We start from the raw sequence: 72,089 nt of genomic DNA, 5'->3' as shown, positions 1-72,089 counted from the left end.
TTTTGTAAGAAATTGACACAATGTATTATAAGTGTATTAAAGTGTGTGATTAATGTATTATCCATGAATAAAATTTGTATTATATGTGTTTTATAAATTATTCTCGGCAATATGTATTAAAGTTGTATTATAAATGTCCAGTGAAAAGAAAATATTATTGTTATAAATGATAAATATTTTCCTAATATAGTATATCTATGTAAATTTCCCTAATTTAATTTTGGGAGTCCAACATTGGGTGGGATTTGTCCTTCTCACATATCATATAGAGAAATGAATCTTAAGCTTAACTCAATTCCCCAAAAAACTAGCTCAATAGGAGGAGGATTGTTCAAACCTTATAAGAAGACCAACATCTCATTAATTGTCAATATTATGGGACTTTTTTCATTCTTCAACAAACTTATAAAGCCCATTATAAAAACTCATAAATTTTAAATTCTAATTTGCTTCTACATCAACCCTAATTGTAATACTTACCAGCACCAAATCAACTAAACTTGCTATAATTATATAATTTGATATCATGCATTTATTCGTGATCTTAGATAGGGGTTATTGAGGACACGTTAATATTGAAAATGTTTTCATTTCCTTAATTCTACTTAGTTAGGTTATGGAAACTTGTCTAGTTTATTCTTTTATATTAATAGTTATAGTATTACTTTGAGGGTGTTCATTGACCTTGAAAAGGCATGAGACAAAGTCCCGAAGGATGTTCTATTTCAAGAGAGAAAGTTTCAAGTATCTTGGGTCCGTAATCTAGGATAGTGTGGACATCGATGATGATGTCACACATCGCATTGGGGCAGGATGAATGAAATGGAGGCTTACCTCTGAAGTCTTGTGTGATAAGAAGATACCACCTAAACTGAAAAGTAAGTTCTCAGAGTGGTGGTTAGACCGTCCTTGTTGTATGGGGTAAAGTGTTGGTCAGTCAAGAACTCACATGTTAAGAATATTCATGTTGTGGAGATGAGGATGTTGAGATGGATATGTGGGCACATACTAGGAGCGACAAGATTAAGAATGAGGTTATCGGGGAGAAGATGGGAGTGGCCTCAGTGGCGAATAAGATGAGGAAAGCGAGACTCGGATAATTTAGTCATGTGAAGAGAAGGTATGTTAATATCCCAGTGAAGAGTTGTGAGAGCTTGGTTATAGGGAGTACGCAGAGAGGTAGAGGTAGGCCAAAAAAATATTGAGGAGAGATGATTACACAGGACATGGCGTAACTTCAAATTACTAAGGAGGGAGAGATGGTTAGATAGGAAATAGCGCAACTTCATATTGCCGTGGATATGACTCTATATAGGAAGGAGTGGGGATCGTGTATAAGGGTAGAAAGTTTATTAGTAGAGGTATGTTGTCTTGCTTTCGAAGTCTTAGGCTTAGTCCTGTCATAGTATTAGTCATGCAATTGTAGTTCTTATCGTATGTTGTTTATTGTGTGTGTCGATTATCACACTATTTTGTTATTATTTTGTTTCTTTCTCGTAGACCTTACAAGGCTTTTCTTATTAATTGTTATGCTTTATTCATTGTTTTCTTCTTCTTCTACTTGCGTTTGTTGCACTTGAGTCGATAATCTTTTGAAAACAGACTCTCTAACTTCACGAGGTAGTGGTAAGACATGCATACACTCTATCCTCCCCATATCTTATTTAGTGGAATTTCACTGGGTATGTTATTGTTGTTGTTGTAGTATTACTTTGAGATTTTCTTCTTACTCCATTTTTGTGACTCTTTGACTATTTGATGTTTCTTGCATTGAAATTATTGTAATATTTTGTTGTAGTAATTGTTCCCTTTTGATATGTGTTGTCATGTTTTCTTGAGCCTTTTTATCTTGACTTCTTCTTTATCGTTGTTTTATTCCTTTTTAGAACTACTTGATAATATTTTTACTTGAACCGAAGATATATAAAAAAAACAATCACTCTACTCCACACATAATGATAAGCTCTGCATATGTTGTTGTTGCATTTATTCATTTCATTAAACTACTGCATACTAACTGTTACTCGACTAGATGCAGCTCCTATTTTTTATTCGTAAATCGTAGATTAAGATGTTTATTAGATAAGAAAAGTCTACCCGCCTTCCCAAAAGTCGTAAGTGCACAAATCAACTCAATCAACAGTTGGACCTGTGGAAAAAAAAAAGAGAGTCGTGTTATTAAGTGTATTGATTACTTGTGTATTGCGGTCCCTATCTATAATAACGATTCTAGTATCCACGTACACTAGTCTATCAAATTAATAATAAAATTTGATAAGGTCGTTTTCTTCTATATCTATACGTACCATATGATTCCCGTATATTGAAGCCTCATAAATATACTCAACCAACTATATATCCACCAAATTATTTAATCTTTGTTTCTTGTTTTATGTTACTAATTAAGATACATACTTCCCATCCAGCTCAGAACAATAATATGAGTTGGGTAAACTGTAAACAGTTGGACAACATAAATAGAACAAGTTAATTAAATGTTACATCTAGGCCAAATTTGCTGTAGTTCCACTTCAAGTCGTCTGAATGTGTTCAGTATGAAGGAATATATTTTCAAATTTTTTAGTGTTCGATTGGTATGATCATTTTGTTCTATAACTTGTTGACAAAAAACAAAATCGTCCCATTTCGAATTGTGTATAAGCAAAATTGGCTCTTCTTTATTAAGTTGCAGTAATAACCATAAGAAAGAATGTTACTTTCAAATTAATTTGCTATCAACAAGAGCATGTTTGTGCCACAAAAATGAAACAAAGAATAAAGTCATCCCATTTTGCATAATTTAGGGATATATAATTGATCATTTTCCCTATCTTAACAAATATTATAATTTTTCACTTTTTATTGTCTTCATTATCTTGTGAAGTGAAATTTGTGTTATACCCTTGTCAAAAGGAAAAAAAAAACCCAATAATATTTACGAAAGAATTGATATGTGGCTTAAAATGTGTCAACAAGCATCCCTCGTACACATGTCCCCATGAGATCCCAATTTTAAGGGACCATCTAATCCAAGTACTTTCTAGTATTTTCTTACTTTGACGTTACAATTATTTTTGTTTTTCATTTCGTGTTTAAAATTCACATTGAAATTGTGAAACAGTCTCATCACTATACCATAATTCATATTAATTTGATATTACAATTAATAAGTAGTAAATGGGGAGGAGACTAAATAATAAATTGAGCGGACATGTATCTTCTCTAGCTTTTCTATAAATAATAATACTCCATCCATCCATTTTCACTTATTTAGTACTTGCTTCGTCTATTTTTACTCGGCACATCTCTTAAGAAATAATAAATAAAAAGTGTTTTTTTATAAGAATCAATACGATCTTTATAAGGCTTCTCCTCCGAATGAAATTCAATGGAATCCAGAGAGACCATTACGACTTTTCTAGAGCTTCCGATAGCGACGGGTTCTTCTGCAGGTATTATTGCAGGTCAATCGATTGGAGAACTGGGTACTCAATTAACATTAAGGACTTTTCATATCGGAGGAGTATTCACGGGGGTACTGCAGAACATGTGAAAAGATAATTTTACTATATCACCGCTATTAATTATAAGTTATCTAAATATTAAAAATAAATAGTATTTAATAGCAAGAATAAAGTAGATATAATAAGATAAAATATCTCTTGATTTTTCTAAACTGTATAAGTAAAGTTGGATAACTATTTTTAGTATATTGAACAAATAAAGATGGACGGAGGGAGTAGTATTAATTTGATTGGCATAATACATAAAAATCCTCTTTAACTTGGTCTCAAGTCTCAACTAACACCTATGCCCTCCAAATTTTGGTGTGCACAAGTAGACACTTAAACTCGTATATAATTGAATAAGTAGATAAACACGTCCTATTTAATATTCTACGTGACAAGTTGCGTGTCACGCCCCGAGAAGGTACCCTAGGCGTTGCCGGCACTCAGAAGCATTGTTGGCTCCCAAGCGAACCACTTGGCCTGATCACACATTCAGTCATTCAGCGGAATGCTTAGTTTAAGAGAAAAACAAATCTTAGTACGCTAACTCAATCAACAATCTCAATCATTCTAATCATTAACAAAGTTTGAAAAAAAATAAATCAAAAGTTAAAGACATCAAAATAAATCCATCACTATATAGTTTATGAAGCCTTTATCACTATCATTTAATGGGTGCCAATGAAAGGTTCATAACTACCTCAAAAGAACTACTCATAAGCAATGGGAAAAATGAATATGATCCCTCTCAAAGCAAGAGGTCTCACCATTAGCAAAAAAAAATAGATCTTCAACGAAACACTTATCGATGATCTCTAATACCTGTCCCTGTATCATAAAATAATGCAGGCCCAAATGGACATTACTATGTGGATTGTATTAGTATGTAATATGGCAGAATGAAATAACAATTCATCAAAGGTACTCAAGATAGAATGAAACTCACCCAACTCAATATGATATGCAAGTATAAAATATAACAATACTTTAAGAAGGATTCAATAATATGAAACTTGTTCAAAACATGTCATATACTTTCATGCACAATCTGGGAGACTCTCTTAACCGACAACAATCTCACCACCTATAAGTAGGTGATTTACAACGAAATGAAGTCGTTGCCATGTCCGTCCAATACTTGTCAAGGTAAAGGATGAATCTACCAATGTGGATCCACCAATTAATCAAGTCCTATCTTTTCAGGATAATGAAATAGGAAAAATCCGACTTTAACAGTTCAATCCTCTCATATGCTGGCTACCTAGTTATTGAGTTTTACTCTCACTCAATTCGGTGTTCGATACTACTCCCAAAACTCAATACGCTCATGAAACTTGAGCCAATCAGTTCAATCAAAACTTCCGACTAGTCTCATTGGACTCTCATCAAGTCTCATTTCATTCATTAAACTCTTTCAAATCATTTCAAACCAATCTAATCATTTAGATTTTTTCTAATCAACTCAATCAAATCAACTCATTGAAACTCAGTACTCAATTGTTTTAATTCTTTTTAAAATGTGCAATCTCGACTCAAAATAATGCATAACGAAATCAGGACCAAAACGGCTAAATCTTAAAGACTCTTTTAATTTAACTCGGGCTCGGCTCAGGCTCAAATCATTAAGTTTTTTTAGAAAAATATATTTTTAAAATCAATCACAACTTATTAAAACTCTGTCTAAAAACCATCATTTATGCTCAAAATATTTATGTTCAAAATAATAAAAACTTTCAAAGACTCATCAGACTCAACTCATGTGAAAACTCAAACTTTTGTAAAATCAATGCTCAAAATCAAATATAATCCTCAATTAGAGTTCATGTGAATGAATACATGAACATGCATCCAAATCAAATACTCAACCCATGAACAACATCAATACGTATTTAAATAAGTACAAGGAACTCAATAAGACAATAGATGACTCAAGAATTTAATCCAAGAAACTCGAAAACTCCAACGAAACTCGACTCCAATTAATAAAGATGAAGGAGAACGTGGACGAATTTAGTTCAGCATTTGTTATTGAAGGAGAACGTGGAAGAACTCAGTCCAGCATTTGTTAGCCCTACATACCTTAAAATTTCAACAAATCTTAATGAAAAATCTTAACTTGAAGAAGAACAACCAAGAGACCCTTTCTTGAAACTCTTGAATTTGTTTTCTTGGAAACCCTATGGTTAGGATTAGGGGTGGGCATAAAATATCGAAAACCGAATTATCGAATCGAACCAGTTATTTTGGTATTTTAGTATTCGGAATTCGGTACTTCAATTTGGTATTTGGTACCAAAATGTTAAATTTTGGTATTTCGGTTTTGTTTTCGATATTTATAATTATCCCATTCGGTATTTACGAATATCAAAATTATTTTTGTTGGGCCTCCTAAAGGTTCCTTTTAAACATAAAGGTCTACAGGCCCATTCCTATAATTTAACTATTGAAGTCCAGCCCAATTGTCTTTAACATACCCTAAGTCCCTAACAGGCTAACACACTAACAACACTTAACTTAACCTATTCAGTATTCACCTCAATACTTCACTACTTTAATTCTGAGTTTAGAAGTTCTGAGTTCACCGCTTCACGCCGCCTTCAGATCTTCAATCTCACCATTTCACGCTGCCATCAGCTTCACCGCTTCACGCCGGCATCACCTTCACCGCTTCATGCCGCCTTCACCTTCACCGCTTCACTTGAAGGTAAGTTCTCTTTGCTTCTTTTTTTCCTGTTCCTCTTTCAGTCTTCCTTTACATTCTGTCTTTATTTTCCCCCTAAATAATATGCGTACCCTAAATTTGTAACATCTCTCAAAAAATTTCCAAAGATTTGTACCCTTCTTGTGTTCGGGAGGGGTCGAACCCGAGTATCTTGAAGTATATTTGCAAGTTAAGATGAGTCTCTGAGGGACTGAGCAGTGTTAGAGGTGGTGTGGGGTCACCAAGGACCCCTAGGACCGAGCTAAGTCCAAAAGATCTGCCGTAGTTAAGTTTAGGATGAGTTCGTATAAGGGTCGACTTTTAACGACCCTATATTTTGAAGGACGTCAATCTGGGTGTCCCACGACCTATCAAATTAAAGGTCGTCGAGTCTCCTTTCCAACGCCACCAAGAACGTAAATTTTGGAGTTCGGAGTCAAAAGATATGACGATCCTAAGATGAACTAGCACGATAAGAATTTCATTTTTGGCCTGGGTTGCAACTGCTGGGGAAATGGCCTTGGCGCTGTAAGGGCGCGACGCGCCACTATCGCGCCAGAAACATGCCTCAGTAGTTTGGTCCTTGGCGCGACGCGCCACTAAAAGTTGTGCAGGGTTTTTCAGGCCAAATTTCCAGAACCCAGAAAATATGGCCTTGGCGCTGTAAGGGCGCGACGCGCCACTATCGCGCCAAAAACATGCCTCAGTAGTTTGGCCTCTGGCGCGGCGCGCCACTGCGAGGTGTGCAGGTTTTAGGCGTAATTGTCCTGGCACTACAATGGCGCGACGCGCCACTATCGCGCCAGGTGCATTTTTAGCCTATTTTTAGAACTTTGAGGAGGGGCAATTTGGGAACTCACCCAAATTATATATATATTACCTTTGGTCTTTTGGGAACACATTTCTCAGCCTCACTCTCTCTCTCTAAAAGCCCTAGAAATTCCTCTCTCCCTCTCTCTTCTTCATCTCCTTCTTCTTCTCCATTCTCAACAAAGAGTTGTCCCAAGAGCTTCAAGATTTGAGTCCTCCATTGAAGACCCAACATCAAGGTTTTCTCCAAGTCTTCACTAAGATATGTAAGGCTATCTAAAACATGGGTTGAGTTCACCCATGTGCCCTACTCTTTCCTTGAGGTTAGATGTTCATGAAAATAGAGTTTCTTGGTATGGTTTATGTTTGTATGAACTTTGTCTCCTATTTATTTGATGTTATATGTGTTGATGTTGTTGAGCTAAGAAGTCCCTAAAATCCTTCATGTTAGTATGAGTTGATGGAGATGACTTGTTGATTATGCCTTGTTGATCTCTTTAGCCATGTGATTATGTTGCTTAAGTCAATTTCCTTAAATGTGCTATTCTACTTAAATTGTTGAGCTAAAGTCATAGATTTGTGCTGAATCTTGAGGAGATGTCATAAATGTTTATCTAAATGAGGCTTGATTGAATTGATTTGAGGATGGAATTGACGAGTGGACAAGGTCCTAAATGAGGCTTGCCATTATGACTCAAATTGAGTTAAGAATGAGGATAGAGTTGATGGGTGGGAAATGTTCCACATGATACTAGCCATGAGGGCTTGTTTGAGATGATTGGAGGGAGTCTTATGAGCGTAGAGTCATGGGAGGAGTATCGAGCACTGAAGCGGGTAAGAGTATAGTCCATACTCGAACCCCAGAAACTACGCCGCCAACATAGGTAGGGATGGAACCGTTAAAGTTGGATGCTTCCCATAGGATCGAACCGTTAAAGTCGGATGTTTCCCATTTTACTGTCCTGAAATGATAGGACTCGACTAATCGATGGTATCCATGATTAGGGAGGCGTTCATGCCCTGGCAAGGTATGGACGGACGTGGCAACAACGTCTGATTGTTGTACTATCACCGGCTCATAGGTGATGGTTGTCGGTTAAGAGAAACTCCCATTTAGGCCTTGATAGTGCTCTGAGTCAGTTGAGTTAAGTGGCTTATGAGTTAGTCCTGTCTAAACTATTCTTGTTGGACTTAGGACATTTGAGTGAGTTGTTATGTATATATATATATGAGTTAATATCATGAGTTGGTATTGATGCTTTCTTGATGTTGTTTCCTCTGGCCATTTTACATACTCGTACATTCCATGTACTGACGCCATTTGGCCTGCATCGTTTCATGATGCAGCGACAGGTACCAGAGATCATCAACCGGTGCTCCGTTGAAGATCCACTTACACTCCCAGCTAGTTGGTGAGTCCTCCTAGTTCCCGGAGGATATTGAGCCTTCTTGTACAGTTTTGATGTCATTTCTTTTATTTTAATTGTTGGTAGCCATGGACTTGTTATTGGCACCTTCTAGACTTGGATAAAGGCTTCATAGACTAGAGTGTGGGAAAGTTGGACTGTTATTTTGAGGAGTTCTATTTTTCTTGTTTTGTTGGGTTGAATATGTTTGGCCTTCGGCCCTAAAATGTGAATAGTATGCTATGATTGACCCCTCTTTTGGGTGAGTGTGATTGAATGATGAGGTGACTGAATCAGGTGGTTCGCTTGAAGGTCAGAAATGGCTTTCAAGTGCCGGTCACGTCTAGGGTACCCTTCCAGGATGTGACAAAATTCCATTTCAAATAGATTATGAAGTTTTTGTCCTTTTTTGAGTTTAGTTGAAAAAAGTGGACAAATATATCTATACACCATGATTTTTGACTTGTGTGTTCTAAACCCATATATGAGTTGCTTCTCACTCAGCAAGATACCACACTAACTTGTGTGTTCTGAACCAAGACTCACACAACACTTGCCTCCTAACTGTAAGTCATCCCATCCCTTTTTCTAATAACTACTCTTAATTTTTGTATATAGAAATGTGAATTTTTTGTTTTATTTTGTGATTCTTCATATTATTTGTGTGTTTCGAATGATTGTTAATTTATGTCTTATAACATTTGTAATATCTTCTATGTTTAGATGAAAGATAAAATAAATCGAACAACTAATGTCAGTGGAAGCGCACCTCTGGATCTTACTGAGTCTCTTGATTCACCACCAAAAGTTGAACAACATTCAGTGACTGTGAAGAGAAAAGCTTTAGAATCAAGATCTGCTGCTTGGCCGCATTATGATAAGCTCATAGAAGATGGAATTAATAAAGCAAAGTGCAAGAATTATTGTAAAGTTCTCTTAGCTGATTCAATTAAAAATGGAACAAGTGAACTGAATAAACATTTGAAAACTTATCCTAAAAATCCAAATAAGGTTAACACTTTCAATTCCAAGTACAAACAATCAAATATAAACTTTCCATTAGAAGATGAAATGCGTGATGGGGCAATTTGAACTTTTGATCAAGAGGCATCTCGGAGGACTTTAGTTGAGATGTTAATCCTTGATGAGGTTTCTTTTCGTTTTGTTAAAAAGGAAGGTTTTAAGAAGTTTATGAAAAAAACCAACCTTTATTCCGAATTCCCTCCCGTAGAATAGTGACTAGGAATTGTTATGTAGTTTTTGATGAAGAGAGACAAAAGTTTATGAAGTATTTGAAAGAAATATCATCGAGAGTTTGTCTAACCACAGACACATAGACTTCTATACAAAGAATAAATTATATGTATTTGACAGTACACTTTATTGATAGTGATTGGCTCTTGCATAAACGAATTTTAAACTTTCAGGTTGTTACTAGTCATAAGGGTGAAAAAATGGCCCGTTGTATTAGTAAGTGTTTGCTTGATTGGAAATTGGAGAAAATAATCACTATAACTGTAGATAATGCTTCTTCTAATGATGTCATGGTGAAAGAGTTACACAAACAAATGGTTAATTGGGGATCTAACATGAAATGTGGTAACCATCTTTACGTGAGATGTATGGCTCACATTTTGAATTTTATTGTGCAAGATGACATGAAAGAAGTTGGTCCATCGATCAAACATGTTAGGCAAATGGTGAAATATGTTAGACAATCTCCCGCAAGGATTAAAAAATTTATGGAATGTTGTGAACTAAAAAATATAGACATTAAAAAGTCATTATGTTTAGATGTTTCAACCCGGTGGAATTCAACCTACTTGATGTTGGATGCCGCACAACATTTTGAGAGTGCATTTGATAGGTTTGATCTTAAAGATGGTGGATTGTCAACTTATCTTGCTAATCATGTTTGTGAAGATGAAAGTGTTGCAGGTGTACTTGAAAGTGATGATTGGCAAAAGGTGAGAAATATGGTAATATTTCTTAAAAGATTTTATAATCTAATTAAGAAGGTTTCAGGTTCACTATACGTCACTTCTAATGGTCACTTTGAAGATATAGTTGAGCTTCACAATCATTTAAGAGAGTGTATGGAAGACAATGATCCTTCTTTGGCAAAAATGGGAGAAAAAATGAAAGAAAAGTTTGTCAAGTATTGGGGTGCTCCTGAAAAAATAAATAAAGTGTTTTTTATTGCCTTTATCTTATATCCTCGTAACAAACTTGAGTATGTTGGCGACGCACTTGAGGATATATTTGGAGATGAAAAGGGGAGTGAAATAAAAGATGAAATGGTGGCTTACATGAAATCTATATTTGAAGAGTATGTAGCAAAATTCTCTAATGTATCTCGACGCTCATCTTCTCTCTCGGATTTATCGGGTCAGACATCGAATTAATCTATCTCTAACACTAGCACAAAATCAACAAAAGTGAGAAATAGGATCCAAATAAAAAGGAAAAAATAAGATGGTACAGGTTTGGGTGGTAAGTTGGAGTTGAAAAAGTATCTTAGTGAAGAACTAGAGCCGAATAATGATGACGATAATTTTGATATCTTGTCATGGTGGAAAACTCATTCTTCTAGATATAAAATTCTTTTTGAGATGGCTCATGATGTGTTGACAATTCCAATTTCTAGTGTGGCATCGGAATGTGCCTTTAGCACCGGGGGCCGTATTCTTGATTCATTTAGGAGTTCTTTGACTCCAAAATTAGTGCAAGCTATTATTTATTTTCAAGATTGGAGTCGAAATGAGTCTTATTCCATAAATGTTGAAGAAGATTTTAATAATCTTATAAAACTTGAACTTGATATGTTTTTCAGTTTTTGTATTTTATTTTTATATTTTTTTACTTTGTTTAATTGTTGACACATTTTAAATTCTTTTTAGCTATGGATGATATTGACTACATTGTTCAAGCTGAAAAACAGTGAAAGCAGATTTTGAATAAGTTATGAATGTTCTGAAGAGCTATTTATTGAGCAAAAATTCCAAGCTATGATGTATTGATGTAATGATGTGTTCTCAGTTCAAACTGTTTGTGCTTATTGTATCCTATAACACAACATCGTTACAATGAAGTCTTGTTCTTTGTTTCCTCTACTGCTACTGTTTCTAACTTTTTAAGGCTCAAGTTTGATTGTAATGTGTTATAAGATTAATTCAAGTCGACTAACTTTTTCAAGGTCGCTCGACTAATGCTGGAAATTACTGCAACCTGTAACATCTGGAAGTATTTTTAGATTTTGGATCAGTTATACTGTTGAGTGTTATTGTTTGTTGTTGTTATTGTGTGTTGCAGGTGTCAATTGCTGCTGTTGTAGTCTAGCTGCTGCAGCTTATGTTGTTGAGTGCTATTGTTTGTTGTTGTTGTTGTGTGTTATAGGTGCCAATTATTGCTGCTGCAGGTGGTGTTGTTGAGTGTTGTTGTTGTTGTATATTGCATGTGTAGTGTAGCTGCTGCAGCTTATGTTGTTTGTTGCTGTTGTTATATGTTGCAAGTGTAGTGTAGTTGCTGCAGCTTATGTTATTTGTTGTTGTTGTTGTGTGTTGTAAGTGTCAATTGCTGCTGCTGCAGGTGGGTGTTGTTGAGTCCTGTTGTTTGTTGTTGTTGTTGTGTATTGTATGTGTAGTGTAGCTGCTGTAGCTTATGTTTTTTGTTGTTATTGTGTATTGCAGGTGTCAATTGCTGCTGCTGTAGGTGGTGGTGTTGACTACTGTTGTTTGTTGCTGTTATTGTGTGTTGCAGGTGTCAATTGTTGCTGCTGTAGTGTAGCTGCTGCAACTTATGTTGTAGAGTGTTATTGTTCGAATGCATTGTTCTGTGTTCCCCTGCTTTTGATGAATTCATTCAACACCCAAAGTTTCATCCTCTCTTCTTATAATCTGAAACAAATTAGATATGGATCATTTTATTGAGAAATAATTAGATCTAAATTTTTGCTGTTTCTTTTGTTAGCAATTGGGCGGGTTATCATCGTTATGTAATTATGTTGAACTGAGTGACCTGAACTGATCAACTGATAACAAAATTTATCTTCATTTTGCTCTGTGTTTAATTTCTTGTCTCTATGTTTATGTACTATCTTTTCTACTTAGGTAATGTACTATATTTGTTATTAAAAATCTTCACATCTTTTATTATTGCTATTGTGAATTTGATGTACTAACATATTCCGTGTGGACTTGAGTCTTGACTTCATTATGGTATTATTGAATATCGTACCAAACTAAATTTTGATTTACCGATTACCGAATTACCGAATTGAAGTTTAAAAGTTTGGTATTTGGTATCTTTGAATTACCGATTATCGAACCCAAATTTTGAAAATACCAAACTGAATACCGAATGTCCAGCCCTAGTTAGGATTTAAGATTTCTCTTAGAGATTCATGTGTATATGAACAAATTTGGATTGGAAAGCCTAAAATCTATAAGGAAGAACTTACCTTGATGAAGAACCTTGAAAGAGAACCCTAACTTGATGTTTTTTTTGAAAATTCTTGAGAATTAAAGTTTAGGAGTGAATGAGAGGGTTTTTAATGAGAAAAAATTTATTTCTATACATTTAGATACATTAAATAACCCCCAAAGGGTTATAGGATAAAAATACCCTTAAAAAAATAAAAGGAGCGTTGTTTGGCTTAGGCAGTGGAATCTGCGTTCTCTCCGCATCGCGGACTTCTGCCAAGATGGAGCATCTCCAGTAAAATGGTCATAACTTTTTACTCTGAACTCCAAAGAAGATAAAGTTTGTGGCATTGGAATGATGACACGTAGATCTTTAATTTGATAGATCATAGGATACCTAATTCTTAATATCCTGATAGATATAGTCATTTAAACTTGACCCTTATAAGATCTTATATATAAACTTAATCGGTAAAGGATCTTTCAACTCGACTTAGTCCTAGAGGTTCCTTATGACCATAATTCACCTCTAATACACTTCAAATACTAAGGAATTGATCATAACTCATATACACAATTAGAATTCATTGAGTTCGAGTCTATACGCATATGAAGAATGGTTCGAGTCTTGACAAAATTTTTTGGGGTGTGACATTATCTCCTCGTTGGGACCATTTTTCCTTGAATGATGATTAACTAGAGCTATAATCGAGGCATGAATAACAATTGAGACTCAATCAAATTAACCAATCAACCAAAAAGCAATCTAGACAATCAACTATTCAAACTTAAGAATAGCCAAATCAGTTTAAGTCAAGAGTAGGGACATTACCTTCAATATTTTCATCATTAGGCACGAATAGAATATCAAAAATCCATCAATCGAATCATTCAAATGTCATGATGATCAACCATCAAACTCAAGAAAGAAGACATCAACTTGAATCAAGAATAAGACGTTACTTTAACCATCATCATTGATGGAACAAATAAAAGTGGATATTTGGACTTCATGTCATCCTTATAGGACAAGCTATCCTTGATTTCAACACTTCAATGGGAACTACCAATAAAGGATCTCCCAAGTACTCCTTTAATCATTGAGATATGAAGCACTGAACGAATGGCGGCTAACTCAGAAGGTAACTCCAATTCATGAGTGACATCTCCAATCATCTTCACAATTTAGTAAGACCAATATATCGGTGCCCAAACTTTTCCTTTTTTCCAAGCCTCATAACAGCCTTCACGTACATCCATTAATTCACCTCAAACTTCAAGTCTTTTTCCCCTCACCTCAATTTTTCACACTTTCTGTAATGGTTTTCACTTCCTCTATAACTTGGTGAACTAAGTCTGGTCCAACCCACTCAAAGATAGAGAGCTCACTCGCTAGAAGACATCATACTAGGGATGAGAGAAGAGATACAACATCGAATGCTCCCCTCAACATTCTTCTTACCAAGTTCAAGCCTAACTCTAAGTCCCAAGGTGCTAGTCCTAAGATTATCATACTTATACAATTCTAACCATCGAATTCATACTTTATACTTCCATAGGTACCTTTTACTTATAGAATACTCCTCCTCCTCACCACTTCATACAAATACTCACAATCATCACCCAAAAGTCAACAATAGCCTACTACTATCACTCTCATAGTGACAACCACACACTCAAGCCTATCACTCTAACCATCTCAACCACATCTAAGAATTGTCAAGCCTACTTTAACACTTATACCTTCATTATTGCATGAGATCTTACCCAGAGACACACTAACATACTCTTACTTATCTATTGCACATCACGGGGTCTCATCTCACTTCTTTTCTACACCTCTATCATTAACTAGATAAGTATAATACAACTATCATAATAAGGAAACACTTACTCTCCCCCATATACTCTCACTCAACTTAGTATAATATCATTGACATCGCTATCAGGACTAGAAAGGAAGAATCAAAAAAAAGTTTAGAGAAAAAAGTCAAAAGCACGATTCATTCAACAAAGTCTAATCTGGGAACATCTATAACTAATATGATCTCTCTAGTCTTTCAGGTCCTATCATGAGTTTATAAAATTGTACATATTGTGAAACTCAAGTCATTTCTTATGTAACATAGAGCTGAAAACTGTTAGATTCATAAGACAAAATTAGGATTACTGAATAAAATTATCAATTCTCATCCTCGAACTCATCATGGATATGCATCAATATGGGGGTGAATGGGTCTAGGCCATAGGCATGGTGCTCATACACATGGAAGGAATAAAGAATCACCTTGACTGAAGTGTTAGGAAAATGCGAGATGGAAAATTAATGATGTCTCATTCTGATCATCTCATCACTATCGAAATCTCAAGACTTACTTTGGTTCATTACCTTATCATCTCCTCCTTAGCTTAAAGTTCACCTCTTTAAGTCTGTAAACCGATTCTCTACACTTATTTATAAGCATACTACTCCACACGATAGAGCATTACTATTCACAAGAACACTTAAACTCTCCGATTATACTATACCCAAAGATACCAAACCGCTATTAGGTCTTCCTTCTAAGGTACTTCTCTTACTTCCTTCTATTTTATAGGCATCTTTCTATACTTACTGCTCTCATTGGCGTACACATCTACTTTTTCTAACTCTTATGATCTAACCTCTTCTCTTTAGCCTGCTAATACTCATCTTCTAGGTCCATATATTCCTAACGTAGTTGAAGGAAATTTGAACTATAACAGGAGACTCATCATTATCTATATACAATTCCCTTCGACACAATTCTTATGGATACTAAATAGAAAGAAAAACTCACATCCAGCCTTATACATATTAGCAGCTAAAAGATACTAACCAGTCACCCAAAGCAATTCATAAAATTAGAGCTCAAACAACCTTATACTACCTCGGATACATATCTTAGGTCTCTTCTTACCAAATGACTTAGCCTCAATTCTCTATTTGCATCTAAGGGTCACATACCCCCCATTCGTAACACACACTTCTCAGAAGTTAATATCTTAATCTCTCGCATACGCCATGTCAAGCCTATTTAATCAAATCTTAAAACTAGTATTACCACACTCATAATGTTATCCCTTATTTCTTCATACTACTCATCTCAAATTCAAGCTTAGGGTCTAGTACTAACACACACATCACACACTACTCGCATGTCATCACAACTAATAACTAGTAGGTGAAATTACGAAACACTATCCTACTAAGACCTCATGACAAGTAATCAATCCTCGTCTAACTTTCTGTCTAATTACAATTTATCACCTCGTCTTCTTTCATAATCCAAGTACTATTTACCCATTTATTACAACTCATTGCCTAGTTATATTCATATCCCTCTAAATAACATGGGGCTCTCTCTTCAAAATCATAAGCCTAGCTTAGATCTATCATCTCATGCTATTCCTCTCTTTCGTTCAACGCCTATACTACATCTTTTAATAACACAAAAGCACCTCAACATAAAACTCCTCTCATGGTTCCAGTGTACTCTTCTCATCTTAACAAACAACTCTTCCTCTACCTCATTTTATAAAATCTAAACGATACTTACTACATCTTTAGTCAAAGTCAAAGGGACTTGACTTCTAACCCCATTACTTACCTTATAGATACCTAACTCTAGGTACATGCCTCAATCAACCACCGTTCTCACTATTTGGTTTCTATTCCTCTAACTCTATCTTTCTAGTTTTAGGATCATCCTATGAATCATATCTTACCATGCCTCAAATCACATTCCACCAAATAATGACACTAATCATTTAGAGATATGTTTCCTCTTGAGGGTAACAATGAAGTAAGGTTTTATAGAAGAGAGTATGGAAATACATTGCTCTTGCTCAACTCACTGTTTATATGAATGAGAGTGCATTCTTTCAAATCAATAGAATTCTGCACACTAATCGGCTCCTCTTAAGCCTAGTGTAGTATTTGTTACCTCTGAATACTTTATCTTCAAGTAACTCATCAATAAGAATATGACTTTTACAGTTCCAATCACCTTGAGTATAAGGGGTAGTCAAATAGATTTGAGCAACGCATGAATCAGAAAGGAACTTTTATTGAGTTAAACTCTATTGCACGAACTCAGAATATAAAAGAAGTGAACAATTCCTAATGTCCTATAGCCTCCTGATTATAAGTGTGGTGCACAACACACCCATAAGCAAGACTCTACTAGACACAGCTTCATAGACTCTCTAGGACTCTTGAACTCTATGCTCTGATACTAAATTTATCACGCCCCGGGAGGGTACCCTAGGCGTGGCCGGCACTCAGAAGCCAGTGCTGGCTCCTAAGAGAACCACTTGGCCTGATCACACATTCATTCATTCAATGGAATGCTTAGTTTAAGAGAAAAACAAATCTTAGTAGGCTAACTCAATCAACAATCTCAATCATTCTAATCATTAACAAAGTTTGAAAGAAAATTAATTAAAAGTTAAAGACATCAAAACAAATCCATCACTATATAGTCTATGAAGCCTTTATCACTATCATCTAATGGGTGCCAATGAAAGGTTCATAGCTACCTCAAAAAAACTACTCATAAGCAATGAGAAAAAATGAATATGATCCCTCTCAAAGCAAGAGGCCTCACCACTAGCAGGAAAGAAATAGATCTTCAACAAAACACTTATTGATGATCTCTAATACCTGTCCCTGCATCATAAAATGATGCAGACCCAAATAGACGTCACTATGTGGATTGTACGAGTATGTAATATGGCAGAATGAAACAATAATTCATCAAAGGTACTCAAGATATAATGAAACTTACCCAACTCAATATGATATGCAAGTATAAAATATAACAATACTTTAAGAAGGATTCAGTAATATGCAACTTGTTCAAAACATGTCATATACTTTCATGCACAATTTGGGAGTCTCTCTTAACCGACAACAATCCCACCACCTATAGGTAGGTGATGTACAATAAAACAACGTCGTTTCCACGTTCGTCCAATACTTGTCAAGGTAAATGACAAATCTACCAATATGGATCCACCAATCAATCAAGTCCTATCTTTTCAGGACAATGAAATAGGGAAACATCCGACTTTAAACAATTCAATCCTCTCCTATGCTGGCTACCTAGTTATTGAGTTTTACTCTCACTCAATTTGGTGTTCGATACTACTCCCAAAACTCAATATGCTCATGAAACTTAAGTCAATCAGTTCAATCAAAATTTTCGACTAGTCTCATTGGACTCTTATCATGACTTAATCTCGTCTCATTCATCATGCTCTTTCAAATCATTTCAATCCAATCTAATCATTTAGATTCTTTCTAATCAACTCAATTAAATCAACTCATTGAGACTCAGTACTCAATTCTTTTAAATTTTTTAAAAACATGGAATCTCGACTCAAAATAATGCATAGCAAAATCAAGACCAAAATGATTAAATCTTAAAGACACTTTCATTTCAACTCGAGTTCGGCTCTGGCTCAAATCATCAAGTTCTTTCAGAAAAATATATTTTTGAAATCAATCACAACTTATTAAAACTCTGTCTCAAAACCATCATTTATGCTCAAAATATTCATGTTCAAAATAATGAAAACTTTCAAAGACTCCTCAGACTCAACTCATGTGAAAACTCAAACTCTTGTAAAATCAATGCTCAAAATCAAATATAATCCTCAATTTGGTTTCATATGAATGAAGACATGAACATGCATTCAAATCAAATACCCAACCCATGAACAACATCAATACATATTTAAATAAGTACAAGGAACTCAATAAGACAATAAATGACTCAAGAATTCAATTCAAGAAACTCAAAAACTCCAACTCAACTCGACTCTAATCAATAAAAATGAAGGAGAACGTGGACGAACTCAGTCCAACATTTGTTAGCCTTACATACCTTAAAAGCTCCACAAATCTTGATGAAAAAACTTAACTTGAAGAAGAACAATCAAGAGACCTTTTCTTAATATTCTTGGATTTGTTTTCTTGGAAGCCTTATGGTTAGAATTTAAGATTTCTCTTAGAGATTCATGTGTATATGAACAAATTTGGGTTGGAAAGCCTGAAATCTATAAGGAAGAACTTACCTTGATGAAGAACCTTGAAAGAGAACCCTAACTTGATGTTTTTCTTGAAAATTCTTGAGCGTTAAAGTTTAGGAGTGAATGAGAGGATTTTTAATTAGGGAAAATTGATTTCTACACGTTTAGGGACATTAAAATAACTCCCAAAGGGTTATAGGATAAAAATACCCTTAAAAAAATAAAAGGGGCATTGTTTGGCTTAGGCAGTGGAGTCTGTGTCCTCTCAGCGTCGTGGAGCCATGTGGACTTCTGCTAGGATAGAACGTCTCTAGTAAAATGGTCATAACTTTTTACTCTGAACTTCAAAGGAGGCAAACTTGGTGACGTTGGAAAGAGGACACGTAGATCTTTAATTTGATAGGTTATATGATACCTACTCTTAATATCTTGATAGATATGGTCGTTTAAATTTGACTCTTATAAGATCATATGAAAACTTAATCAATAAAGGATCTTTTCAACTCGTCTTAGTACTAGAGGTTCCTTTTGATCATAATTCACCTCTAATACACTTCAAATACTGAGGAATTGATCCTAACTCATATATACAATTAGAATTCATCGAGTTCGAGTCTATACGCATATGAAGAATGGTCCAAGCCTTGGCGAAAAATTTTGGGGTGTTACATTGCGGTCCTACATGACGTTCTATATGTATTATGTCTAGTAGGACATGTGCATCTGCTTGTTAAATTTTACACAAATTTAAATACTTATTTGTGCACATACAAATTGAAGAACACAAATATAAACCAATCTAAAATTAAATGACATATTTATATATAACGCAAATTTGATACACCATTAAATTCAGTATTTTAAAATTCCTTACACCGAAAGTTCGGATGTAACGTGTTGCAGATACCACTTTTAATCATTGAGAGAGATTGAATTAATGCATCAAAGATGAGTGTGTCTCCTCCGCCCCCACATACTTGTCACATTTTTTTATAGTTAAATTATATAAATTTAAGATAATATTTTAAAATATATTTTTAATCGTATTTATATAAGAAATATTAAAATTTCTAAATTTTTTTATATAATTTTAAAATATTAAATTAATGTAGTGTTCAATTGAGAATTTTTAGTAGTGTAGTTGATTGATTATCTGAACTTTCATTTTATTAGATTTCTCATATCGTAATCCCTCCTCGATTCTCCTTTTCCTTACTCCTAATTATTATTTTTTAAAAAAAGAAAGAAGATCTAATATAAATTTAACATATTAAAACTTGTATAATTTTATACATTATTTATTACAGAAAATGAGGGAAAAAATAATCCTGACATCAAAATTCAATATAAGTTATATAATATTTGATTTTTTTCTTTTTCCACATAAAACATAAATTTGGTAATACAATGTTTGGTTCTTTTTTCTTACACATAACTAAAATAAATTTGGAATAATTAGTATATAAATAATTAAATATTGTATAACGAATATATAAATTACTAATATCTATATAACTCACGTACTATGTTACTAATACATATATAATTAATTCACGTATTATTAATATTTATAATTTTATATAACTAATACTCAACCCTACGTCACTTCCATATTGAATTCTCTTTCTTTGTCATTTCCACATCATATGTCTCTTTCATTCAAGTTTAACGCGTACCACGTGCAACAGTACAAAAGTTTCTTTTTCAGCTGCATGGAAAGTATATTTTTTAAAAAGGAGAATAAAAAATTTAAAAATTTGGTAACTGGAAAGCATTTGTAACCTAACCATATTAAGGTTTTATACATTTGTTCCATTTTAAATTGAAAAAAATTGTGTCGACAATACATTTTGAATTTGACTTATAATTATTGCATTTTGTCTCTGAAAAATTATTGTATTGTAGTGTTAGTTTAACAACGAAAAATTGCACGGTAATTTGTAGTATAGTTGGAAGTTAGAAACTCATAAATGAAATAATATTATTGTATAATCTAAAATATATAATTTAATTTTTAATTGATTAGCTACCTTAATTTTTACGTTATTGATAACAGTTCAAATATTCATTTTATAATTTTCTTCCTTATTTTCCCTTTCTCTGCAATATAATAAAATAATAAAATTAAAAACAAAAAGTTGAATTTATATTCTTAATCGACTTATATGGACTTCATTCTTTTTCACTTTCTCCTCCACGTTTATCACATGAAGCTTTCGTCCTATGCATATATAACTTTTTACTCGTCAATCTTTATATATATATATATATATATATATATATATATATATATATAAAGATCATATAGTGATGGAATTAAATTATAGTGGTACTTAATTTGTTGTTTGATTGACCAGTTTGGGATAACTTATCCCGATATTAATAATTTTAGTGATGGGTTAAGTTATCTCTCCCCTTGGGTGGTATACTAATCCTGAAAAACTTATTCCGAGATAAAATAGGTAAATGACAAAAAAATAACCCTTTAAATTCTTTTTATATCTCACTTTTCAAATTCATATATATATATACATTTTTTTTAAAACCATATATAACAACATTCACAACCTTCACTCTTTAGTTTTATGATAATTCTTCATATTTTTTCTATTAAAAAATTACACAATATAATATAATTTTTATTTATAAAATTATTTGACTAATTCTTATGTTTATTTATATTTTGATCTCTCATAAATCCTTTTTTATTTTAACAAACTTAAAATGGATATTATATTTTAAAATTAAATAAGAAGAAAATTTTATTTTTAAATACATACGGACATCATGGAAATGCACACATAAAAATATTTAAACGAAAAAAGATGAATGTTTTATTTTAAGAATGGATATTAAATAAGTAAAGTTTGCAAATAAAATATAAAAAACTAAATAAAGTGAAGGATATTTTTGTAAACAAATAATTTATTCTTAAACTTTATTCCATACAAATTATTTTGAATACAACAAACTAAACACTTAATAAGAAATAATCTCAACATAACTTAGAAGGACAATGATAAAACAAACAAGGACTGATATAGAAAACATTACGGGTATATTCGATAATCTGGGCTCAAATAATATAAATATATATACAAGTTAAAAAATTTATTAATTGAATATAAATATTAAAATTTTAAATCTGATAAATCAAATAAATTATAGTAAAATGTCGAATTCAAACTAATAAAATTTGAATTTTACCGTCCTTCAAACCATATCTAGACACTTTTTATAATTTAATTTTCTATATGATATTTGACTAGCTAACACATGTACACACATGCAGGTGTAAAGTCAACACAAAATTCAAGAATATATTTCATCATATCATGAGATTAAAGGAGGCCAGTCTACCTTTTTTGGGGGGGGAATAAATCTGAACAGCTTGACATTTCTTGGTCAAAGGAAAAAACAAAGAAACATCTCTTCCGATCCATTTTCATTTATTTATTTATAAATAAAAATGACGATAGTTGAAGATTAATTAGAGATTTATAGATATAATTTATTTAATTATAATTTATAGCTATATGTTTGGGGAAGAGAGAAGCGAGCGAGATTTAGGATAGAAATGAGAGAGGTTGAATGCATATTATCAGGTATTATAACAAATATAATTGATATAATTAATTTGTATCAATGAAACAACTGTATCAAAAAATATTTTATTTAGCTAAATATAACTAGTTTATAGATCAACCCGTTAATTCGCGCAATCTTTCGCAATATTTCAGGTTTACTTCATATTTCCTTTGTTCAAATTATCACATTTCATTTTTTGAGAAGTAATTAAGTTAATTTTTAAAAATTAAATTAAATTAACTAAATTTTAATATTTTATATTTAAAATTTAGATGCTAAAAAATATATAAAACGTATTATGAGTTATAATATCTTTTTTTTAATTTGTCCTTAAGAGTTTTCGTCCATCTGCTCCCTTAGTGACTCAATATTCATAACTTTAAAGTCGAAAGTGAGGAGTGTTTACCATTCGAACAACTGTCGTTCATTGTTAATTTTTCCGTCTCAAAATAAGTGCAGTTTAGTCCCAATTTTTTTTATCCCAAAATAAGTTCCATCATAAAAATAAAAATAAAAATTAGTAATTGTTTTTTCAACTATACCCTTGTGTATTAATAATAACGAACTATTTCTTTTTAATAGTACTAAGTTTTTAATAAAAATATCGAATAAATAGAAATAACTTAGTAACCCATATGATCTATTTATTATATTTTTTAAAATACATAAAATAAATTAAAATAACACTTATTTTAAAATAAAATAATGATAAAATTTCAAAATAATTTAACTTTGAAAGACTAGAACATGAGGACTATTTTAAGAGTGGAGAAATATAATAGAGTAGCTAAGTATTTCGATCTGAAAAGTAGCCTATTAAATAGACATAAATCACGGGATTTGCCAAAAATGTGTAAATATTCTACATTTTGTTGCACGATGCTAATTAAATTTTTGCACTTTCTCTACGTAAGTCAACAATAATATTTACAAATCACCGATCTCAATGCCAATCATTAGCTTAACTTTTAAGCTTTATTTTAAAATCTATTAGTCAACTACAATATTTATAAATCAATCCCAAAGCAAATCATTAGCATAACACTAATCCATTGTGTTAGCCTTATTTTAATTTGACGTGAAATTAAAAAATTAAATATTTTAAAATTTTATAAACTAAAAGGAATTTTAAAAATTTACTTAATTATAAATTATTTAATCAACAATAATATATTTTTTATAATTAAACTATTTATAATTATAAAAAGTGATATTTTTTAACAAATTAATAAAAAAAATATGTCATATGAATTAAGACAAAAAAATGTATTAAATTGAGCTACACCCTTTATCCATTTTTTATTTGTCCAATACTGAAAATATATATTCACTTTTATTTATCTACTTTGAAAAATTATGAGATAATTTGTTATTTTATACATGTTTTACTCTTATTATCACGTACTAGTTATTTCGGATTCATTTTCAATGTGTGAGATGACTTACTCCCTTCATTTATTTTTATTTGTTTGTTCTATTTTCCTTTTTAGTATATTTTAAAAAGTATTTTTTTAGCAACTCTTTAATTTCAACTTTACATATGATATGTTAGTTAAGACACAAGATTCAAAAATCTTTTTTATTTTCTTAAATTGTGTGTCAATCAAAATAAAACGACAAGAGTATAATAATTAGGACTAATATATTAAAATTAACATTTTATTTATTGCTTCTTAAAGAATTGTCAAATTAAACATAAGCAAGTAAAGATAGGCTGAGAAAATATTACATACTAAATGAACGTTAATACATATACAAAATTCAAATCAAAGCTATGTTAAGTATTTCCGTGAACCTGGTATTTATATCAAATTGACAAGTTAATTTTAGAAAAATAAAAAATTAAATAAGCCTACAAAAAGTGATAAATATTTTTATATACAAAAGACATTATGTTGTCTTCATTAATTTGACATAAATATCAAGCACATGCAAATAACCATGTATTCAAACTCTTTATTTCTTTTACCTATTTAATGGATATATTGTCCTTTTTACAAAATTCGAGTCAAAATTACACTAAATATTTCCTCCCACCCAATGCTTGTATCAACCAAATAATCTTTTAGAAATTAAAATTTAAAAGACCTACAAATAGTGATAAATATATGTATGCAATTTTTGTTTTTTTTTGCATTCATTAATTTCCTATAAATATTGAGCATGAAGATAACTTAGTGATGGAAAAGTCATTATCACACACACACAAAAAGATTTGGAGAAACATTAAAAGATGTATAATAATTGAATGGAGATGCTTAATTTATATTTTGATAGATATTTTTTTAAAAAACAAATTAATTTGGTGGGGGAATTGGGGGTGTTTCGTAAGGGGGGGGGAGAGGTTTAACAATTCTTGCTTATTTCGATGATCCTCGATACAAGAGAAAGAGTTCAGGCATTATTAAATATGGGACTATAGAAACTCATTCAGTCATCAAAAAAGAGGATTTGATTGAGTATCGAGGAGTCAATCCCTGCCCCCCGGCCTCTCACTTCGTTTCGTTCTTCTTCTACTTGATCCAGGATATGTGATGTATATGCCATTCCGAAGTGCTTCGCCGAAAATCTGATTGTTGCGAATAGCTTATTAAAGCCACTTCTTCCTCAGGATCGTTAGTGGCGTTGGGACAATACAATAAAGGACAAAATAATGCTTTAGAAGAGATAAGAGGGCCCTATGGAGAGTGTGGTCATAAATCCATAATAGAGTCCAACCACAACGACCAAATTGATTATCTTCATGCATAAGGATACTAGATGTAAGGACATTTTTTTACAAATAGTACACTCAAACATTTTATAATATCATCGTTTATCTAGATATTTTTTATTGTTAAAGCAAAAATATTATAAAGAACACATTATATAACACAATATGATCAATCAATTCCATAAATAAATTTGACTGTTATAATAAAATATTATTATAAAAAAATAACTTTTATTAGACTATATAACAATGAAGACAATTTTCGAAACAAAAACGTAAATTCAATTATTTTTCCTTTGTTTATTTGGTGTAAACATAAAATGTGAATAAATATGAATCAATAAGACCTTTTCCTCCGTCCCACATCTAGCCCAACACCTACGCATTTACTATATATAATTAGGTTTAGTGGACGCCCACAACTTCTCTCTTCACATGCAATATTTATGTACAACTTCTATATAAAGGGTACTCATTCTATTACTTTCAAAGAAAAGTAGAGCACCCAAAAAAAAACAATCAAAAGAAAGATGAAGATGGCAAGTTATTTGGAAGAGGGATTGTTAGTAAAAAAGAAAGTAGAGGAAAATAATAACAAGGAGGAGGAAAATAATATTAGTATTGAAGTGAGATGGGAGGTGATATGGGTTGAGATAAAGAGGATTGGTTATTTGGCAGGGCCAATGGCATCAGTAACACTATCACAATACTTATTGCAAGTAATATCTATGATGATGGTTGGTCATTTAGGCCAACTTTACCTCTCTAGCACTGCCATTGCTATCTCTCTTGCTACTGTCACTGGCTTAACTCTTCTTGTATGTATCCATCTTCTACTTTTATTTCATGCAAAACCATTATCTATCTATGTGTTGAAGTAGCAGATGAGTCTAAGATTTGAAGCTTAAACGTCCGAGACAATAATAATTCATGAGTTCACAAGTGAATATTTATAATATTTAGTAAACTTTATATAGAGTTTGAATAAATGCTATTGGGTTCTGTGAACCCGTTATAAGCTAATTAAAGCTCAGGATCCACCGCCACTATGTTTAAGTAGAGGCGAAACAAGAATTTTCAATTTTGTGGATTCTCAATTTCAGAATGAAGATTTCAAGTGTTAGTAACTGAGTTTTTGATCTCTGTGTGTTTTATTAACAATGGTTATGTTCAGATCAATTTCATATACCTCGATTTGTTTATCGGATACCTACTATTTCATTAGTATATATACAACTTTGTCTACCAAGTAGTAGAGAGATGAAAAAAAAAAAAAGTGATGATCTAGCGTTTTTGTCTCTTCTCACATATAAATCCTTATTTTCTGTAATTTTTGTCTTCTTGTTGGCTGCTTGATTCCAAGGAATGCTTGACCATAGTTTCATAAGTAAGAGATAGAATCTCACTAATTAAAAAAAAAAAGGAAAAAAAGAAGAGGGCTTCGATCCATCATTCCATTATAATTTGATAATTAAGTAAATAAAAGCTTTATTTCTTTAATAATTTGAACTATAAGATCTGATGGCAAACAGTGCCTATTTGTGCTCTAGTCAATGAATCTATGGAGATGGAGATGAATTTGAATTAAAATAGTGAAAAAAAAATTAAAATTTTTTTGCTCCCCTATCATCTTCTTTCCAAAATAAAAGAGAAAAAAAGAAGAGGAGGAATTTGAAAGCAAAATAATTTTTTTTTTTGGGTTTTTCGCTCAATGTGCGCTATCTAATAGGCGATTCCATACTTAAAGGGACTCGAAATCGAGATCTCTAATTAATGATGAAGGAGCATTTATCATTCCATCAAATAATCTAGTATGAAAGCAAAATAAAGTATAATTGTCATGTAGTCATATCATTAATGAGTACTTTTCCGTTTCAATTTATTTGTCTCATTTTGAATAAAAATATAACTTTAAAAAATAATTTAAAAATTTTATAATCTTAAATTAAAGATACGTATAATACATTTTAAAAAATATGAACGGAGGAAAGGCCTCAAGATTTGTGTTTTTGTTGTATCCTGTTTCTTTGGCAGTTCACACTATACAATTAGGGGTTCGTTTGGTAGCTAATCAAGAGCTAAGATATTTATGTATTAAATTATATCTAAATAATATTATATTTGTTCGTATTTATATTTAGATATAAATTCAGCATAGTAATGTTAGGTAGACAAACTAAAGATTTTTGTACGACGTGTTTATCAACATGGTCACGGTCAAAACAATTGACAATAATTAAAGGCTGTTTATTTTTATTATATTATTTTTTAAGTTCAAGTGCTTTTTCGTTTGCATAACACGTTATCCATGATTAAGTCCAGAACAAATTAGTTTTGAACCGAAAAAAAAATTAAATCACCTAATTATTTGTTGTACAAAGAAAGAGTACAAAAAATATAATATTCTTTTTCCAAAAACATATTTTCCGACTCAAATTTTCTGTCATATTCTCTTTTATATTTTTTAAGAAAAAATTAATTCGGAGGTGGTTAACTCTTTTGCCTTATTTATGTCTTAGGATATTATCTTTTTTGTCAAATATTTACTTTATTTATGTGTTATCACTCATAATTGAGGTGTTTGTAGTCGTATCAAGAACAATTACTATAAAAGGTAAAATGAAAAAATATAATTAATTTATGTTGAACTTCTAAAATGACAAATAATTTAACAATAACTATTTTAGAAAAGATGATAAATAATTTGAGACAAGTACTAGCTCCTTCCAATTTTTGTAATGCACTTTCTTTTTTTAGTCTCTCCTAAAAAGAACGCCATCTTCTCTTCCTTTTTTCTTTTGGGTATTGCACCGGTACCCGCATTTAATTAATAATGAAAAAGTACTTATCACTTCATCACAATTATAATTACACTTTTCTATATTTAGAAATAATTTAACTTGACAATTTTCATGTTATCAGAAACAACCTCTCTACCTCACAAAGATAGGAGTAAGATTAACATATATCTACCCTCCCCAAACCCTACTTGTGGAAATATACGTGGTATAATGTTGTCGACGGGGGCAAATTTATGTGTTATAAGGCACGTGAATCCATGATCTTTCCGCAAAACTATATATTTAAGTTAACATATTATCTAGAATTGTTTTAATATTACATGGTGGCTGCTGGCACCCATGCTAAAAAAAACTTGATGGTGCACTTGATTAAAAGCTTAGTTAGTTACCAATAGAAACAAAGATCAATTCCCACTTAACGCATTTTTTTTCTCGTTCCTTGAGTAGTGCACGATCAGCCTTTGATTATTGTTGTTGTATTCTTAATGAAAGAATCTATAGCCAAACAAATATCTAAACAAAAATGAAATTTCTGTTTTGAGGGAAGAAAATATGCAATTGCAAGTTACATTAACATCATCTTTTGCATGTCACATATACTATACTTAGCTGAAAATTCCCTTACATGTAAATTTTGCAGCTAGGAATGGCAAGTGCACTAGAAACTCTATGTGGACAAGCATATGGAGCTAAACAATACAAGAAAATTGGAACACAAACATACACAGCTATATTCTGTCTCTTCATAGTCTGCATTCCTCTGTCCATGTTATGGATATACATAGGACGATTACTCGTATTCATCGGACAAGATCCTCAGATTTCACATGAAGCTGGAAGGTTCATAATGTGTTTAATCCCAACTCTTTTTGGTAGTGCAGCTCTTCAACCACTCATTAGATATTATCTAATGCAAAGTATGATCCTTCCCTTGATTATAAGTTCATTAGTAACAATTGCAATTCATGTACCACTATGTTGGATACTAGTTTTTCACACTGGCTTAAAGAATATTGGGGCAGCACTTGCTATGGACATATCAATTTGGTTGAATGTTACAATTCTTGCTTCATACATGAGGTTCTCCCCTTCTTGTGAGAAAACTCGTGTGCCAATTTCATCGGAGATTTTCCGTGGAATGAAAGAATTCTTTCGTTTTGCCATCCCTTCAGCTATCATGATATGGTATGTTTCACTTACTAATATCACTAATAGTTACTAAAACATATTGATTTGTTACAAAATTTGTATAATGTTTTTTTTTTTGTATAGTCTTGAAGGATGGTCATTTGAGTTCATTATCTTGTTATCCGGGCTATTACCAAATCCAGAGCTTGAAACTTCAGTACTATCTGTATGGTGAGTTCATCTATAGAAACGTTATATAATTAAGTAATTAAAAGTGTACTCGATCTCTGTAATAGTTTAAGTTTTTAGATGAATTCTTGATTTTCCTCTTGTGACATTCTATTTTACAGCCTCAACACTATTGCTACACTTTATTCAATTCCATATGGTCTTTCTAGTGCTGTAAGGTATGAACTGATAAGTAGTAAATTCAAGATTCTACTGTTATGTATGTATATTTGAGTATTGAGATTCTAATGTTCGTTAAATTATCAGCACGAGAGTTTCCAACGAGTTAGGAGCTGGAAATTCACAAGGAGCGCGTATATCTGTGTTCACGGTGATGCTCCTCACAGTAATGGAGGCTATACTAGTAAGCGCGACTCTCTTTGGTTGTCGGAACATTTTTGGATTCGTTTACAGTAGTGAGATGGAAGTTGTGAACTATGTAGCAAAGATTGCTCCACTTCTTTCTTTATCTGTCCTAATGGATGGCCTACAAGCTTCTCTTTCAGGTTAGACATTTTACTAGTTAAGTCTTTATGTAGTACTTTTAATGGTTTATCAGCACTCTGAATCTCTATATTAGAGAACAGAACTGTTTCATGATTTCAATTTTGGTTAAGAACTTCTCCTGAGCAATTCACGTATCACTTGAGTAGTAGTATCAAGTATGAAACCTTAAGAAAAGACGATCTACTAGTTGAAAAAACAAGAATCCGTTTGAAGAGTTTATGTTGTATTGGTAGGGCCTATGCGATATGAAAGAATCCTTTAGAATTCCTTAGCATACGAATGAGATAAAAAAAATTAAAAAACTCAGCCTAGGCTCGAGTAGAAGAAGGGGTACTTTGTTGGAATTTCATCCCAAAATGTCAATCCTATCAACATTACTTCTGATTTGCTCACAGAAAAAGAGAAGCTCTCAGATGAAGAAACTAAAGCAAAGCAAAAGAGATACCTGTCAAGTAATATAAATGGGATCAGCTGAAGCATTTTTTTATTTAGCTTCTAGAGTGTATAGCAGCTGGAATTACATCTACTATACACTCTAGAAGCTAAATAAAAAAATGCTTCAGCTGATCCCATTTATATTACTTGACAGGTATCTCTTTTGCTTTGCTTTAGTTTCTTCATCTGAGAGCTTCTCTTTTTCTGTGAGCAAACCAGAGGTAATGTTGATAGGATTGACATTTTAGGATGAAATTCCAACATACTTGAACAGATGACCGTCTCAGACGAGTGAAGAGTTAGTGCTAAATATAGACTATAGTCTATATATATATAATATTGTCAATTTGGCTTATGCATTTTTATTTTTTGCAGGTGTTGCTAGGGGGTGTGGTTGGCAGCATATTGGAGCCTATGTCAATCTTGCTTCATTTTACCTATTTGGAATTCCTATAGCTGTTTTATTGGGTTTTTGGTTAGAACTTGGGGGAAAAGGCCTCTGGATTGGCATACTATGTGGTGCAACTCTTCAAACTATTCTCCTTTCTGTCATAACAAGCTTCACTAATTGGAAAAAACAGGTATTTTTCCACCTTTTCAATTCTGATTTAATTTCCACTCATAGACCGAATGGTGGTCAGTTGAACACCATTAGTCAAAAAATTATACAATATATATAAGTCAAAATTTACTTTTATAAATATATATTAAATCATGAACATTCTTGATGATATTCATGACTTGCCACACCTTTGGTTTAATAATTTCATGTTTGTTCCTTTGTTTGACATTTATATGCTCCCTCTATTTCAAAAAGAATGACATAGTTTGACTTGGCACGAAGTTTAAAAAGATAAAAGAAAAAATTCAATTTTGTGGTCCTAAATTAAAGTTATGTCAAATGTATCAAAATGTTTTTTAATCCTATGACCTTAAATATGTCACGTGGAAAGTTGAAATTAAAGTATTGCCAAAAATTGAAAAGGATCATTCTTTATGAAACAGACTTAAAAAAAAGTGAGTCATTCTTTTTTAAATGAAAGAGTATAATTCTTTTGCTAAGTCTATGTGTTGATTTCATTTTTACAGGCAGAAATGGCAAAGGAGAGACTTCTTGAGCTAAAATGAGTATACAACATGATTGGTTGGTTTGGGGGGGGGGGGGGAGAAGAGCTCCCATATTGCTTCAATTTTGACATCATCTTATATTTGGAAATTGTACCTAAAATTTGTTGTGTGGTCACCAAGTTTACGTCCTCAATGTAACTTATATTCATTATTTTATATAATCACAACATTGGGTCTTGAAGTGTGAAGGTCTACAAGTAATAAATTAAAGGTTGGCCCTTTGTAGATTGTACTTAGATGTGCCACTTGTGTAGTCACCAAATTTTATTATTGAAGAGTGAGATTTTTTAAGATTGGTATGGGATTTGTCTTTTGTGTGTACTGGCTTCATTTATGTTAGATTTTACTTAAATTTGTTCATCCACTACTCAATTTGAGTCTTTAATTAGGAGTGAGATTTGGTCCACACTCTTTTTTCTTCTTATTTTATTGTAATATGGGCAAAAGATCTAATTTATTCTTGGACTTTGTGATATGGAGTTGATATATCCTCCGTTTAAAAATTAGTTCATATATATTTCTGCCGTTATTAAAATGACACATATATACTCCACCGTTAAAAAAATGCATATAGGGGTATATTTGATCTTTCTCACACATAATTTTTTTTTTTATTCAACGGCTAATTTGAATTTATTATTTAGATGGTCAAGTTTATTTTTCTCATTACTTTTATTGTAAAATTTATTATACATGCCCCAATTTTTTTTATAGATACAAAAACTAAATTACAATATAACATCAAAAAAAATAGTTTTAAATGACAATATAGCTACAAAATAGTTTAAATTTTTTTTCTCTTTTTTCTCTTTTTTCCATTCACACTTTTTTTTATTTCTCTTATATTTACGCCAAAGAATGAAAAAATAAAAATAAAATAAGAATTAGAAACTCAAATAATAATAATTAAAGAAGTCAAAAAAAATTATGTGTGAAAAAGATTATATATACCCCTAAACTTTGCTAATTTTTTTTTTTACATGTATGGGTATATAAATTTTTATTTTTTATTTTTTTACTTTCTCAAAAAAGATATATACCCATACATGAATTTTTTTAAAATTAAAAATCAAAAAATTAATTTTTTCACTTCCTTAAGATAAAAGGGGTATATGTGAGCTATTTTTAATTTATAACGATGGGGGTATATATGTGTCATTTCAATAACGACAGGGATATATATGGGCTAATTTTTAAACGGAGAATATATCAACTCCATATCATAAAGTTCAAAGGTAAATTAGGTCATTTGGCATTGTAATAATAAACTATGTACCAAAAGGTAACTCCTTTTATTAGGCTAGATCAAAACCTACAAAGTAATTTGAGAGAATAGGGTATATGTGTTTAACTTAACAAAGTGTGATGCACAATAGTAATTCGAGAAGATCATATTTAGGGACGGTTTCGATATGATTTGAAATCATTGAAAATTGAAATTTTGTATTGATAGGTAATTTGGATTTTTAAAGTTATTATTTTTTCTCATAAACATGAAGCATCAATTAATCATATCATCATATTTCTTTTATAAATACATGTTTGTGATTACAATTTTTTAAATGCACATAATTTGATAAAGCTTCACTAGTCACCAATAGTAATAACTAGCTATTTTTTGATATAATTCTTTCACATGAAACGGACAATCTCTTCATACCGAGAATGAGCCTTGTTTTTCAAAATTTAGGTTAATTTATTTTTTTTTACAAAATATAAACTTATTGATCAAGTTTTACATTAAAAAAATTGAAATCACAATTTGGAATCCCAAATCCTGCTTTTTGGAAAATTTGAAATTTGAAATAAATCATATCTCAAATCACATGTCCAAGCGATGATTTAAAATCATAACTCGAAATCGTATGTCCAAACACCTACTTCTATATAAAAAAAAATTACAAAATATAAATAAATAATAAATTCAAAATCCAGCTATTAATACTTGACATCATTGTCCTAGAATTTTGGCCTACGAAATTTAGATTCTGGAATAAATCGTCCATTGAAGAATCAAGATTGAGTTGTCCTCTTATCTTTTGAATGTGTTACTCAATACTCAACAGTATCATCATGTTCATCCTTAAGATCCACATAATCGTCTTCTCTAGATGCATTATCAACGATAATAACATATTTAGTATATATAATTTTATAAGTGAAAGCCGATAAAAATAAGATGTATGCAAATTATATTTCTATCCTTATGAAAAATAATTTTCGATACTCTGAATTTCTAAATGCATCGTCACTTACAATTAATATAAAAACCTCTAATTGCAATGATATGGGAGTGACAGACTTGTTCACATGACTAGGAGTAAATGATGAAGCATAGGCTCTTTAAGTGAATTGGTTGAGTTTGGACATTTCTTCTTAAATTCATCATGAAAAACAACTATGGATAGGACCAAAAAGAGATGGCTTGTGGATGGGAATGTTCAATGTCAAGACCATGCTTGGTTCGAGTATTAAATTTAATAAGGTGCATGGCTTGTGGATGGGGAGGAGTTAAGAGTTTTAATTATGGATTCAATAGAATTCAATTATTTAATCAAAATTTTGTATTTATGTTAAAAAATCCACCTAACATATAAATAATTTATCTTAAATTCAATAAGTTATTTTTTCTAAAATACAAAATTCTGAATTAATCTCTACTGATAGGCTAATTTCAAGACATTGTGTGGCAGGAGATTATTTGAATGATGCACATTGTCTATATATATGAGGTTGATTTCATGTATGATCACCGAACTTTATTAATATAGTAATAAAGTTATAAGACTATTCTTTGTCACATTATAGTAATAATATATGTAAATTATTCAGTAGATACAAATAGCCGAAAAATTAAATTCTGATCTCGGGGTTATTAGTGGAGTCAACATTTTTTCACTAAAGGGATTCAATTTTTTTTTAAAAAAGTAAACATACGAAATAATCAAGGAGATTCAACACCTAGATACATTTTTTTTGTCACCAGATACACTGAAATAGAAAGAGAGGCGAACGAGAACGGACGAAATTTGTCTTTGTATCTCAGATACATGTAAATCACAATAGATATATGTATCTGGCACTAGATACATGTATATAATATACCAAATACGCGAGCGAGATAGGAGTAAGACAAACGGAATTTGTCTATGTATGCCAGATACATGTGAATCCACTTGAATATAGTGTATTTGAAATAAATTACACCTAATTTTGATCCTATGTATCCGAGATACATTTATTCGGACACGCCAGATACATGTATCCGAAGTCCAAAATCTAATAACATTTATAATATTGTAAACTAGCGTATATCCAAGTAATTAGCTCCTAAACTAGTGGAATTTCTGTAAGTTATCCTTTCAATACCCTAGCTCCATGGCTGCCCATGGTTATGATTATAATACTTATATTAATGCATCTTACTTGGAGGATGGAATAAAATACAAGTTTGACAGAATAAGATGGAAATATCCCAAATAAATTTTGACACAATTTATACTTTATTTAATGTAAGAGTTACAAATGTAAGCAAATATGCAGATCAAATTCCCATGGGTCTTCAATCAATTCATCATATAATGTTTCCATGAATGCAGTGTCTCTTTCTAACTACCAATGGACAGGATTGTCGAATGTATTAGCCAAAAGGAAACAAAATGATAGTAAAAAAAAGACTAGACATAGCATGTTCCTCCAAACTTTTGGGGGGACATTTATTCGAACACGCCAGATACATGTATTCGAAGTGCAAAATCTGATAACATTTATAATATTGTAAACTAGCGTATATCCAAGTAATTAGCTCCTAAACTGGTGGAATTTTTGTAAGTTATCCTTTCAATACCTTAGCTCCATGGCTGCCCATGGTTATGATTATAATACTTATATTAATGCATCTTACTTGGAGGATGGAATAAAATACAAGTTTGACAGAATAAGATGGAAATATCCCAAATAAATTTTGACACAATTTATACTTTATTTAATGTAAGAGTTACAAATGTAAGCAAATATGCAGATCAAATTCCCATGGGTCTTCAATCAATTTATCATATAATGTTTCCATGAATGCAGTGTCTCTTTCTAACTACCAATGGACAGGATTGTCGAATGTATTAGCCAAAAGGAAACAAAATGATAGTAAAAAAAAAAGACCAGACATAGCATGTTCCTCCAAACTTTTGGGGGGACATATCGTCGAATCTGAATCTAACTAGGCTATTGGACATCTTTGATGTGTGTTAAGAGGACTAATAAGAAATCATGACAAAGTAATAATATTGTCTCGCTTATCCTTCCATACTGTTAGTTATAATATTACCCTTGCAGTTTTTATTAAGAAGTTTGCTTTTTTATTTCTGTTATTTCTTTTTCTGTATTACTTTAGACTACTTTTTTTCCTTAATGAGATTATACGAAATATGTTGGTTTTTGTTGTGATTATTGTTCAAGATTACTTTGTCATGATTTCTTCATTTTCATTAATTTCTTTTTTCTATATTACTTTAGACTATTTTTTTCATGGATAAGATTATATGAAATATATTGTTATTGATACAACTTATTTTGAAAAAATGAGGTGTCTGATCAATTTTTTGAAGAAAAAAAATAAAAGAGGTGGTAAAAGTAATTTTTCTATTGTAAGAAGGAAGCAGTAAACAAAAGCATAAGTTTATATTCAGGTTAGAGATAATCTTATAAAAAACTTATAGTTATCATATGTCCACAGAAATATTAAGTAATTATATAAGATATTATTTTTACTTTAGTTTAGCTATATTTTAATGTATTTCATGATTTTATTTTTTATATTATTGTTAAATAAATTCAAGGTGAGGTGTCAAAAGTATATGTTATTTGCTGATGACGGTCTGATTAACGATATTCGCGACGGAGCTAATATCAAGCAGGAGATTTTGAGACAGACCTTGTAGTTTAAAGGATTCAGGTTGAGCAGGGCAAGTTCAATAATGTAACATGAGACAAATGTGGAAGTGAGGCCGATACACATGTCATCCCAAAGGGAGGAAGTTTTAAGTATCTTGAATCTATAATCGAAAGAAAATGGAGAGATGGACGAAGATGTCACTCACTATATTGATGCAAGGTAGATGAAATGGAGACTCGCATCTAGAGTATTGTGTGATAAGACGGTGTCATTAAAGGCAAGTTCTACAGACTGGAAGCTAGACCAACAATATTGTATGGAAAGGAGTTTTGACCCGTCAAAAACTTTCACGTTTAGAAATTGAGAGTTACGAAAATGAAGATGTTGCGATGGATGTGTGAGCATGCTAAGGAGATAAATTTAGAAATAAGAATATCCGTAACAAGCGGGAGTGACTTCGGTGAAGGACAAGATGGAAGAAACGAGGCTGAGATAATTCTAACATGTGAAGAGGCGATGTACAGATACCCCAATGCAGAGGTATAAGAGATTGACAATGGATGATTCCACAAGAGGTGGAAGTAGATTAAAGAAATATTGGAAAGAGGTGATTAGATAAAACATGACTTTAACTAAGAGACTGTGGAGGACATAGATTAGGGTAAATGTTAGTAGGTAGTAGAGTGTTGTCTTGTTATCCGTCTATACTAGTAGCTGTAGTATTACTCCTACAATTTTTTGTCCTTCGATTTCTGTTACTATCTATTATTTCTTATACTTTAACTGTCAGATTATTTTATTATAGTTACTGCTAGGGGTGTACATAGACCGGGTTGGTTCAGATTTTTTACAAACCAAACCAAACCATTTGTGTCGGATTATTAAATCTATAAACCAAACCAAACCAATAAAAGTCGGGTTTTTCGATATCAATTTTTTTCGGGTTTTTTGGGTTTTTTCGGGTTTTCGGGTTTTTTCGGGTTTCTCGGATTTTTCATAGTATCTAATAAAAAGAACAGAGCAGTGCTTCTTAAAAAGAGTTCTAGTACAAAATATCAACATATAAGATGGAGGCAGAACATTGTTTGAAGTTTTAACTTTATAATATAACTTTATAAGATGTTTTTTTTTTGTATATTATTTAGATGACCTTCTTAAGTCCAAATCTAAATGTAAGAAAGAAAACAAAAATTATGAAAAATTTTAAAAAAATATTTATAAATTACATTTTAATAAATATTTTTATGTATAACATAATTTAAAAGTAGTATATCTATAATCGGGTCGGTTTGGATTCGGTTTGACTTTTTTTAGTTAAAACCAAACCAACCATATAATGGTCGGGTTTTTTTTCCAAACACCAAACCAAGTCAAACCAAACCACTAGTCGGGTTTTTTTTCCGGTTTGGTTCAGTTTGTCGGTTTGGTGCGGTTTATCGGTTTGCCCTGTACAGCCCTAGTTACTGCTGTATCACTTATCTGTTATTTCAGACAAAACAATTGACTCTTTTACACTAGAGAGTAATTCAAATAGTATTTATGGGTTTACTCGGAAGTCATAACAAGTTTAATTAGTAATTCAAATAATATTTAAAGGTTTACTCGTAACACGTGTAATTAGTAAACTGAGAAATAACACATCTTTCTATATCAAGTTAAATTACGCTGATAGTGTAAATTTTATTAATCTGTAACTAGATATAAGTCAAATATATTACTAAATCTTTGTGGAACAATACATAGATAATGAAGAACCGGCATATACTGATGAGTTGAGAGCTGAGAACTCACCATGGTTCATTCATAAGCAATCAATCAATCAATCAAAGAGTACCTTGTAATAAAAGAGAGATTATATTGGGAGGACACTGCTAATTAAAAATGTGAAATGACTTGAAAATGATGTATTTTCTATCAGATTTCATTCCTTCAATTGTCATTGCTATGCCTAATCAGTTTATCAGTTGCATACAAAGTGAAAGTAATTCAGAAAACCATATATGCCCGAAAGACAACATTGATCAACCCACCTTCATCAACACCTTAGATTGAGCAGAAAACACAACTCGAATTCACTTCTTGGTTTGTGACACAGATTATTCTTAACCAATTTTGGAGTCACCAGCCATCTAGAGCCAAAGTATAGAATATACGAGGGTGTGGAAGTTCAGATGTTCTTTCTATCCCTTTCATGCTCATCAGTATGGGAAGTGAGCAAACTTAGCTTCCTCATAATACAACATCGCATAGCACCAAATGAGAAAAAAGGAAGCCTATACAAGAGAACAAGAATATTTTACTATCAATCGACTAAAAGTAAACAGAATCTTATAAAACTTAAAGATTGGGAAACACAATTATAGGGCTTAAATAATGCAATAAAACGTCATAGACTATGGTCTATGAGTATTGTTTCTCAAGTCAAGCACAAGAAAATTAGTAGTGAGTTCGCTAATCGCACAAATTTATGAGGGAAGAGCTAGTTCCCCATGTGTCCTTGAACTCTTCAAATTGGCATCTTGTTAAAATGGCCCACTTTGCATATTTAAAGAACATTAACACTAGCCTTTTCTTTTATTTGGTTTTGCCATTTGGTATCCGAAATTCCTAAGTTCAACTAATTCAGACTTGTGTGCCGGGTAGGCCCACTATGGGGGATAAAGGCTCCCTACAAAGAAATCTCTCAAACTCCCAGGACTTGAACTTGAACATGTTAAGGGTGGGGGAGGGGGGAGGGGGAGGGGGGCTCTTGATGGTAGACTAGAACTATTTTATCTTGAAAGGACATAACCACCACTATGAACAACATACTACTTTCAAGAATCGTTTTCAAAGATGTTAGATGTATCATACCTCATGCATGAAAACATAGTCTCAACTCTCTGTGTTCCAAATTTTGTGTGTTTCCTTTTGGCCAACGCTCATAGACTCGATGCTCTACGAGAGAACAATAGCCCTTTGAGGGGGAAATGAGATAAGTGGAGGAAGAAAAAGATAAGGCTCGACTAGTATGCATGGTTTAAGAGTTCCTAAGAACTTTTGAGAGCCCTACATCCTCACATGCAAAGTAGACACAATTTGCATGGGAATAATAAAGTTCAACTGCAATGAGGCGAGGGTAAATTTCGAATACCTGGTTATAGAACTGAAATTGCAACACTTCTAAGTTTCAACATACACTCCGTAAAAAAATTATTTAGGAAAGAGCCTGCAAACTGAGGCAGCACAAACAGGGAATCTACCAACCTGTGACCTAGTGATAAAGAATTGTGGTTCACTACATTTTCAACTGTAATACCTAACCTAGGAAGAAAACATGTACAGTTAAAAAGGTAATTGGTATTTACAAGAGGGTTGGTTACCCGAAATAACACAAAGGAATAAAGAATGGAGTTACTGCAGAAACTCATTGCTGCTTTTTCCTCATTGTACGATGTAATTGCCATGACCATGCAGCCAAAAATAACACAAGGCCAACGCCGGTGCATGTCCAGAAAATTACTAACCAATTGGGCATGGGGTCAGGAAACAATCCTGAAGGATAGCATAAAAAGATGAGATGAACTGTTAATACACAAACTGATTAAGACACACCAAAATGAGAACTCAGAATGGAGTGGAGTACTGACCATGTCCGAACTTGACGCAGATTAGGAGTTCAACAATGCAGATAGCTAGAGAAAGCCAGCAAAATGCTCCCACCTTTTTTACTGGTGTCCTGCAAATAATTGTGGAGTATCGGGAAAAAGTGAAGTCATGTAGAAAACAGACGTCGGGCAATGGAAGAAAATATAGTGCAATTCATAATTCTTGTAATAAAATATGTAGGAGATACCTGTCCTGTAGGTAAGTGTTGTACTCCCGAATTGTTGGTATTGCAAGTAGCCACCACAGAACCAACCTATACACTATCAGAGGGTTTCTGGGAGGAATCCAAAGACAGAACTTCAAAAAGAATGTATTCAATTCCACAGTCAAGAAAATAACACAGAGAGTGAGAACTTGAAGGAATCGCCAGGGACCAAGGAGGGGATGCCATTCATCTTTATCCCAATGTGCAGGTGTAAATTGACCAAGTGTTCGCTTGACCTACAGAACCCAATAGAAGATATAAATACCTAACAATAAACTGTTCATATGACTGTCAAACTATAATTTTCATATTCTTCCTAAGTTTCGAAGAACTGGAGTGCTGAAGTCAAATATAGAATATGCCAGACCAGAAATTTAGTTTACAAACACTGAGTCCACGATAACCAGCTCAGATACTCTCTAGTGTCAGGGCTGTGCCAGAAGCTCCAAGCTACATGTACCCAACTAGAATTACTAGCACAGTCATGTTAAAATCATCCAATCAATCAACTACATCTCAATTCCAAACTAGTTGGTGAACGAATTAGAAGTCCAGAACATAGAGTAACTGGAAGAGGCATTGTCGCAGATATTGATCCAGAATCTAACTAAAAGAATGTGAAAGCCTAAGTACAACTCAATATGCACATAAGACCTTGCAAGAGCTATACAATAAAATTCAATCCTCTTTCTATGGAGGTTTGATTGAGTCATAACTATATCTCACTTAAGATATTCTATGCAGTATGATTAAATAATGACCAATAATTGAGGATTTCATGATTCCTCACTGGTTTGAGAAAGATGGACACAGAAAGCAATCACCTGATAACAACAGATTTTCCTGGAATAATTTGTATTCTACCTCATGATCGATGTCAAATCTGATAATCACCTACCCTTTAGAAGGTGATATAATTCCATTATATTTGTAGTTAACAATCAGGGCTGATTCCCGCAGGAATAAAGTAGGATAATTACAGGGTGAAGATGCTATCAGCAACAGCAAATTCTATCAAACTGAATGTAAGCATCTCTCACATCCATTTGACCCTTATACTAGCAGAAATGAACAGCAGCAAATAATTTTCACAACTAGTTGCAATTACGGAGTTCAAACTCCACATGAGACATTTATCAACAAACTACACAACATGTTGTGCCATTATTATGTCTCCCACAAAAAACATTCAATATATAATGTCAAGTTAAGAGAAAGAAGAACATGCAAACAAGAAAACCCAATAGCAGTCGAACAAGACAGACTATTAAAATCAATGTAAACAGTTGAAGAGGCAGACCTTGCCCATAATATTTGGCTGCCGGCTTATACCAACCCACTCATATGTTCTTCCATCAAAATATCGAACAGTACGCATTCCAGCCAAGATGCCTAAAGGAAACCAAAAAAGTAAAGAACAAGACAAAAGAAACCATAACAGACATACCAAAGATAGATAGCTATACAGAGAATAAAGTTAATTATTGTTTCTTGTAACCACCCTTGTAATTTAGCTTAACATGCAAGTATCATATTGATTCATGTCAGTATAACAATATCAACGAAGCCTTGACACCATCAACTGGCATCTCAAAATTTTAAAATTGGTTCCTGAAATTTGGCTACATGAATGACACCAGATGTGCCAATTGATCCCTAATTCAAACATGATCCATAATATAATCGTCAAAGTAAATTATTTGAATGTCATCATTGTTCGGATGTAGCATGATCTTTATGGCTTGTTTAATATAGCTATCAATGTTTCTGATAGTATATGTATATGTTTATTTACTACACTACACAGTACAAACACACAACACATGTATAACATGTTATCTACAACAATACGCACATAACAACACATGTATACTTTGTTATATACAACACTACACACACACAACACATGTACAATGAAATTTAAATCATCCCTAAATTGAGTCATGTCCCAAAAACTTCCAAAACAGTTGTATAGTAGATACCCACTTCCATCTCATACCAAACATACATTTCCGTGAGATGATTACTAACATATTTCATCACTCATACTAGACATCATTCACAAAGAGCCATTACTCAGTAATTTTTTGTAAACAACAATAATTCATGTTCATCAGCTATTCAAAGAATTTTATCCAAATAGCATTCTAATCTATGACCCACAATGTAAAACAAAGGACTCACACAAATAATAATGTAGATATTTAACTCAGCTTTCAAATTTTGCTCACAGGAGTATTTCAAGAGAACAAATGTGATATATTCTCCATCTCATGACTATTTTCTGTCCTAAAAAAATTCGAAACTTTCATATGGTAGATGTCCACCTCCATCTCATTCCCAGCACTGGAATCCATGTCCATGACACATTCACTAACATAACTTCATTCCTCATATAGAGATCATTCACAATGCCATTACCATAGTGATCTTTTCTAAGCAACAGTAATTCATAATCATCTTCTATTAAAATAATTTCGATCCAAGTAGAAATTTAAACTTACGATCCACGATGTAGTTATGTACAAGAAAAAGAGTGCATACATGTGATAACATTATTTAACTCAGCCTTCCTATTTTGCTTTGCCTCATAAGACACAGGAGCACTCTAAGAAACAAATGTGAAATATGCTCCTTCTCATGACTATTCTTCTACCAACCAAAGTCTCCATACCACATTATGTTAAACTATTTTTACTACAGCGAACTCCAGGGTGTACCTTACATATCCTTTTTATTGGCCAAAGACCAGTTAAGATACGCTAAACTGGAAGTTACATAGATGCCTCGACAACCAGCAAACAGATAATTATAAGACATAACAAAATACCTGCTAGCTTAATGCACAAAATTAGGCTTTCGTCACCATAATAACCCTTTTTCACCGCAGCCAGAGCTGCAGAATAAAGTTAACCTCTTTCGGTTGAGAAACTACCCATCTCTCCATCGACTCTCATTTTTTCATAACATCATTCCTCTACATTTGACCTACGCCCATTATAAGCTGCCTTAACAGTATAAAGAGCTATCAACTGATGGCCAAACCATTTCAATTTCTACCAATTTTGGCCTAGTAGATACTCAGATTTGATACTGACAGCCTTCCAAATTAGGGAGGAGGAATGAGATGGAGACAGGTGACATGTAGAAAAAGTTGCATGATCCAAACAGTGCAGGAATCAACTGAGTCTCAATCAATTTACAACAGAAAAATAGTGAGAGGGGAAGGGGGCAATATGGAACATGTGCATGATAGACTTTAACAATCTAAAGGTACTTCATAAACTTTGGCAAAATTGGCCCCAAAAAAATGGAAGTACTGCAAATAGAAGCATAACTAATCCCCAGTGATTTGGTATAAGAGGATGGAATTGAAGCACAAACAAATAGAGGACATCATGCTATCTTAAAGTATGTAACAGTATAGTAGAGCAATAAATATTCATCCGATAAATAATGGAGCACATGACATAAGCATGTCCAAATATGTCTATATCATAAATGCCCAAGAAAATGGCTTCAAGTTTCTCACCAAACCAGTTGCAGATGAATATATCCAGAATAATGCTGTCCCACCAGCACTCATTAAAGTTTGGTAACATGTGGCGGAAAGTAAGCTGAAACATAGCAGTGTAAAGATAAGTTATAACAAATGAAATAATCAGTTAACCACTTGCCTAAAATGGTTTTATTTAAAAATGAATGTCCACTGCTTAAAGCACTTGAAAGAAGCCATAAAGGATCTGACCTCCATCAACTCGAACCCAATAGATAAGACCCATAAAAGAGGCTGATTACGTATCATGATGGCCTTGCCCCACCACCCTAAGATATGAGCCAGAACGAACTCATCGAACAACGTGTCCTACAAAGCAATAAACCACTCAGACAGATCTCAGAGTCCAAACTATTACCTTTAGCAGTCTCAATCGATAATGCAAGACAAAACTCATAAAATAAAATTGAAGAGGTAAAAAAAGCGCAAGGAGAAATCATACATAAACATTCTTAAACCTGTTCGTGGGATTTTCAGGTACATAGAGTCTGCAATCTGCACCATAAGACTTTTCAGGAAGTTCTGCATAGCAAGTCAAATCGGTCTTAGCTATGCTACAAAGCAAAACACATGAACAGAATGGACCTGCATGAACGAACCACGAAAATTTTCTAAAAGGAGTAGATCAAAATCCTTACCAATGCCAAGATCAGGATGAAGAAATGTCATAAACTGTCGAGCATCATTGCGCCTCTGAGAAAATAAAGGAACAGAGTTTTCATATTTAGAATATAATTTAATGGCTGCAATAACACATGACCAAATATCATAAGAAAACACAGATGTAAGAAACTATAGCTACTGGTTCATTAACCTGAAGGTAAGAAAAAAACAATCTTCTTACCAACCCACCTGAAAAAGTAGAAATGTCAAAGCAACAAGATAAATCACAGCCATTCCATGAACCAGGCGCCAAATGGCAGGATGTGGTCTAATAAGTACCCTGTAAGAAAGAACTCAAAGTATTAAGTGGGTACAAAACTATTGCCACAAACTCCACATAAGTCCACGAGGAGGAGAACAGGTGAATTCTCAACCACACATTCAAAGCCAGAGGAAACTAAAAATTCGAGTTAGTTTATAATTAACTGGTAAAAAAATTCCAACTTCAAGTTCAAAGATGAAATGAAAATTTAAGAACACGACGTCCTGAACTCGCCTAGTTGAGAAGTGAGTAAAATAAGCTCCATAAAGAATCCTGTAAAACTGAAGAGAGAATATCACCTTCTAAATGTGCTCCTGTATCTGAAATTGGTGGGTAAATTTACTGCTCACATAGTGAAGAATACACAGATATTTATACCAGTAACTCCTTTTTTAAGGCAAGAAACACCCAAACAGTCTAACACAAAGATACCCAAAAATATCAAATTGTTCATTCTTAGACAAACAAAATGTGGAAACAACTTACGTTGAGGGGGCTTGCAGCAAAGAGTAGGCAAGATAAACAGCAACCATTGCCCAAACACCCCTAACAGATGAAAAACAAAACAATTCCATCAATTTCTCACACATGATTATAAAATGATAGGATAAAACATGCTTAAAATGTACACCTTTTCACAGAAGTAGCAACATCACTAGAGGAAGTACTTTGCGGTTCAAGAGCTCCACTTGCCCAGCTGCAATAGCGATTGTTAGTGTTTGAATTTTAATGATTGACAACTTGTTGATGCAGGAAAATAAGGATATTAAGCACCAAGACTCAGCCGACTGAATACATGGCAACAAATAAATCAAGTACCAAAAGTCCAAATTCAAAGGAAGGAAGACCAATCAGTGATCGCTTAAGAAAGAAAGAAGACAGTGCCCAATGTCAAACAAGGAAAGCTGCATCATCAAAGGAAGACCAATCGGTGATCGCTTAAGAAAGGAAGAAGACATTGCCCAATGTTGAACAAGGAAAGTTGTGTCATCAAAGGGCTGACCTTCAGCTCAACCTAATTCTTGGAAATAGGATCAATCCAAACCTATTTTTCAAGGATCAAATCTCTTGGGTTGCTTTAGAAGTTCTTCAAACGGCCATCCTCAGAAAAGCTATTTAAAAGGCCTTTGAAGAAAGAAGACTAATATACAAATAGTCTATACCTTCTCATATTCTTTGCTCTACTCTTAACAAACATTGTATTACCCTAGTGATTTGTTGTGTACTCAAAAGAAAGAGGAGAGAAAATATATTGTTGGTGAGGCTATTGTATCAAGAGATTGTGGGGAAAAAGAATTGAGTATAGCTATAGGATTTACACTCCAAACTCTATACAAGAAACAAATTCAAAGAACTAGAAGAGAACACCCTTGCAACTCAAGGGGACTGGACTAAGATCCATTCTAGATCCCAACCAGATAAAAATATCTCCTAAGTCCTTTTAATTTCTGCTATTTCAGTTTTATCTATAAGTTATTTACCCCCCCCCCCCCCTGTTTACACTTTCAACTGGTATTAGAGCTTAGTCTCACAACTATATGCCTAACAACAAGTGAGGAAAGATTATGGCATAACAAATCACTTCTCAGACCAGACCTTCCTACTTTAACAGTAAGCATTTCTCTTATCGAAAGGTAAGGATGGAAACATTTATCAAATCATATGGTGTGAAGTTTTGGAGGGTCACTAAGCTGGGAAATATTCCTAACCCTACCTCAAAGAAAACAGAAGATGGACAAAAATCACCAGCTCAAGCTCGGAGAACTACACTGATGAACATGGAAGTCATTCAGGTAAATTCCAAAGCAAAATATGTCCTATATAATGCTATCAGTGGAGAAGAATATGAAAAGATATCTTGTAGTGAGATGGGCAAGGAAATGTGAGATAAGTTGGAAGTCACTTATGAAGGAATTGACAAAGTTAAGGAAACCATTGACAGTCTGCTAGTGTATGAATATGATTTTTTTTCAGATGAAGGAAAGAGAATCCATTGAAAGCATGTTAGTTCGCCTTAAGATCATCTGAGAGTAAAAAGCTTCAGGGAAGACACATCCTCAAATTGAGCACATATGGAGAATTCTCAAAAGTCTGCCACCTCAATGGCATGCTAAGATTGTTGCTCTTGAAAGCATGAATCTTAACATTCTTACATATGATGAAGTAAGAGGAGATCTCATTGCTTTTGAGAAAATTCATCTAAACAAGTGAGGACAGGAAGACAACAAAAAGAAAATCGTAGCTTTCAAGGCTACAACGCTAATCACCAGGTCAGTTGTGGACTCCATCAAAAGGTCCAAGAACAATCGGAGAGCTAAGCAAAAATTTTCAAACGGTAAATGTATTACTGATCAAAGCAGGAACGATGGAAAATGCTATGGATGCAGAAAATATGGACATATTGCAAATGATTGTCCTGAAGAAAGAAGGAAAAACTCAAAAGGCCCTCAGAAGAGCAACGCATTCAGCACCTGGAGTGATGAAGATAACTCAGACAACGAAGCTAAAGATACAGGCAACATCTGCTTCATGGCCATCAGAGATTCTAGCCAGGAACACAAGAAGAAAACGTCAAAAAGGTAAATGGTATCTTGACAGTGTGTGTTCAAATCACATGACTGGAAATAAAAACTTGTTCAAATCAGTAGCCGACTACAATGGTCAAGCCTCTTACACGTACCTCTGGATGATGAGCTGGCTAGCATTGTACTGGGCAACCACAGCCTTCAAAGTTTCATGAATAATTGAAGGTGGGACCCTTTCATTGTAGTTTTCACCAAGAGTTCAGTAAACAGTGGGTAGTTAGTGGGTAGTTGGTCTGGAACTGGACGAGTGAGAAAACTTGTTAAGTATCAGTCAACTATGTGACTTAGATCTCGAAGTACGTTTTAGAAAAACAGGTTGCATCATCGAATATGTATCTGGAAAGGCTATACTGCCAGGTAGTAGAGATAAAAACGTATATGATTTGGACTATGTCAAAAACACTAAGAACACATATGCCTGGCCTCCATTTCTGAAGAGCCATGGATATGGCATAAGAAACTTGGTCACGCAAGTATGTGCCTTATTGAAAAAACTCGTCATACTTGATCTAGTTGTGGGGCTACCCAAGCTGGATTATACAAAAGATCACATTTGTGATGCATGTCAAATGGATAAGCAAACCAAAAACTCTATTATTTCTAAGGAATTTGTGTCTACTTCTAGATAAGCAAACCCAAAACTCTTTTATTTCTAAGGAATTTGTGTCTACTTCTAAACCTTTGCAACTACCACACATGGACCTTTTTGGTCTTACTAGAACTGCAAACATTGTTGGAAAAAGATACACTTTTGAGATTGTAGATGATTACTTTGGTTTTACATGGGTTATGTTTCTAGCTCACAAGAATGATACTCTAAAGAATTTTAAGATTTTCTTTGAAAAAGTTCAAACAGATCAGGGCTACTATATTACTTAATAAGAAGTGATCATGAAGGACAATTTGAAAATAAGGCATTTGAGAAATTCTGCAAAAAAAAATTGATGACAAGGGAAAGCCGCAACCGCTACCCTTTGGGTGCGCATAGGGTAAAATCTCCGCTCCTGTACAATAGCTCGCAAACCACGCAAGAGAGGTAACGCGCACTAGGCAAGCCCGGTGCAATGAGCTTGACCCAGAAGGCAAACCCCTTGCTTTCGCTGGCAAGGGATTTCGAACTTGAGACCTCCACCATGGAAGTCCCAAGCCCAAACCATTGGGCCACCCCGAAGGGAATCATGTGCATCATTCTAGAGTAAAGCATATTGATATTAAGCATTTTTTTATTCGAGATCATGTGTTAAATGGAAATATTGAGTTGGCATTTGTTGGTAATGATTTTCAACTTGCAAATTTTTTTACTAAACCTCTTCTTGAAGAAAGATTTTGTTTCCTTAGAATCCCTTGGCATTATTTCTCATCCTTCTTAAAATTAGCTAAAGTTCATTTTTCTGGTAAAATTAAAATTATGTGTATCTTTTCTGATTTAATCCTTAAATTTCTTGCCATCTATTTCACATCTTTCCTTGTTAATTATTACACCCCCTCATTTCCCTCCCATAAGTCCCTTCAGTGTCACTCCTTTACTGAGCATCGCTTCCTCTTCGTCTTCTCAATTCAGTCCTTTCATATATATATATCTCCCCCTCTATTTCTTTCTGAGTTTCTTTGTGTTAACTCCGACTTCCTTTCTTTTCCCTCTTTTGTTTCTCTTACTCTCTCTTCTTCCTCTTCTTCATGGGAAAATTGCCTAGAAAGAGTGCTAGAAACAAGGGAAAAGGCAAGGCCAGCTCCCCTGTTCCTGTAGGCTCTGACTTCTTCGGTAAGTATTCTTCTGACTCCTCTCTCAAAGCTTTTGAAAGGCAATCTGGTGAAGGCAATAACTGTCTAGACTCGAAGAAAAAGTTCAAGTTCGAACTTGAAAGCTCCCTTGATGGTAAAGTCGACTTCTGGGGTCCTTCCAATGAATCCTTCTTTATCACTCTCAAGGACAAAACTCTGGTGCATGGTCGAGTCGTTGATCTAGATCTTATTTCTGCTCTTCAGTGTCGCATTAAGGAACTCTTTGAGTTTCAAGGTTGGTCCTATTTCTTTTCTTCCACTCCCAAAGTGGTTTATGAACCCCTCATTCGTCTTTTTTTACTCCAATCTCAGATCGCCCAAAGCAGATGAACTGGAAACCCTTGTCCTGGGTAAACGCATTTTTCTTGATTGTGCCTTGTTTGATCATATCTTTCAAATCCATAGTTCTGGCTTCTATGCTTCTTTGAAATATGCTTGGCCTTCTGACTTTGATGTTTCCTTTGAAGAAGTCAAGAGGTTTATTGGTCTTGATAACTCCGACCCTCTTCCTTCCCAACTGGGTCCTAAAAATCTCCCTTTTGAAACTAGGGTAATAGCTCACATTGTTGCTACCACTCTCCTACCCTGTGTTAGTTCTTTGTCCTCTCTTACTCAGCGTGATACACTACTTACCTATTGTCTTGTTTCTCGTCGAAAAATCAAACTTTCCTCTTTCGTGATCAATTATATGATTGAAGTTGCTTCCAATCCCTTTAGTCTGCCTTATGGCATGGTAATCTCTCGAATTCTTGAGGCCAACAACATCAGCCTGATTGACATACCTCCACGCATCGTTAAGCAATGCTATAAATCCAAGGCATTCATAAGTATGGTCTACGTCCGTACTAAAGTCTCTGGGGTTCTTAAGTCTGAGACTGATGTTCCTGTTGTTGCCCCCTCCTCCAAAGTCAAGGCTCCTTCTTCCTCCATCCCTTCGGATTTTCATGCAGATATTCTAGCAAACCTTGTTGCCATGAATTCATAAGCATTCAGTTTCAGATGGAGAAGATCAAAGACGTCACGAAGGAACAAGCTCTGATGTTGCAAGAATTCGCATCAAGCTTGATCGTGTCATCAAGGAAGCTATCAAAGTGGCTACCAATATTCAAGCCTCGGGAGAAGGGATTGCGGTCAGTTTGGCCACAAAGTTTGACAACCTGAAGGAAGCCACCATCAACACAATCTGTTACCTGTTTCACAAATGATCTATGTCCCTGAAACTTGTTTCTATGTTTTGCCTTTATCTGGACAATAGGTTCAAATTTTTTGGTTGTGATGTTATGTTTTTGAACTATGTTTTGCCTTTATCTGTACAATAGTTTCAAATTTCTTGGTTGTGATGTTATGTTTTTTGAACATAAGTTCAGATGGATTTTTTTTATTTTTTCGCTTTTATATGCTATTATCGCTATGCTTTTGATGAATGTATATGTTACTATACTCCTGTATTTTCTTTTTGATTGATGTCAAAGGAGGAGGAGAACAGCGACAGGGGGAGATCATATGAGTACAAAGTCAGGAGGAATTCATAAGTCAACTGGTCATCATCAAAAAGGGGGAGATTGTTAGTCCTTGAAATTTAATGATTGACAACTTGTTGATGCAGAAAAATAAGGATAGGAAGCACCAAGACTCAGCCGACTGAAATTCCTAAATCTAAGCAAGATTTGGGAGGGTGATGGACCACAAATCAAGGAATAAAGAACCAAGAATCAAATTGCACAAAGAAGGTAGATCTGCCGCTGTTCTGCCGCCGTTAAACAAGGAAGAATGATCAATCAGTAATACGGGAGAATCTTTCTACATGGCAACAAATAAATCAAGTACCAAAAGTCCAACTTCAAAAGGAAGGAAGACCAATCAATGATGAGAAAGAAAGAAGACGGTGCCCAATATCAAACAAGGAAAGTTGCATCATCAAAGGAAGAGCCAATCAGTGATCGCTTAAGAAAGGAAGAAGACAGTGCCCAATGTCAAACAAGGAAAGTTGTGTTATCAAAGGGCTGACCTTTAGCCCAACCTTATTCTTGGAAATAGGATCAATCCAAACCTCTCTTGGGTTGCTTAGACGATCTTCAAACAGCCATCCTCAAAAATGCTATTTTTAAAGGCCTTTGAAGAAAGAAGACTAATATGCAAACAGTCTATACCTTCTTATGTTCTTTGCTCTACTCTTACAAACTTTGTATTTCCCTAGTGATTTGTTGAGTACTTAAAAGAAAGAGGAGAGAAAATATATTGTTGGTGAGGCTATTGTATCAAGAGATTGTGTGAGAAAAATATTGACTGTAGTCATAGAATTTACACTCCAAACTCTGTACAAGAAACAAATCCAAAGAACTAGAAGAGAACACCTTTGCAACCCAAGGGGACTGGACTAAGATCCATTCTGGATCCCAACCAGTATAAAAACATCCTGAGTCATTTTCATTTCTGCTCTTTCAGTTTTATCTATAAATTATTTTTGCAGTTATTTTCATATAGTCAACTACTGGGATCACGTAGTCGACGTGAAAAATAAAAAGAAGGCAATTCACCCCTTCTTGCACTTTCAGTGATGACATAAGCAAGTCAGAACATACAAACATTAATTTCATGTCCAACACAAAATCACATTAGAGATTTAGAGGCAAGTGCGCAAAACCGGACACCACGGTCATAATAATAATAAAAAAAAAAGAAGCATCAAAATTTTATAGTTCAATTTCTTGCTGCATTAATATCCAAAAAAATAGACACGGCATGCTGATAATTAAATTTGATGAAACCGGATTCAAGATGGACCTTGTGGAGAACCAGCAAAGACTAAACAATAATTAGAAACCTTTTAAGAGCTTCATTGAAGTCTGAAAAATCAGTCACAAGAAAGAACTAATACCGATAATTTATAAACAATGATTTATAGAGCCTGTCAACTAAGCAACTTACATGAGGAAACATGCACCAATAAGCAACAATGTAATAGTACGAGGTTTGTATGCCCAAGCGGTCCATGGATCCAGCTCCTCATCTATACTCAGCGGACTATGGTTACCATTTTGAACGGTAACAAGATTCCTTTTGTTACCCTTTCTGTAGCCATGAGGTTCCATATGCCTGGGCACACAAAATTCAACTCCTTCAGCCCCTTCACTGCACACAAAAGATAAATCATTCCAGGATTACATGTGAATGTAGAAGAGTCCAGGTGCAGATAATGGGGAAGATATCAATGCAGCAATAATATCACAAGCAAAGGGCACCCCTATCGAGCTAAAGCCCGTATCTATTTAATGCAGTCCCAAGTAATACCTTCCTAGACAAATACACAATCCAGAATAAGTAGGCTCCATCCCTAACAAACAAACAAAGGTGAGGACAAAAGAACACAACAAAGTAAAGATAGGAATCCAAACAATCTCACGTCTAACCAAATTTGACTAGTATGAGTTATAATAAAAACTATATTAGAAGTCGACCCCAAACAGTTGGGGGGGGGGGGGTGAACATGGAACCTTTTGTTCCTATATCCTTTTGGCTTTCTTTTGTTTATAACCTGCCTCAAAAGAGGCAGAAGCATGAAAATTATACAGCAACCTCAAAATTAACATAAATATATCTATTTTTTTGTTATGTGAGTTCTTTTCTTCAGCTTCTCAGTAACAAAAATCTTCAATAAAACAAGAACAGACTGAATGTAATCCATAAAGATAACAGCAAATAAGCAAATGCAAACCACCCACCCACCCACCCCACACACAAAAAAGCACAAAAAGCACAATACTTCAGTTTAATACAATAACCAAAAGAAATAATGAAATTGGCTATTACAGAAACATCACAATCATAACAGCAGAAAATCACTAATGTGATATGGCACTTGAGCCTAACTACATAAGTAAATTGTTTACTAAAAACACAAACAATTATCGATTTAATAGTATCAATCTAATAAAATTCGATACTTTTAGCCATCGCTTACAACACAAAAATCCCGAGCAACAGAAAGATAGAGCACCTAAATCTTCTTCTTTAAGTACATGGAACCACTCAGCTCTTAGTAAAGTTATGCAAAAGGATGTCCAGATAGCCATAGAAAATCACAAATTGAAGAAAATAACAATCACCCAAAATTCAATACTCTCTCACAAAGTAACTTAAAGGGTGCATGCCAATAAATGGCTTCCCAAAAATAGCAACAAATATGTAATGTAATGGCTAAAGAAAGAAGAACCCAATATTCAGATACAGCAGTAAATGGCAATTATACATGCATTAACCCCTCTTCTTATATGTCCTAGCAAGTTACCTGATACCTACCGGTGGGAGATGACACATCTCCCGAGGTACGCGAAAGCTGGCTAGAACACATATATACTCTCTGTATGACACATTTATTGTCTTGAGAGTCAAACAACTCAATCTTTCACTACAATTTCGTCAAATATTTCGTACACATTCTTAAAAGCTTCAACATTTATTTCAACTAAATTAATGAATCATTCAATACCCAAAACTGCCCATAATTCATTTTTGGGAATAAAAGTACTTATATAGATAGAAAAAGAGTTGAAATCTTACGCAGACAAATCCTTAGTCGTACGATTGAATGAATTATGGCCGTTGGATCAAACAAGGGAGGGCAATAAGGGAAAAAAGGGAGATGGGTGTAGTTAATTGAGATGGGGACGAAGAAGGAAGAAATGATACATATATACATATAAAGAGAGAGAGAAATCAATAAGGAAACCAAAAAGATAACTGGGTCTCTCTCTCTAAAAAGGTGATGAAGGAAGAAGAAGAAGAAGAAAGATAGAGGGCTTTTTGGAGTTCTCTGGGAGTTGTTCACAGCGGCAAAAAGGCGGTGAGAGAGAAAGTACAATGGTGGTCAATGACAGATTTTCAACATTGTTTTTTTTCATATTCAATACATTATTTAAATTTTATCCATCAGTGAAAAATACATTTAAAATATTTTATTTCTTTAAAATTTTATACATAAATTATTAAAGTATACGCTAATTTTATCCTAACTTATTAAGAAGGCAGAGAGACTCAATAAAAAGAGAAAAGAGGCAGCAATAACATACTTAAACAATAGCAAAAGTTAGGAAAAAACAAGAATATTACTAATACTCTCATAATGGAAAAGAAATATGTCCACCTACCTACTATCTTTCTATTTTAATCGTCAATGTAATGACATGTTAGGTCATTTTGAGAATTAATTTTTTTTCTTTTGTGAAAGACTCTTTTCGTAAATTTTAAATGAAAATTTTAGATTATTCATTTAACTACGGTCTTTTAATTGATGAATAATTTAAAATAATTAATTTAGTTGATGGTCAATGGGCCAAGTCCATATATAATATAATTTAAGTTAATACTCTATATGATTTTAGATCATATTTTTTAAAAACAAAAAAAATAACCTCCCGAGGAGGACGTCACAATCAGAACGGCGGCCAACTCACAACAGGTACACCTTCGCCCAATCTTTGTAGTCGGTAATGTAAATAGGATTGTATGCTATTATTATATTATTGGTGTTGTGGGAAAGAAAAAAGGGAATCAAAATTGAAAAGAAAATTAGATTGAAATTTCTTAAAGTGGTTTGTGCTACTTCCAATGGGGGGGGGACCAACTGTAATGACCATCATTGGATTAGGATGCCAGTTATTGGCACTAGATGAATTGAGGATTTGGTTTCAAATTTTTATACATTATTTCGTAATTAGGATTAATAGTTATGGCTCTGGTTTTGGTTTCTCAATTTTCTTATAGTTATTAAATCATGATTCAAGTTTTGATATATTAGTATATATAATTAAATATTAGATATATTTTATTACATGATTTCTACTAAATTTATTGTATTGGAGAAATTAGAGCTTAACCCTAGGATTAAAACTTGAAAAATATGAGAGTTGACATATTAATTGACATCAAAATTAAAAACTTGATTATAGATTTGAGTGAGTTTTTGGGTCTAGACTAGACATATAATGATATGGGTGTTGTTAGTTCGAAATCTTATTGTGATTATTTGTTTGGCTAGATTGTGGTATTTCAGATACTATTCGGAAAGGGAAAAATCAAGTGGTTGATTGATCGTGATTTGATTAAGTCAAGTGAACTTTTAAAACTCTATTAAATCTTGTAGAATTTTCGAATTTCCTTTTTATGTATGTGTGTTGGGAGTAATGGGAAAGAGGTTGTGGACTGTTTCTTACATGAGTTAATCTGAGTTGAAAGACAGCGTTAACAAAAAGGTAATGTGTGTAATCTTGTGATGTAAAGGTGTGAAATGCCTTGATTTCAATATGAATGTGTATTTGATGAAATGCTTTGATAGTTTCATTATGATTGTGAACTTCTTGAACTTGTCATTTTTCATTATTGCGTGAACATGTCGATTGCATTTTGTTCTTGAACATTGTGATGAGACGGACATGTTGTGGTGCCGAGATCTTTTTCGACGAGATTGTGATGCCGAGGTCATTTCTGGCAAGAGTGTAATGCTGAGTTCATTTTCGACGAGAGTGTGATGCCGAGGTCATTGCCGGCGAGAGTGTGATGCCGACGTCATTTCCGACGAGAGTGTGATAGCAAGGTCATTGCTGGTGAGAGTGTGTTGCCAAGGTCATTGCCGGTAAGAGTGTGTTGCCGAGGTCATTTCCGGCGAGAGTGTGATGCCGAGGTCATTGCCGACGAGAGTGTAATGCCGAGGTCATTGCCGGCGAGAATGTGTTGCCAAGGTCATTGTTGGTGAGAGTGTATTGCCAAGGTCATTTCCAGCGAGAGTATGATTCCAAGGTCATTGTCGTCGAGAGTGTGTTGCTAAGGTCATTTCTGGTGAGAGTTTGTTGTCGAGGTCATTTCCGACGAGTGTATGATGCCGAGGTCATTACTGGCGAATGTGACTGATACTCAATTATTATTTATGTATGAGCTTCCTTGCATATTTGTGTGTGTGATGTATTGACTTTTGTGTATAATCCGTGTGATACTTGTGATTCTGTCTTGTGATGACTTGACTGTGATTGTGGAATTTATATGAACTGTGTATTATGAACTCTAGGTTGAACTAATTTTCTATGTAGGTTGTAGTTATGGAGGTTTGGTTGGGATGAAGGAAATTTTCGAATTTTATGAGATTTGCCTAGTTTTATTAGTTGGCTTGCTGGGTACCGTGTTGTTTGGTACTCACTCCTTACTTCTACACTTGTGTAGGTTCTGAGCCCGAAAAGTGAGTTTGAGTAATCCCTTATCCTCTAAGACTTTGAGGTGACTTTAAGAGGTAGTTGATTGACGCCTGACGATCTTTCTTATCTCTTTTTATTTATGCTTTGTTCTATTTAAGATACAAAGACATTTGAGACTTATACTTATCTTTTATTTCGTATTTATTAGTGACTTATGCACGTGACAACTAGGTTTTGGGGGTTATTTGATATTACTAAAGACTTCCGCTTTTGCTTATATAATCTATTGATTTCTTCAGTATTATTTTTCGTATATGTTGGGTTTAGGCCGACTAGTCCTGGTGGGATAGGACAAGTGTCATCACATCCGATTTTGGATCATGAAAGTCGACCTCTACAATCTCCTATTAAGAATCATGTTCTCGTTGAGCTGAAGGTTTGTCATATCTTGTCTAATCAATTTAATACTTCTTTGGCCTACCTCTACTCCTAATTAAGCCTACAACAGCCAACTTCTCATACCACCTAATTGAGGTATTTGCACCTTTCCTCTTCACATGTCTGGATCATCTCAACTTCGTTTCTCGCATCTTGTCCTTCACGGGGGTCATCACCCCCACCTTGTCTCGAATAACTTCATTCTTAATCTTATCTTTTCTAGTATGTCAACACACCCACCTCAATATCAATATGGTCTAATTTTAAATCTCAATTTTAATCTCAATCGTCTATTACATCTTAATCAATAACCACTATTTAATCCCTTATTCTTTCCCTATTTCTAATTATTACCCTCCCTTACCCTAATTCATTTGTCTTCCTCTTCTCAAAAGAGAAGACCGCCGCAGCCTTCCCTCCATTGGCCTTCCTCTTCACCGTCGGTAAAACCTCCACAGTGAACCACCATCACGCCGTCAGCTGCAACACGCAGCAACCATGGCTGCACTCCGCGCGAGCTGCTATCCGAAGAGGATAGCAGCAACATCAGCCTCCAGCAGTATCAATAGCTGCAACGGAAGACCAACAGCAGCCACGACACATAGCAAAGGCAACAACCACGATACACAACTGCAATGGCGAACACAACCACTAGGGAACAACCTCCATTAACGTCGCTGCTCGCTGCCATCATCATCTCTCTCTCGTCGTCGCCATCATCATCTCTCTCATCATTGCAGTAGCAACCACCAGCGACAGCAACATCGACAGCAACCTGCAACCAGCAGCTCATCAACAACAACCGCCCCCACTTTCTCTTTGAGAATCGCAGAGCTCTGACGGAGCTCCATTAGAAAGCCCCATCTCCGTCTCTCCTTTCCACTAGCGAGCCAGCAGCGAGATAGCGACCAGCAGCAACCTTCATTTATATTTAGTTTTACCAAAAAAACCTATATGTTGACATTCATAACTTATAATATTTTATTATTTATTGATATTATTACTATTTTTTATTATTATTTTATTTAAATAACAAGAGTCATACGTTCCAATATTTTTACGTGTCTATTTAGTTTATATTATATATATGTGTATTTTCTTTATATAAAAAATATACTTTTTAACTAAGTTTATTTTATAATTACTTATTCATATTAATAAGCAACGCAGGAGCAGCAACACAGACACGCTACAGCAGCTCCTAAATGTCACAACCTCTTCTCCGTTGAAGTCGATGAGTCATCAGTGAACTCCTGTCTGAAGCAACAGTGACGACGATCTCCTTTGAAACGGCCAGATCGATCAGAAACTAAAAGTCAAGCTCATCGTTTGTCAAAGACGGATTTTTACAGATCCGTCTGAGTATGTTCATTTCAATCTCAAAATGCATCACTTCAAATTTTGGTTCCCTGTTAATTGATTAGAATATTTTTATTGTTGATTGATTTTACTGAAGTTTTGGTTGATATTTGTCCGTCAATGTCCTTCTAAACTGTGTATTGTCACACATCTATTTAACTCTATATTTTTCTCCAAATCACGGAACTCTTATTTCGAGTGAAAGGGAGAGTAGTGGCCCGCACCGCATTCACCGGTAAATTTCCCTCTACGGGGCGGGGTTCATAGATTTGGTTCATTCATTATGTGTGAAATTTTGATGTATTGAGTATTTGTGTGATCTGTCTTATGGCATCATCGGCGATGTATTTGTTGTTAGTGTTGCTTTCTTATGCTTAAATCCGGCTCCCGCTAATTCGTTTAAATGTATTAGTTCGTGTGTTGTTCATGATTTGCTTTTGAATTTTGAGTCTTACATGCTCAGCATTGTCTATTCAAAGTCCTTGTGTTGATTTTTTACAAAGAATGTTGGTAATTTGTTATTTCGCCTAATTTTGGATATGTAAATAATTCTAGCATATTCTTACTCTCTTAATTTATTTTGTAGCATGTTTAAATTAGCAAAAATAGCTTAATTATGGTATAATTTTCTGATTACTTGATTCGAGGAAATAATTATGGTAAGATGTTCTTTTTTTATTATTTTATCAAGTTCCCTTTTCACAGTAGATATATTTGAAATAAATGATATTGAAATTTGAACAACTCTAATTTGGATTTTCTTTGGATTCTCACTTGTTCCTATTATGAAATTACTTTATTTCAGCCTATAATTAATTATTTTTTCTAAATTGAGTTGCATAATTTTTGCTACAATTATTGACAACGGGCCCCTCTTGGCATGATTTTTGTGACTTTGTTGGCTATTTTTCCGACTTTTTTCACCAACTGTTGAAATAAGTTTGTTTTAATTTGACCAAATCATATGTAATTGATTTGATTGTTGAAAATGTTGACTAATTTTGTTGAAATCTTGGTGGATTTGTTGTTGAAAATCTGGTCACCTCTTTTGAAATATTTGCTTCTTTATTTGAAATATTTGAGAAAAAGTCTAACATAAAATAGTGACCCAGCCACTTTTTTTGATTTTCTTATTTCTAGAGTATCTTTCATCATTATAAAAATAAAGACTTCATCTTCATTTTAAAAGGGGGAGACACACAAAAAACAAGGAAGGGAGAAAAACACAAGAACACAAACACAGAGAGTATTGAAAGAAAAGAAAGAAAACATTTTACTTTACATTCTGAACACATCAAACGAAAACAAAAACAATAAAAAAAATCTTGCATATTTTAATATTCTGTTTCTAGCTTGGCATCACAGTTCGGATTTCTATTTACTTATTCTTCATAACTAAAGTATTCAGGTTGGTTCCAACCCTTCTTTATATGTTAGCTTATATTTTTTAAATTTTTTTTTTTGCTTTACTTGTTTGTTTTACTGAAATAAAATATATAATCATACTTCTATATTATTTGTATGCTGGTTGTATTTTTTTTAATGGTTTAGCAGGGTTTGGACTTCAAAGTTTAAGACACGAAGAGTTCATTTGGAACAAGACTCAGATAGTTTTAGTTCTCGTTTTATTATTTCTATTTGTTTATTATTCTTTCTTAATTATTTTGGCCCATAAAAAACTGTTCATATAGTAATAATGAATATTTGGGGACTGTCTAAAAGGGGAGGGGAGATCTACATACTACTTGTATTTATTTTACTTTGACATAATTTTATGTGTGTGTGCGCACTAGATAAATATGCCAAAGGGACTTAGTCAGTTTTAATTATTAAAGTTATACTTTATCAATGCTTCAATTTAATGTGTTAGTCACAGATTTTAAGATCAACATATTGTTTGAATATCGACAAACTTGATACATTTTAATCAATCTTCTAATTTTAATATTTTTACTTATTAATATATATTAAATAATCTGTCCAACTCTCATATTTTGTTCGAACTACCAACCATTCCATTATTAAATATCATGTACATACACTTTCGATAGATAATTTCTAGCATGTTAATTGAATCATAGGTCATGGTTTAAGCTTAATATTTTCAGCATATTAATTGAAACTACATCTACATGACCCGTTTAAAAATTTTAGCATGTTAATTTATATAGAAATCATGTTTAGGATTTAATAAGTATTTAATAGGCAATTTTAATAGATATAATGCCTATAAGATTTAATGAATATTTTAGTATTTTATAGGAATTAAATTATGCTCATAAGTCTATAAATATTTTCATCACGTTATTTCATTTAGAAGCTATATCTATAGAATTTAATAAACGTTTCAATGTATACTTTCTTTAGAAATCATGGTTGTGGATTTTATAATTTTAATGTATCATGCCTATAATATTGTTAATTAATATTTTTCAACATTTTAATCACCTAGATATCATGTTTATATGATTTAATATTATTTCAAGCATATAGAAATCATGTCAGTAAGAATATTTTGAGCCTATCAAGTCCATGGGACCTAACAATATTTTCAGCATATTTTATCATATAACAATCATGTTTATAGGTATTATAATTCTAACATGCCGATTAAATAGATATTACGTCTGTAGGCCTTCATAAGTATTTTTCATAATATTATGTGTAGAAGTCATGCCTATATGGTTCTAATAAATATATATTATGTTATTCTATTTTTAAAAACATATCTATATTTTAATAAATCTTCAGCATACCAACATTTTAAAATCATATCTATAGTATTTTAATAAATTTTCAGCACGCTGTTAACTAAAAATCATGTTAATAGGATTTTATAAACATTATTAATTAATAATTAAAATTATCAAGCATGACTTCTTTTATTATAGTTACCTTAGTAATTAAAATTGCCTTCATATGTCTAAATAATGAAATTTGCCTTTCATGTTATTCAAATTTCTATATTTACGATACCTACGTCTGATTGTATGCACACACATAATTATTATGTGTCACGACCCTAATCAGGATGTGATGACACTCATCTCAATCCACCGAGATAAGTCAGCCTAAAACTCAACGAAAAGTAAATGCGGAAGTAATTGAGATAAAGCGAGGCTTAACTTATTCAAAGACAAATAAATAATCTCAAATTCCCCCAAGACTGGTTGTCACCTATACAAGCCACTAATACATTGACGAAGTAAGAAAGAAAAATACAGTCACAATATCTTTGTCTCTAGAATAGGACTACAAACATATTAACAAGTAAGATGTGTCCGCTAGATGGATGTAACAGCTACCTCAACACTCGAAATGATAGCCGTGGATGTAGTAGAAAATAATAGGAGATCAAGCAGGTCCGGGCTCACAACCTACACAAGTGTAGAAGCAAGGGGTGAATACCAAACAACACGGTATTCAGCAAGTGGATAACTAAAACTAAGCAAAGTTCAATAGATACAAGTACTCCTGTCCTCCCAACCGAACCTCCTTAACTACAACCTGCATAAAATCAGCCCAACTTCAATAGATACAAGTACTCCTGTCCTCCCAATCGAACCTCCTTAACTACAACCTGCATAAAATCAGCCCAACTCTACACTTGTGCAATAACAACAGTAATACAGTCCACAAATTCTCATCAATAGTCTCATCAATGAATCATACCAAGTCAAGTCAGCATATACATAGCAATATATGGGTAAACAAGAATTCACAAATATCAACAAAATGCGATGCAATAAAATGATGCATGTCTGTCCTATCGGTACACATCCGCTGAATCACAGTCTGGAACCCATGGGAGACATTTCTGTCTATGTAACCTGCCACGGAGCGTGTGGCCCGTCCCCTCAATATATATATCCTTCCACGGAGCATGTGGTCCGACTTCTTTATTTCATAATACCTACCACAGAGCGTGTGGCCCGATCCCTTTATTTCATAATACCTGTCACAGAGCGTGTGGCCCGACTCTTTTGTTTTATATCATTTTCAGTCTAAACACAATATGTCAGAACCAATGCAATCAATTCATGCTCATATAATTCACAATAATAATATGACAACAACAACAATTTTTCCTATCTCACATCAACATAGTCATTTCATATGTCCAAAATAAATTCATAATCACAACATATCAATTCCACTAATACATGTCATTAGATCACCATTTTATACCCCTCATCTCCATTTTTAAGGCCAATCATGCAGTCAATAACCCAGTCCAATTCTCATTACTCCTCAGTACACATAACATAGAAATACAAGCATCTACAAGCTTAAACTGAAGTTTAAAAATTCACTTGCCTTAATTAATCAAGCAATTACTCCGGTACTTGAGCCTTTCCTTTTCGTTGGGTATCCAAATAAGTATAATCTAATCAAATAAATAACCACAATAAGATTTCAAAACTAACAACACTCATATTATTATATGTCTAGCCTAGACCCAAAACCTACCCAAATCTATAATCAAGTTCCTAATGTTGATGTCAATAACATGTCAACTCTCATATTTTCAAATTTTAAGCCTAGGGTTAGGTTCTAATGTCCCCAATATCATAAATTTAATGGAATTCAAAAAATATAATATACCTAATATTTAATTATCCATCTCAATATATCAAAATTCGGAAACTAACTCATTCTATGTCATTGAAGTCAAATCTGAAATTTTCTTTCCGATTATGTTCACTCATGATAAAATAAACTCACATGTCAAATTTTAGCTAAAACAGATCGTTATTCGACCCCCAAATTAAGATTTTATATGAAGAACCCTAGGATTATATTTTCTTATTTCAGCATTATTTCTCCACCAATATACCCTAAAAATATGTTCATAATCACATGAAAATTTAATGGAAAGGATGAGAATAATTACCTTGACGCTTTGGAATGACAATCTCTATTTTTTCTCTTCTCCTTTATTTTTATTTTCCCCTTTCTTTTCTTTCTTCCTCCGTATTTTTTTCCCAGTTTATGCGTTAGTTTCTCGTTTTCGCCGCTTCCAGTTTCTGCTTCACATCTGTGGCTTAATGCCATCAGAAATTATGTATATAGATTATTATGTTTTTCTTTTTTATTATTATTATTTATTTCCTTCTTTTTCTATTTAATTGGGTACTAAAGTAACAAACTCTACTAACCTATTTTAATAAATATAAAAAAAGTGGTATAAGTATTAAATAAATTAACACTTTAGCCCACCAATTAAATTAATTCTCAGAAATTATCTCTCAACTAATTAACCGAAGTTATCGAAAGGTTCAAAATTTTCAACTTAAATATACGGAAGGAGGCTTTTATGAAGGGAAGATGACTCATTCTCAAAATAACCTAACGGGTCATTACATTATGACCTTCACAATTTATCTGTGTTTTCAAGCATGTTAATTAATTAATGTAGAGGCTTATTTAAGATTTTATGTGCTAAGTGTCGTCTTATTTGTTTTGTTTGACGATGTTTCTAATTAGGATGCCTATATTTTTTTAGTCTATAACCTACCCCAATAGTATGTCCAATACTTCTTGGATATTAAGTTGGGATGTTAGAAATCTTTTAGGACATTAGTTTTTATTATTTATTTTAAATCATTTTAGGATTATAATAATAAATAAACTTATGAGGGATAGGGGTAGATATGCCTTTCAGAAATGATGGAAATCGACCCGAGAAGAAAAATGACAAAAATACTATATTTTGTATTTCGATTAATAAGCCGGCGCTAATCCGAACAATATAAATACATAAATATTTTTATCCCGTCTATTTTTAAAATATTTTTGTTTGTATATATCTGGCGTAGTTTAATGTTAAAAACTAAAAATATTTCCTTTCAGGCATCACTAATTTTCATTGCATTTACTCTTATTTAATTAGTTAATAATATTTATTTATCATGTATTAATTCTAACATTATTTGTTAGTTTAACTTAATTAAATCCCTTAAAGAAAAATATTTTTTTATGATTGTCTGTTTTATTTAAATTATCCCTCTTTTATTTAATCATTTTTATACCAAATCTATTACTCTTATACATTATCCTAAATATTTTAAAATTTATATTTCTTTCAAATTGTTTAATGTTTCGATTATTATTAAAACATATTTTTCCAAAGTTAGTCAAATAATTTTTGAATTGTCGGACAACCTCATGTTATCGGCTATTTTAAGTGTTAAAACCTTCTTAAAATAGTAATATAAACCTCGTGCCTTTTTTCTCTGAATTTTTAAGACTTAAATCTGTTAGGGTCTTTTAAATTAAGTTTTTTTAATTTCTTTAAAAAATTAAGTGGTAGCCTTTTTTCTAAAATTAATTTTAAACCGTCGTTTTTTGACATAAAAAAATGGCGACTCTGCTGGGAAATTTAATAGGTTCTAACCATTATATTTGATTGCTTATTTAACTAACTATTTGGGTTTGTAATAATTAATAATTGTTGCTTTCATTAATTACATGATTATGTGTTTAATCTACATATTAAACTGTCATTTGCATTTCATGGCATCTTCTATTGAATGTATAGTATATTAAAGAACGGTTTTTCAGAATCGCAGTCGGCCTTTTCATACTTAACCCTTTTTCGGAACGACCGATAATTTATTGATACGCCATGCGCCAATGGTTGTCGTAAGTTCTAGCCTGAGTTGTCCGCTTGAGTTACCAGTCTTGCGAAAACCACTTTTAGTCAACCTAGCGAAGAACATTACCAAAATCTTGATTTAGCTCATTGTCCTAAGATGACCTAGTACCCAAGGCGTATTTGGTCCATTAGAAAGACCACCTTGAGTCCAAAACTGCCCTCGACCTAAATGGACGATCATACCCATATGTTTAAGTTTAAAGGTTGTATGAGTCGTTTGACAAACCATTGTCCCTCAGGGTTGAGAGTTTATTTTAGTAGCTTAGTCTAGTCAAAGAAGGATCTTCATAAGCTACTACTCCATCCAAAAGGCGTTGGCGTTCGGAGATGTCAACTAGTCAAGAATAAAATATTTTCCTTGTGTGGGATCGATTATTTGTATCCCATTTTCCTATTATGTTCCCATTCAGTTTATTCATAAAACTTGTATAAATATAATTTTTTGGGCAATGGAATGCTTCAAATGACGTTATACATCCTTCAATTCGCTAGGGCTACCAGGCACAAAAGGGTCACACATTTGTTTAGCACGCGCAATAACTGTTTATGTGCCTTATGTGTTTATTTTTTTTCATTATATGTGATATTTTGCATTACGTGTTATGAACAAAGAATAACAATTTTGTTTTTGAGTTGTTCTTATTTTATCAGGTATTTAGAATTGATCTGTGTTGACAAACTGGCCGAGAATCCTAATTTCACGAGATCAAAAACTTCTAAAGATTCCTTCCCCGATCAAAATCTGTTAGTAGAGAAAAGGAAAATAACTGGAAATAATGAGAACACTGGTTTAACAGAGATTGTTGTGGCAGGCTCTGTCGTCGCTCAACCGAATGAACTAATTTCACAGTTGGTGCAACAGATCGCCGAGATGAGAGTGAAGATACAGAAAAATCAAGAATTATGCTATCGTCGCCAACACGACGATTCTAGGTGAAGGAAGGCCTCCACTCCATTTCCCTTATCCAATTTCAAGTATGGAACACATTCAAAAACCATCCTCAAACCCCGCTCAAAATCCCTCCATTGTTGACCTTACTGCCTCAAATCCCCATCATGCTTTTACTTCCTACCAAATGCTACTTTACCCCCAAAATAAAAACCCTCAAACCTTCCCTCCTCCACAAAATACTAACCCTCAAACCTTTCTTCCTCATCAAAGTACAAATCCGTAAGTTTGTCCTCCCTCGCAAAGCCAAGACGTTAATAATCCACAAACCTTTCCCCATCACCAAAATCAACATACTAACCCTTTGACATTTTTTCAAAATTACCAAGCTCCTTATAATACACAAAATTCCTCCATTATCCTGCCCTTACCTCAGAAAATAACTTTTCAAATTCCAATCCCAAATGAACCCTATGCCAACGGTTCCATACTTGATCACTATGAGGACTAGGAAAGAGAGTGGAAGACAAAGGAACAGACAGCCAAATTGAATATGAAAGAGGAGATCATGAAAGCTATAAAGGGGTTTCATTACGCGTCGGATGTTGTAGGATTAAATTATGAAGATTTGTGTATCCACCCGAATTTGGACCTTCCAGAGGAGTTCAAAGTGTCAAAATTTGACATTTTTGGAGGAACAGGAAATTCTTTCGCTCATTAAAGAGCATATTGTGATCAACTAGTAGGAGTTAGGAAGAACAAAGTTTTGCTAATGCGAGTCTTTAGCCGAAGTTTAAGTGGGGAGGCATTGGAATGAATCACCTCCCAAGAAATGAAACAATGGTCTAATTGGAATGCATTGGCCACAGATTTTATCGAGATGTTTGCTTATAACGTAAGGCACGAAACTTGGCCTCATAGGCAACAACATACATCCTCTTGCTCTATATTCAGAAACTCATCTCTCCTTCTATCCCTCAAGGTCCGGGGAATATACTTCTCCATGAAACAGTTGGAAAAAGTTGCCCAAGTCATAGGTGGTGCCTCTGCTGGTCGGCACTCAACATGAGACCGCCACTACATTTTGATGTCTCCTTGAAATTGGTATGTCACAAACTCAACACCAAATTACTCTACTATATCCATCTTATGAAGCAGCTCATGACAATCAACAAGAAAATCATAAGCATCCTCAGATTCAGTACCCCTAAAGACCGGGGGTTTCAACTTCAAGAACTTAAACAAAGAGATCATGCTGGCCACTAGTCATTACTGGACTTGTAGTCAATCGAGGAAACATGCTTGTTCCCGAGGGTGCAATCATGCGGAGAGCCACAACAGTTGCCTGTTATACGCTTAGGATATGAGGTGCTAGGGGGGCTTATCCCTGATCGGATAACCCACTGAGATAGGTAAGAACCTGGTGGATCATCTCTGGAGTAGGATGGGGTGATGCTTCTCTCTCATGAACCTACTCCTCCTCCACCTCAACATTATCTATAGCTCCCTCATCAGCCGGTAGAGGTGTCGTTGCTCTTTCCCTAGCTCGCCCAGCTGCCTGGCCCCTGCTCTTTCTCCCCCGACCTCTACCATGACTGCTCATTGCTACTCCTTCTCTGCCTACAGCCCCAACGGCTGGCTCAGGTGCTGTTGTTGCTCTAGTTCTAACCATCTGCGAAAGTAAAGTGAAGAAGGTCAGTTACCAATTTGTATCACCTAGATACAAATTGGATTCAGGTAATAGCACGAATGAAAGAAGGAATGGAGTTCTCTTAAAGTTACGTAGCCTCTCGAAGAAAAGTAAAGGCGTCCTCGTACCGTTTCGCGAGACTCTACTAGACTTGTACTTGTGTGATGAAATCACTGAACCTAAAGCTCTGATACCAAGTTTGTCACGACTCAAAATGGGCCATGAGTGGCACCCACACTTAACCTCCTAGGTGGGAGAACCAATGATACAAACTCCAACTTACATTAATAATTCAATTTATAATCCACGATAATAATGCGGAAGCTTAAACCTTATTGAAGTAAGACATAACAAAAGCCACTAAAATATATTACGTAACGTTCGCCAAAATTTGAAAGTCATCACATAAGAACATCTAAATTCTAAAACTAAGTCTGAAAATGTCAAACACCAGAATAAATAAACAACAAAATGTGTCCAAAAATTAAGGACACCATGCCATGACCGAGAGAATCCATCACGAGCTAGAAGGATAGCTCACCCTGAAACCTTATGAACTGGAAACTGACTAGAGCTGAGGTCGAGTCGAAGTTGGTGGAACACTCGCTGCACTCCATAAAATAAAACAAAGAAAAATACAAGTAGGGGTCAGTACAGGACAACATGTACTGAGTAGATATCATCAGCCGACTCAAAATAGAAATCAATATGCATAAAGTAGTAGCGGAAAATCAACCATAGCACTTAACAGGTGGCAACCAACAAGATCAAGATTAAGTGACAACACAATGAACAATTTTCTAACCAGTCAACAATATCAAAATCACACACGAGGACTCAGGCCTCCACATCACGCTCTTTTGGAAAATGAGTTATTGGATATTAGATAGCATTAAGTCATTTTAATTTGTTTTCTTTTAATATTATCATGCCGAAATGTGACACCCGATCCAAATATACTATGCCAGAATGTGACACCCAATCCAAATATACCGTGTCGGAATGTGACATCTGATCTAAATATAATTAATTTATCATTCTTTATTATTATATTTTACTTTATTAACAATATTTCCTCAAGTCTTCTTTATTCAAGGTACCATTTTTGTAGGGCAAGTTTAAAATTATAGATTTCACGGTCTTGAAATTTTAGATAAATCACAACAACATACCAACCATCCAAACCACAACAATGAAATGCATAGTAAATTTCACCCATTACTCAATGACTATCAATCACTATTAAGAGTCTATCTATGATAAAGAATAAACCATAACCTACCTCAATCGAAGAGCCGAAGTCAAGTAAGCTAATCCACCAATGTCTTTCCTTTCTTTGATGCCTCAGAACTTTTCCAATCTATGAAATATATAATATTCATAAGCAAACGAGTCTGTAGACACTTATATTATTATATGTCTAGTTTAGACCCAATAACTCACCAAATCTACACCACTTTCCTAAATCTTAAGTTTGGAGTTAAGTCTTAATTCCTCCAAATAATATAACTCTAATGATTTTTTATATAATACAATACACCTACTATTTAATCACCTATCTCATTATGCCAAAATATTAGAGTAGAATATGATAAATCGAAACTACCAAATACATCCAATAACTACAACTATGCAAATAACAAACAGAACCTTAACCTATTAATAATGATTATATGTTATATCCTATATCATTATGCAGTCATTAACTCTACCACTAATTCTGCAATCATTGTAATTTCTATGATCAATTGATCTTAATTTTTTTTCATGTAACATATATTTATATAATCACCCACTCACTTCAAACAAAAAATGGATTACTCAGACATGCATTGGTACACAAAAAGTCAATGAAAGAATTAAAATGACACATTATTTGAAAAGATATTCTACACAGTTCAATTAATATATTTAATTTAAATCTCACATTACCAAATTATTTCTCTTTTAATTGGTTATCATTAATGCATGACTTGACCCATCAATAAGTAAAAAAATAGTTACAGAAACATCAATTTGCAACTTTACTTGAATGCAGCGAGCTCTCGTATGACGGTGCAGGTAAATTTTTCTTCCCTTTTCTTTTCTTTTCTAAAACCCTTATGTATTGAAGTGATAAATCTCATTAACTTATCTTAATAAATAAAGTGGTATATGATATTAAATAAATTAATACTTTAGCCCACTTATTAAATAAGTTATGTAAGTTTATCCCTCAACTAAATAACTGTAGTTATCGAATAGTCCAGATACCCATTAAAAATTTACGAAATGAGTCTTTTATAAAATAAAAAGTTCTAGTTCTCAAAACGACCTAATGGGTCATTACAACAGATACCAATTTACCCACCTTTCATCCCTGAACGGTCAAGAAAAGAGCAAGGGTAGAAAAAGATAACTGACTCGACGAATAGATGTGGATATCTTCCACACATATCTACCTCAGTCTCCCAAGTTGACTCCTCAACCGAACGATTCTTCCATTAAACCTTCACAGAAGCAATCTCCCTTGACCCCAACTTGCGGACCTCCCTATCAAGAATAGCTACAAGCTCCTCCTCATAAGACAAATTCTCATCAACCAAAATCGAATCCCAGCGAACAATATAGTTTTCATCACCATGATATTTCTTTAGCATAGACACATGAAACACTGGGTACACTCCAGACAATCCTGGAGGTAAAGCCAATTCGTAGGCCACCTCTCCAACACGCTTAAGAACTTCAAACGGCCCAATATACCTTGGACTGAGCTTACCTCGCTTACCGAATCTCACCACACCCTTCATGGGTGAAACCTTCAACAATAATTGCTCTCCCTTCATAAACTCCATGTCTCTGACCTTTCGGTCTACATACTCTTTCTAACTGCTCTAAGCTACTAGAAGCTTCTCCTGAATGAATTTCACATTTTCTAATGATTCCCTCAAAAGATCAGTTCCCCAAGGTCTTACCTCAAATGTATCAAACCAACCAATAGGAGACCTACACCTTCTCCCATACAATACCTTGAATGGCGCCATATCAATACTTGAGTGATAGCTATTATTGTACGAAAACTCTGCCAAGGGTAGGAACTAATCCCAATGACCACCAAAATCTATTATGCATGCACGAAGCATATCCTCTAGAACTTGAATTGTCCTCTCAGACTGCCTATCGGTCTGAGGGTGAAATGCAGTACTAAGATCCAATCTAGTACCTAACTCAACATGCGATGTCCTCCAAAGGTTAGAAGTAAATTGCGTACCTCTATCTGATATAATTTTCTCCTTTTACTAAGCTCAATAAGAACATTTTTCAATTACTTTGTGCCGCTGCCTTCTGCCACTAGTGACGACCGGCGTTCATCGAGACGCCACTCTCTTTTTTTCTTGAAAGATTCAACTCAAACTCCCACGAAAATATAGTGCTACTTCCCCTTTCTTTCTCTGCAAGCAGAACTTCTATTTTGAACTGAAACTGATTTATTTGTGTCTTCTTCTTTAATTCTCTTTTCTTTCTTTTTTACTTTCTGTAATACTAAATCCATTTAAGTGTTCTTGGAGGTGAAAGGCAACGGAGAACAGAACAAAGGAAAAAAGGGTTTTCGATCTGTATATCTGAAACTCCGATCCTTCTGTGGCCACTTAATTAGGATTTTACTTGACTTTCAGCTGTTGTAGCTATTTCAATATTTTCTTCTGCTTCCCATTCAATTTTTGAAGCAGGGCTAGAATCTGAAGCTAAAGCATTTCATAGAACTCAAAAGTAGGGGCATAAGATGTTTGACAAAAGTTCGAAGAGAAAAAGACAGATTCCATCATCAACAATCTTCTTGCGGCGGCAATTAGATTCATTTCAACTGGAGTTGGTACCTCCAATTTTTATATATTTCCATATCTATTCTTTGCTCATATAGTTGTAGTTACATTTTGCTGACTTTAGACCTTTAAATAATTTATTAGTTCATATGTATTTTCGTGGCTTTGGATAGTGATGGTAAACTAGGGTTATGTTCTCACTCAGGGATGGGGACGGGGACGGGAACGAGGGTAAGGAGGGGTAAGTGGTTAAAGAAGCGTCTAGACTGAGAGTAGGTTCTTCGAATATTGGGACATTTACGGGAAAATCCATAGAGCTAGTTAAAATTCTAAAGAAGAGGAAGATTAATATAGCTTATATTCAAAAGACCAAATGGGTAGGTTCTAAAGCTAAGGAGGTAGACGGGTATAAGCTTTGGTTCTTTGGTAGATCGAAGTATAGAAATGGGGTAGGCATTTTAGTTCATAGTGATTTAAGGGATCTGGTGGTGGAGGTTAGGAGAGTCACAGATAGGACGATGTCGATTAAGGTGGTCATTGAAGGGATCATGTTGAATATTATTAGTGCTTACACGCTGCAAGCGGGCTTAGGCGAGGACGACAAGAGGCGCTTCTAGGAGGATTTGGACGAGTTAGTGGGAGGCATACCTCTTACAGAGAAGATTTTCATGGGAGGGGATTTAAATGGGGACATCAAGTCTAGTTTGAGAGGGTATGATGATGTGCATGGAGGCTTTGGCTTCGGGGATAGAAATGGAGAAGGGGTTTCATTTTTGGATTTTGCAAGAACTTTTGGGTTGGTGATAGCCAATTCGAGTTTCCCAAAGAAGGAGGACCACTTGGTAACCTTCCATAGTTCGGTGGCTAAGTCGTAGATAGATTTTTTACTTCTTAGGAAGGATGATAAAGATCTGTGCAAGGATTGTAAGGTCATTCTGATCGACAACTTTACGACCCGATATAAGCTTTTGGTGATGGATTTAGGGATCAAGATGACGAAGAAGAAGAGGGTCGAGGATAACCGACCAAGAATCAGATGGGAAAGTT

General features: G+C 33.7%; 2 protein-coding genes across 6 annotated transcripts; one reads left to right on the top strand and one right to left on the bottom strand.

Annotated features, from left to right (window-relative positions):
* The first annotated feature begins 25,635 nt into the window (after positions 1 to 25,635).
* Positions 25,636 to 31,728, top strand: LOC129871368 (protein DETOXIFICATION 14-like). Its single transcript, XM_055946270.1, has 7 exons — positions 25,636 to 26,020; positions 28,644 to 29,188; positions 29,276 to 29,362; positions 29,482 to 29,538; positions 29,627 to 29,865; positions 30,677 to 30,882; positions 31,391 to 31,728. The coding sequence occupies exons 1-7, from the start codon at positions 25,733 to 25,735 to the stop codon at positions 31,427 to 31,429; spliced, it is 1,461 nt and encodes a 486-aa protein (XP_055802245.1). The 5' UTR covers positions 25,636 to 25,732; the 3' UTR covers positions 31,430 to 31,728.
* A 6,497-nt stretch (positions 31,729 to 38,225) lies between these two features.
* Positions 38,226 to 53,902, bottom strand: LOC129870377 (CDP-diacylglycerol--serine O-phosphatidyltransferase 1-like). Of its 5 annotated transcripts, none has more exons than XR_008762079.1 (14): positions 53,310 to 53,475; positions 51,950 to 52,153; positions 45,286 to 45,351; positions 45,141 to 45,200; positions 44,582 to 44,672; positions 44,368 to 44,422; positions 44,172 to 44,251; positions 43,922 to 44,038; positions 43,706 to 43,790; positions 41,474 to 41,565; positions 40,156 to 40,409; positions 39,950 to 40,038; positions 39,174 to 39,854; positions 38,226 to 38,593 (listed from the first exon to the last, which is right to left on the bottom strand). XR_008762079.1 is itself a non-coding variant. In XM_055945140.1 (14 exons), exons 1-13 carry the CDS (start codon positions 53,336 to 53,338, stop codon positions 39,727 to 39,729), a joined length of 1,350 nt encoding a protein of 449 aa, XP_055801115.1. In that variant the 5' UTR covers positions 53,339 to 53,474; the 3' UTR covers positions 38,226 to 38,593; positions 39,683 to 39,726. The 5 variants fall into 5 exon arrangements, 3 of the variants coding, with proteins under 3 accessions (XP_055801115.1, XP_055801114.1, XP_055801116.1); XR_008762080.1 differs by having other exon boundaries at positions 39,454 to 39,854; XM_055945140.1 differs by having other exon boundaries at positions 39,683 to 39,854; positions 53,310 to 53,474.
* Positions 53,903 to 72,089: the final 18,187 nt, after the last annotated feature.

This window comes from Solanum dulcamara, chromosome 10 (genome assembly GCF_947179165.1).
Source record: "Solanum dulcamara chromosome 10, daSolDulc1.2, whole genome shotgun sequence".
NCBI lineage: Eukaryota > Viridiplantae > Streptophyta > Magnoliopsida > Solanales > Solanaceae > Solanum > Solanum dulcamara.
Note: the sequence above shows the minus strand (reverse complement) of the source record. Positions and strands in the feature narration are given on the sequence as shown.

Excerpts from the sequence above, each read along its gene's own strand:
- LOC129871368 (XM_055946270.1), top strand. The coding sequence starts at position 25,733 with ATGAAGATGGCAAGTTATTTGGAAGAGGGATTGTTAGTAAAAAAGAAA. Across the intron at positions 26,021-28,643 it reads TCACTGGCTTAACTCTTCTT|CTAGGAATGGCAAGTGCACT; the intron begins GTATGTATCCAT and ends TAAATTTTGCAG. Across the intron at positions 29,539-29,626 it reads GGTCTTTCTAGTGCTGTAAG|CACGAGAGTTTCCAACGAGT; the intron begins GTATGAACTGAT and ends TTAAATTATCAG.
- LOC129870377 (XM_055945139.1), bottom strand. The coding sequence starts at position 53,338 with ATGTGTCATCTCCCACCGGTAGGTATCAG. Across the intron at positions 44,423-44,581 it reads TGACATTTCTACTTTTTCAG|AGGCGCAATGATGCTCGACA; the intron begins GTGGGTTGGTAA and ends TTATTTTCTCAG. Across the intron at positions 44,039-44,171 it reads ACAGGTTTAAGAATGTTTAT|GACACGTTGTTCGATGAGTT; the intron begins GTATGATTTCTC and ends ATTGCTTTGTAG.